We start from the raw sequence: 72,089 nt of genomic DNA on the forward strand, positions 1-72,089 counted from the left end.
TCCTCCCAGTTTGATTTGTTTCCGAAGGAAGAATTTGTAATCCTGTGGGGGTAATGATTGTTGCCTATGCTTGACCTCTTTTTTTCTCTCTCTCTCTCTTTTTTTTTTAAACTGATGATGTCCACATTCCCAAGGTTAATCTTGGGAGTTAATGTGAAATCATTGGGGTCACTAAAAATTTGGCTCCTGAGACCTAAAATTAGCTTGAGAGGGAAAAGGAAGAAATGACCTTTCATACAAAGCACGGAACTGAAACACTGAGGCACCTGGGGAGAGGTGACTGTTTCCCCGGGATCACTCTGGGGCATGTACTGAATAACTTGTGAATACCCCAACAGATTTCAAGTTATTTATTCCTGCACTTTTGTCTGAAAACAGTTTGAGGTTACTTTACAGGGCTTGAGATCCTTTCACTAAGATGTTTTTAATAGCAAAAAAGAAGGATTTAGTAAAGCTGTAAAATGAGTGATCAGTTCAACTGCTTGTGACCAATAGTATCTTCTAGATTGACGCTGGATCTTATGACCAGGGCTCTGCGATGATTCTTAAGGGAGACTTCAAATGGTCAGACTATTTTGTTTTCTTAAATAAATTCATTCAGCATCTTGGCAAATGGATTAGTTTCTTAGGGCTTTACCCTTGTTTAACGACTACACTTGAATATACAAAGAATTCAATAAATGTTCATTGAATGGAATTAAATTCGATCAGGAAATTGATTTGGTGTCTAATATTAAACGGTTGTGTTTTCATAAATTTCCTTTGATTCTAGGAGGTTTTTGAAAACCTGGGACAAATGAGTCATTGGTGGCAATCAGCTAAATAACTTGTATTAGAATTCCTGTTTGGATTTGTTTCTGGTATTTCTCTTCAAAAGGACCGTGTGTGTGTGTGTGTGTGTGTGTGTGCGCGCGCGCGCGTGTGCATGTGTGCACACACACGTGAGAGAGAGAGAGAGAGAGAGAGAGAAGAAGGAACTGAGCACCTATTTAGAACATACCAGGCTAGAAGAAAGAAAGTATGTCCTCCGAAGCCCCATACACCTGGGTCAAATCCTAGCTTCCTTAGTCACGTGATCTGAATAATGTTGTCTCTGAGTCTCAGTTTCCTTTTTTTGTACAAAGGGGTATTTATTTCACAGGGTTTTTGTGTACTTACATTGGTAAGAGAGAGGTTTGCTCCAGGCTCATTGGAGACATTGAATTACACTCATGTATAAGTCAGAAAATGGATTGTGAGGGGGTTTTGAAAATAGAGTCAAAACTTTCAAGGTCTGATAAGAATATGGATTGGGGTAAAATTGGAGAATTATGCAATTTAGAGCAATAGAATCTCCACTCAGAAAGTCATGTATCATATGTTGGTGTGGGTTTCTTATGAGAGCTGTTCTGGAATTTCAAGTTGGGGAACAATATCTCTATTTAATGAATAATAAAGCAAACTTTGTGAAGGCGTGTGTAGAATATGACTGAGTAACTTAAATGCCATTGAAAATCCCCTCTTAATATTAAGGCTAGACAGAAGAAATAATCCAAAGAGATTATATTACTGAAGAGATTATATTTAATCTAGTTGTTATATCCTGGCAGTCTATTTTAGAGAACTGTCTTGCGGGGTCCAAGTCACAGCATTAGAAAAACTGTAATTTCTTTGTGTTGAGCTGTCTGAAAAAAAAAAAGCCTTGTTTTTACTTTGCTGTAATATTTAGGAGGATTAGGTATTTTGTATCTAGTATCTAGAGGAAAGTTGAATATGTGAAATAGATGAACTTCAAAATACTTTTTCTTGTGCTGTTAAAATGTAAGTGTCAGACTTGTTTTTGGTAAAAACGGAATGATTCAAATTCATGACATTATTGTGATTTGTGTTCTGCACAGATAATGCATCTTATTTCTATTGGGTGATACAAGGCACAGTAGTGTTTCCGTCTTTAGAAGTAGCTAGTATCTCCTAGCTGGTAGATTAGTCTTGGGTGGCTGACTTAACATATCTTCAAGCCCACATCCTTTTGGGCTGTACAGATGGGGACAAGTTAGAATTAACTGGTACAACTGTGGCTTCATGTTGCCAGAAACGATCCATTGGTTCAGATAATTTTCCCGCAGAGAAATCAGGCAAGTCATTTCCTCAGTGTCTTTTGAAATGGTGCTTTATGGAGGTTTTCCTAGTTAGGCACAACCATTGGACTGCTCTTGAATAAGCAGTCTAGAAATACAAGTAGCGACTTATTAGCTTGTCAAAGAAAATTTCATTTTTAGTGGCAAAGCCTGTATTATTGAACTCCTAGACGTTCTGAGTCTTTTTAATTTTTTTTAATGCTTATTTATTTTTGAGAGAGAGAGACACAGTGTGAGTGGGTGAGGGGCAGAGAGAGAGAGGGAGAGAAAGAATCTAAAGCAGTCTCCACGCTCTGAGCTGTCAGCACAGAGCCCGACGCGGGGCTCGAACTTGGTGAACCGTGAGGTCATGACCTGAGCTGAAGTTCGACGCTTAACCAACTGAGTCACTCAGGCTCCCCGTTCTGAGTCTTTTTAATTACTAGCTGTTGGTGATCAACTTGTTTTTTAAAAAAAAATCATAATCCTCAGAAAAAATTGATAATTATTTCCCAGAAAAATACAGTTACGCAAATACTTGCAAAAACTTCCAAATAATGTTTGAGGATTTGTGGACTCATGAACCTCATTTCAGTACATGCTGGGAGACTCAGAAGGGCAGCATTTCCATTTCAAGGTGCAAAATAGTGGCAGAGAAATCAGTGTTGGTCCAAAACTTAAATTCTACCTGGTGTTTCCATTCAGTCATCGTGTGTTTATTGAGCACCTACGGTGTTCCAAGGCTTCCAACAGTGAACAAGATGGAGAGAGGCTCACAAAGCTTATTTTCAGGGGGATGTGGATCGTTCAGGTGAAACACGGTGGCCTTGACCCTCAGAATTAACTCTCACTGGTACTCGCAAATGTAAGCAGCCCCCTTTCTTCAGAAACTAGAGGTGATGTTGATTAATTGACCTGACAGTGCATGGCACATCATATTTACTTGGGAGGATTTAATAACCCTAGAGACTCCCAGAGGAAACATGAAAATTTCCACATACTATTATCCTAACGGGATCATAGTCAGAGAAAGGGGAAGCAAAGATTTAAGGTTCTCACAGGCAGAGGAAGCTGTTGGTCAGCCCTTAAACGCTGTTGGGGTTTGCACCTGAATTTACAGAAGACAGAAAAGTCAGGGCAACAGAAACCGGAAGCAGGGAAGGGAAACATTTTATGGTACGCAATGGTCTTAGGAGAACGACTAATCCATTTCTTGAAAAGTGTATTATGTATGTGGAAGTGTTGCTTTGATAAATTACAGCAGGAAAAATATTATATACTGGGGAATTTGGGGAGAGAAAATGAGAGTCTGGAATATTCTGTAGAGGTGGTTCTCAAAGTATCGTTCAGGATCAGTAAAGTTGGCATACCACCTGTGAAAGCAGAAAACTCTGGAACGGGGTGGGGGCAGCAATCTGTGTTTTCACCAGCGTTTCAAGTGATTCTGAAGCTCCAACAGCTCAAGATCCACTGCCCTACAATGACGCACAAATTACCGCTCTTTTAATCGGACTCACGTTTATCAAACACGTACACACATAAGTTGTATTGGGAGCGTTTGAAGTTTATAATGCAACGTACGGCACATTTCTTAGCGTGTTACTGCTCCTTTAAAACATTCCCACACTTAAAGAAAGTCTGGTTTTATTTCCTAAGTATCCTAAAACAAGATTTGTATCAAATTAGACCATTTTAGGGGCGCCTGGGTGGCTCAGTCGGTTGAGCATCCAACTCTTGATCTCGGCTCATTTCATGATCTTCTGGCTCGTGAGTTCGAGCTCTATTGGGCTCTGTGCTGACAGTGTGGAGCCTGATTGGGATTCTCTCTCTCTGTCTCTCTCTCAAAATAAATAAAATAAACTAAGAAAATGAGACCATTTTATGTTAAATTAGACAACATAATTGAAAAACCAAGCCTCATGGCTAACATATAGCAGATGCATTATATACGATGCTTCCATTTTGCTTTTACGTACAGGAACTTGTTTTTCTTTAATTTGTCATATAGATTATTAATTCGCTCTCTTAATTTTCAAGTTTGAGTGTGAGTAAATTACAAAAGTATTAAATATTAAAAAATTAAAATTATATTTATGGGTTATGTTGGACGTGTACCCCTTTTGGGCAGCTTATAATTGATACTGAAGTAGAATGAAATTTTTGATTTCTGTAGGGCAGAGTTGTTGGAGTTTAAGATAAATGAGAATTGGTACTTTTTTGCATTTTGTCATCGCTTCTGGCACCACCTGTGTTTCCTCGGGTCCTACAGCCGGGGTGTGCAAAGGAGTTACCTTGACAATGACATTAATGATCTACAATTCCTTCCTCATTTGCAGATAGCACACTTCAGCCCCTTCCCCAGAGGATCCCTCAGCTATTTGGGGAGTTTTCAGAGTGCATTTGGATATGCTCAGGAGCAAGGCCCTTGGGTGTCCTGAGCTCTGCTCAGAGTGTGTGGCCTGAGAGCCCTCTGATGGCCCCCTGCTACTGCCCTGATGTCCAGGGCCTCCGGGAGATGGCTGCGCTCCTGCCCAGAGCAGGCCGGTGTCTGCTGTGCCCACAAACCTCAGAACACTCTCCAGGCTGACAGTTATTGTGTTATTGCCAGAACTCACGGATGCCATATTGCATCATTAATGCAAATTCCTATCTAATTTCCCGGTTCCTTCCTCTCTTTCGGAGATGCTCACACACTAACTATGGAAAATCTCCTTCCCTGATGTCTGCTAACACGGACAAACTCAAACTTGCTGGGAAGGGGCCTGCAACGGGCCTGGCTTCAGGGACATGTGACCTATGCAGTCGCTCACTCATGGCCCCATGCTCAGAAGGGCTCTGTGTTTGCTTTTTATGCTCTGTTGTGGCCATCTCACAATTGCGATAATTTTTGAACACAGGCACTCGTATTTTAATTTTTTACCGTGTTCCTCAAACGAGGCGACAGCCTCTGGGCAGCTGCTTGCCATTCAGCAGAGACCCAGGCTTTGAACTTTTGGTGTAGGGACAGGTCACTAGACTATGCCTGCTTTTTCTGGAGTCAGTTCAGGAGGTTTACATCAACAGTATCTAAACTCTTCTTAAATATTTCTCAGTATCTGGTAATAAGATACTAACTATAAGTATGATTTCTTCCGTAGGAGTGGTAGAGTCTATAAATTTGTTGGGATCCTGTAACAGTTCACTATTATTGGCTTTTTAGATACTACATTAGTTTTGGAATTTTTTTCTTTTCTTAATTTTTTTTTTTAAACGTTTATTTATTTTTGAGACAGAGAGAGAGCATGAACGGGGGAGGGGCAGAGAGAGAGGGAGACACAGAATCGGAAGCAGGCTTCAGGCTCTGAGCTGTCAGCCCAGAGCCCGACGCAGGGCTTGAACTCACGGACCGCGAGATCGTGACCTGAGCTGAAGTCGGACACTTAACCGACTGAGCCACCCAGGCACCCCTGGAATTTTTTTTCTAAAGAACCACCGTTTTAAACAGATTTCCTCATGTAAAAGTTGGAGAAAGTTAATTTGGAACCAAATTAAATGATTCATTCATCAAACACAGACGGAGTACCCATTAAGTGTTAAGGACAAGGGCCCTAAAAGTGAAAGAATGCCTGTCCCTGTTTGCTAAGATCTCATAATGGACCACGACTGACAGATGCAGAGAACAATGATTTCTGCCTGGGGGGCCTGGAGACAAAATAGGGGAGGAGGTATCATTTAATAATATAATATTGCAGAGAGGGGCTTGGTGTCCCAGGGAAGACATTGGGAATGGACGTTAGGATTTGAATCTTTAAGGCTTGGTCACCCTTGTTTTTTGACCCCCATTTTATCACCTTCTCTGTCTTGTGCCTTTAGCCTCAGCACCCCAATCGGATGAAGGCTCCGACATTGACTCCGAACCAGATTTGCCCCTGAAGAGAAAACAACGCAGGAGCCGAACCACCTTCACAGCAGAACAGCTTGAAGAACTGGAAAGAGCTTTCGAGAGAACCCACTACCCTGACATTTATACCAGGGAGGAGCTGGCACAGAGGGCGAAGCTCACGGAGGCCCGAGTGCAGGTACTGACTCCGGACAGCCACGTCCTGATTAAATCCGGACAGGAAACAAAAAAGTGTCCTCTCATCTAAAGCAGATTTGAAACCAAGAAAATAAATATGTTAGCGGAGGCACTTCATTGTGAACTGTAGCCTTTAGTAGTATAAAGGTCCCACCTTTCTCTCTAGCGCCTTTTTAAAAACGTTTATTTATTTATTTTGAGAGAGAGAGAGAGCAGGGAAGGGGCAGAGAGAGAGGGAGAGAGAGAATCGCAAGTAGGCTCTGTGCGGTCAGCAGAGAGCCCAATGAGGGGCTTGAACTCACAAACCGTGAGACCACGACCTGAGCCAAAACCGAGAGCCAGATGCTTAACCGACCGAGCCACCCAGGCACCCCTCTCTCTGGTTAAGTTGCCTCATCTGGAAACGCTGTGTTCTTCCTGGCGACTTGACTTTCATAGTCAAAATGAGGTTGGAGACTCAGCAGTGAACTGGTCAGTCGATCTGGTCTCTAGATTGATCAATGCATCTCATATGCAGCTGATTACCTCTCCTGTTATAGACTTGTTCAGAAATAGCCTCTTCCAGGCTACAAAGCCTCGTCAGAAGAACTGTCTCATTCAACTTGGCTTTCCGTGTATCATAGTGCTAACAAAGTGAAGGAACGCTAAGAGGGATTAAGAGAAATCGCTCAAGGAGCTGCAGTCTAATATGGTTAATGAAGTCAGCACAAATAATAATAATAAAAAACCAGATATAATAAGTACCCTAAGACAGAAAGAGTGCAGTGAGAGTTAAGAAGAGGAAAGAATGAGATCTTGCTGGAGTAACAGGAGGAAAGGCTCACGAAGAAGGCCGATTTAAGATGAACTTTCGAAGCTACAGAGAAATTCACTGGTCAGGGAGGGTGGGGCGAGTACAACGTGAGTCAACCCACGAGTTACAGACCTGGTGACATTTCATTTCCATTCATGTTGAAGGCACAGTGAATTGTTCAATTTGGCTGGAGGCTAGGGAGAGGTAAGAGGGGGCAGGGAGGAATATAGTTGGACATCTAGGCTGAGGACATCCTGTGGAGGGCTTGGGTTTCAGGGGAAGGCTCTCACAGTTGATGTGATAGGCAGTGGAAGCCGTGGGCATGAAACGGGTCAGTGGCCATGGGAGTGGAAGGGAAAGGACGGTGGCCAAAGGTATCCAGAGCTGGAATGTAGGCACCCGATTGTGTAAGCAGGACGTGGATGGAAGGGTGAGTGAAGAGAAGGGCCACAGATTTGGGGAGGTGTTATGGTGCAAATGTTTTACAGCTGGAACTATTGAATCTCTCTACCTGTTACATTGGGATACAGTGTTCCTCTCCAGAAATGACCACCACTAACCACAAATTATGATAATATGTGTACATAAATACTGTATTATATAATATATGTAGTGTATGTATTCTGATATTACATATAACAGTGTTACAAATATGATATACCTCAAATCTAATTGTTTTATTATAGTTCTGTGATGACCTGATTTAAATCTGAAGTCAGATCCATTCCTATCTCTATTCTTCCAGCAAACTTTTATTGAGTGCCCACTAGATTCCAGGATTTGGTCCCTATACTCCCTGTTGGTCAAGCCCACATCCCGAGTCTGTCCTTTTTAGACAGACAGAAGACAGCTCTGAACTCGGAGTCAAAAAATAAGCATGGATTTTAAAGAAATCAAACAAAGAGAGTGACGGGAAACTAAAAGAATGTTCAGTGTTGTTGTACCTCGTTCCTGCCTTTGCCAAAAACAAGGACGGGGGACAGAATGAATCTCAAGCCCTTGCAATTTGCGCAGTGCCCTGCATTCACATCTGGCTCAGTGAATGTCAGAGGAGAATGAGAAAGGCCCATTAACTTGCAGAGGACATGGGATCAAACCAATAAAGAGTGGTTCATATTTTTCTATACAGTGACCTCCTCTCCAAAGCAGGGCCCTCATTAACCTAACAGCTGTCCTAATGTGGCTTTAACCCGGTGACTCTTTACATTCCTTATAGCTTCATTAGTTCCCTTGAGACACATCATGTCTTGCACCACAGCTATGATCTACAGCCTAACAAATTCCCTACAACACCCGGCATATGGATCTTTTACTTAACACAGCAGGAAAAAGAAGGGAGTAGTTAATCACTGATTAAAATGCCAGAACAAAATCCTTTAGTTTTTAGAAGGATCTGGGAAAGCAGTAGCAAAGTCAACTCAGTTTGAGTGATAGCCAGAAAGTGTGAGTTAGTTTAATTTGGGGCACCTGGGAAAACCAAACACCAAACGAACCCCCCCTCCCCACCTCCAAACAAGTCTACATTCTATTTTTTTCCCCTGAGTAAAATATTTCTAAAGTCTTCTGGGTACAGATGGCATTAACGTATAATAACTTAGGCGTTTGTCAGTATTTCATAAAAATTTGTTTAGACGGTAGCTATGTTGTGTTTATCACAACTGAATCTGAGTACACAATCTAAGAATTATTGTACACCAAAGACTGATTTGCCCAATTCCCCTCCTGGGTGTCATTATGCAAATAATGGGAAGCATTCGTTTTGTGGGGAAGAATGCAAATATTTATGATGTGCAAAAGTTTTGGTAAATATTCCATCTGAGAACTCCACAAAGCAGAGAAGTATCACTTTTCCCACCAGGATAATGGAAGACAGCAAAGGAAGCTGTTGGAGGAAACAGCATTTAATTAGGAGTCACAAGATGTGGGTTTTGGTCTCAGCTTGCCAAACGTGTTTTGTTGAGGAAGTCACTTGATTCTGCTGTAATCCTGCTGGCTTCAGTTTTTTGTTGTTGTCGTCGTCGTTGTTGTTGTTTTGTTTTGTTTTAAAATATGGGATAGGTTAGATCAGATGATCTCAGTTTGGGTCCACAGATGACCAGGATAATCATGGAAGAACTTCAAGAAATCTAGGGGACTTGAGATTTGTACACACAATTTTGTGCCTTTGCCTCTGTGTGTGTGTGTGTGTGTGTGTGTGTGTGTGTGTATGCATATACACAAGCATTAACCAGAGAGGGGTCCCTGACTTTGTCATATTCTCAAATGTCATCTTCCCCTCTCCCATCCCCCGATTAAAAATAACTAAGGGGCACCCGAGTGGCTCAGTTAATTGAGCATCCAACTTGATTTGGGCTCAGTTCATGATCCTGGGATCATGGGATCAAGCCCTGTGTTGGACTCCACACTGCGCATGAAGCCTGCTTTAGATTCACTCTCTTGTCTCCCTCTGCCCCTCTCCCCTGCCCTCTCTTGCTCTCTTTCTAAAATAAAATAAGTAAATAACTAAATATCTAGGATGCATGATTTCTCATCAGTAATTTGAGATTCTCAGGGAAATCCAATAGGCACTGAGTGATTGATTGATATTTTAATTTCAGTATAGTTAACACACAATGATGTATTAGTTTCAGGTGTACAATATAGTGAAATTCAACATTTTTATACGTTATTCAGTGCTCATCACAATAAGTGTCCTCATAATCCCTTTCACCTATTTCATCCATCCGCCACTCACCTCCCCTCTGGTAACCATCAGTTTGTTCTCTATAGTTAAGAGTCTGGTGTTTGGTTCATCTCTTTTTTCTTTATTTTATTTCTCAGTTTTCACATGAGTGAAATCATATGGTATTTGTCTTTCTCTGACTGATTTCACTTAGCATTATAACTTCTAGATCCATCCATGTTGTTGCAAATGGAAAGATTTCATTTGTTTTTATGGCTGAGTCCATTGTATGTATGTATGTATGTATGTATGTATATGTATATGTATATCTATCTATATATATATCACATCTTCTTTATCCATTTATCTATCAATGGACATGTAGGCTGCTTCCATAATTTGGCTATGGTAAATAATGCTGCAGTAAACATAAAGGTGAATATAGCTTTTTTTTTTATTTTCTTCTTTTTTTTTTCAATATATGAAATTTATTGTCAAATTGGTTTCCATACAACACCCAGTGCTCACCCCAAAAGGTGCCCTCCTCAATACCCATCACCCACCCTGCCCTCCCTCCCACCCCCCATCAACCCTCAGTTTGTTCTCAGTTTTTAAGAGTCTCTTATGCTTTGGCTGTCTCCCACTCTAACCTCTTTTTTTTTTTTTTTCCTTCCCCTCCCCCATGGGTTTCTGTTAAGTTTCTCAGGATCCACATAAGAGTGAAACCATATGGTATCTGTCTTTCTCTGTATGGCTCATTTCACTTAGCATCACACTCTCCAGTTCCATCCACGTTGCTACAAAAGGCCATATTTCATTCTTTCTCATTGCCACGTAGTACTCCATTGTGTATATAAACCACAATTTCTTTATCCATTCATCAGTTGATGGACATTTAGGCTCTTTCCACAATTTGGCTATTGTTGAGAGTGCTGCTATAAACACTGGGGTACAAGTGCCCCTATGCATCAGTACTCCTGTATCCCTTGGGTAAATTCCTAGCAGTATATAGCTTTTTGAATTAGTGTTTTCATATTCTTTGGGTAAATATCCAGTAGTAGATTTACTGGATCATATGATAGTTTTATTTTTAAGTTTTCACGGAATCTCCATAGTGTTTTCCACAGTGGCCGTACCAGTTTGCATTCCCACCAATGGTGCACGAGGGCTCCTTTTTCTCTACATTCTCGCCAAACACGTGTTTTCTTGTATTTTTGATCCAATGGGAATTTGAAGCCACCCAGCAAATCTGTGTCGTTCAGAAGTTACGATAGGTATGGAACATTTGGGCCTGAACTCCGTAATGATGCAAAAATATCATCACCCTGAAATTCTCAGCAGGAGTTTGCTCTTGGGGTGAATGAAGATGCATGCAGTTGAATTTGCCTTTCTGTGTGTTCACGGTCCTCTGACATTCCTCAGAGCCTGGAGCTTCTCCTTGTCAACCTTACCCATTCTTCCCCCCGCCCCCAACCTGTTCTCTGTACAGTGGTCACAGCTGGAAAGCAGCACTGGGAGAGTGGGATGTGGAAAGAGAGGGGGTGTGGAGTGAATGAGAAGGTCCAGGGATATTGCATCTTATCCTGAATTTACCTACTTGGAAAGTACTATGTTGGCATTGTCACATTACACATCGCTGAATGTTGTGTTTAATCAAGCATTTTAAATGTTGTGAATTCCCTTTCTAAGCATTAAGTATTATATCCTCTCCCCATTTTTCCAATTACATTTGAAATAACCCATCTGGAATAATGTAGGTTAGCTTGCCTTTGAGAACCACACCAAAAATCTGAACCAGTAATTTCTTGATGGGCAAAATTAGACTTACACCATGGGATAATTAGCACTAATCCATGAAACTTGGAAGCAAATTTAACCCAAGTCTCCATTCAAGCCAAACTGGCTTTCAATTATTTGAGGTGTTATTTGGGCACTTTCCTGTTTGCTCATGGGCACAAAAGGCTTTGGCTGTAGACCAGAGCTGGGAAGACAAAGCAAGGGTTTAATTCTTGGGTGTCTAAGATAGTGACGGCAATGTGATGTTTATACTTCATAGCTAACTTTTTTATTATTATTATTATTTTTTACATTTGTTTATTTTTGAGAGACAGAGAGAGACAGAGCATGAGCAGGGGAGGGGCAGAGAGAGAGGGAGACACAGAATCAGAAGCAGGCTCCAGGCTCTGAGCTGTCAGCACAGAGCCCAATATGGGGCTCGAACTCACGAACCGTGAGATCATGACCTGAGCCGAAGTCGGACGCTTAACCGACTGAGCCACCCAGGCGCCCCAATAGCTAACTTTTATTAAACACTAAATACTTCCTAGGTGTTCTTTCAAGGGCTTTAATTGTAGTGTCTTATTTAATTGTCACAACAATCTTGTGAAGTAGCTTTTTGTTTCTCCCACTTAGAAGATGAGAAAGCAGAGGCCCACAGATAGTCAACAATTTGTTCAGGGTCACAGAGGTAGCAAGGTGGGGGGCATGGGATTCAATTTTTGCCCGGTCTGCATTGAACCTGGGCGAATAAAAGGTATTATTGTATCTTTTAAAACACAAAGCTTTCTTCAACTTGTATTGTTGAAAGTCTAGACAAATTGGTTACTTATGTGACCCAAGAAGAGAAAAGTTTAAGAAAACCCTATTCTCTTTTTGTGGATCATTATCTTTTTTTCCCATAGTTATCATGATGTGATGAGGATCTTTCAATCAATTTAAATTTTGCTTCAAAAATTCATTGGATATTACAGTACCTCAGAAATGGGTCTGAGGATCATTTCCAAAGGCAGGAATACAGCTTTGTAGAGGGACCAGTAGGGAAAGATCCGGGGGCAGATGAAAACGAACCAGGTGGCAGTTCATCAGATGAATTAAAAACTTGCTTTGAGGGAGGGTTTTGATGCCCTGTGGTATTATACAGGTTAATTATCAGCATTTAGCTGTAGCTAATATCGTTATCACCCAACGTACGCCTCCTGCCCCACTTCCTTACCATGTTAGGTGTTATGTGGAAGGCCAGGTAATGTGTGGGGAGGGTGAGATTACATTGAATTATAGATCATAGACTTACATTTAACACGTAGGTAGCCAACTTTGTAAAACTTGTTCTTTCTGCCCTACTGGCTAAGAAATTGATGCAAGACCCATATTCTCCTTTGGAACATCAGAGGCCAGTTTGTTTCTGTTGCCCATGCTATTCTTTTCAGAACAAAGAGCAGTTTCTAGTAATTGTAACAACTGAGTCATAAATGCATTCCACCCGTTTCAGATGAAGTTATTCAGTGTTGTGCACTCACCCAGTTCATTTAGTAGATGAATCATTGATGTTTAGGAATTAGTGATACAATATTGAATACAATGTTAGTGATACAACATAAGACCTCTGAACGCTAAGAGAATGTCTTTCAGTCAAAGATGGGGTCATAACAGTACCCCAGGATCCCTGTGCTTGGTCAGTTTAGATATTGAAAATGAAGGTTATTTCAAGGACACTTTTTTCCTATTAAAAACAGTAGGTACGTCTTTTATGAGTTTCAAAGTAGAAAGAAGGCAAGGACTACTTTCTGATATATATATGTAATTATATAATTATATATAAAATATATTATATATAAAATTATATATATTATTAATATATATATTAATGTTTCTTTTGGCAGATACAGCTGGTTCTAGGAAATGCAGAAGGCTGGCAATGGCAAGATAATAAAAAATCTGGTTAAATGGCTAGAGACAGGAAGGACAGTCCTTAGTAATCTCTGGTTCTCTCAGGAATAGCCCTCTGGATTTATTTAGCCTAAATTTAAACATCATTTAAATTCCTTCCACTGGCAAACTCTTGAACCTCCTGTCGAAGGTTTGTTTTGGAGTAAAGATTTGCTTCCCCAAATGATTTCTCGTCATCTTTTGTTGTAGGTATAATAGATACCGCATTGTAAATACTTTAAGAACTTTTAAATACAACTCCTGGTAGGTTTACTCAGTGTGTCTTCAGTATTTGTATCATTTTGGAAAAATGAAAAGAAAACCCCCAAAAACCATACATCCCTAGTCTTTTGGATGCCTGAAGATATTTGTAGGAAGTCATGATGTTTCTTATTATTTCTTGTTTGAGCAAAGACATTTTTCATGTAAAAAAACAGTGGGTTATGGAGGAGTTAGAGTGATCTTGGATCAAAAGTAGGTTGAGATTGAAGGAGTGATCAGGCATCACCACCCACTGGATAAATCAAACTTGGTTTACTTATCTAAAGGTTACAGAAGGAAGTTGGCACAGAGAGGTCGGGAGCATGTTCTGATAACAATGGAAGTACGGACTCAGTTCTTCATAAACGATCTCAACAGAAGAAGGGAGGATAGCTAGTCCGAATGAGTGAACTTTTGAAAATTCAGCTCTCTTCCCAGCCTACAGTGCACATAGGTGTCAGAAATCACTTCACCTGGGCTGAGTGTGACTCATTAATCTGAAGGGTTTGTAATATAAAATACGACCATGGTGTGTGGTATAGTACAATACACTCAGGCTTGAATACAGCCCACATTCCTTACTCTCAGCCTCCTTCAGCCCCAAACAGCTTGTTCTAAGCACTTCTGGGAGTCATGATAACAGATGCTTAGCTTTGCGGAGAGAAAACACAGTTGATGCAAACCTGAAATTGACTGCTTGCTGTTCATGGTTCTATTATCCCAGGTGGCAATTTATTAAGTTAAGTAAAACTCTAATTCAATTATGTATCAACATGGGAAAATATTGACTTACCTTCTTTTCCTGTTGGAAACTTAAGGAGTATTAAATGCTAGTATTTTGTGGAAGTTCAAACAGCTTTCCTTACCAGTGTCTTACAACATGCCAGGAGAAGACCAGACTCCTTTCCAGCCAAATACTTGGGTGAATCACAAAAGTTTAAGCAGATACCTTGGCAAGGTATTTGTTAAACTGGGTTTTCTTGCTCCAAGATGGAGAAATTCTTCCCCCCACTCTTAAAAGTTTCCATAACTTAAAAAAAAAAAACAAAACAATTAAGTTGTCTAATTGTTAACTTTGCTCTGTAAGGAAATCAGGTCTTACCTTTTCTTGGACACTCTGGTCTCCTGTATTATCACCTCCATCAGGAGTGACCTTTTGTTAAAATCATATCCATATTCTAAAACGAATTCAAATTCCGTCTCCACTCAAAACTCTCCCTGATTCTCTGCATTTCCAAATATGGAGCTTCTGCTTCCAGGGAGCGATTATTTTGGTTTCCTTAAGGGCTCTGTGCATTCCAGAGGACAAGTCTGAAAGCTGCTGGAGTGCAGGGAATTCTGGCTTATCCTGACATTTTATTCATCCCTTTTTCCCTCTGACCCCCAAGCACAGTACTTTATCCATGTGAAGTTTTCAACGAACTTCTGATATAGGACTTAGACTATCTTTAGTTGGTAGAAATACTCTCTAATTTTTTTTTTAATTTTTTTAAGTTTATTCATTTATTTTCAGAGAGACAGAGACAGTAAGAGTGGGGGAGGGGCAGAGAGAGAGGGAGAGAGAGAGAATCCCAAGCAGGCTCCGCACTGGTAGCGCAGAGCCCGATGCGGGGCTCGAACCCATGAATCCGGGAGATCACAACCCGAGCCGAAACCAAGAGTCGGCTGCTTAACTGACTGAGCCACTCCGGTGCCCCAAAATACTCTCTAATTTTAAGGGAACGTCACATACACACTGTCTCAAATCATCCAAAGTTCCACATTTAAGGGGTGCCTGGTTGGCGCAGTTGGTTAAGCGACTTCAACTCCGGTCATGATCTCATGGTTCGTGAGTTGGAACCCTGCGTCAGGTCCGTGCTGAGAGCACAGAGCCTGCTTGGGATTTTCTCTCTCCTTCTCTCTCGGCCCCTTCCTGCCCTCAAAAATAAATAAACTTTAAAAAAAGGTTCCACTTTGAAGCTGCAGCTGTAAGAATTGAGCAAGATGATGGGTCCCATTAAAAGCCTTGTATCACAGTTGCTTAACATTTGGGTATACGGTTACATTTCTCACCCCTATGGTTGCCATTTCTCTGGCTACTTACTTTGAATTCTTTCAAGGCATTTTACTATATTATACCAAAGTTTTTCTGAGTATATGTGGTTATCATAGTGCTTGGCATAGCGTAGTATAGGTGCTTTAAGCTGTTGTTGAGAGAAATAATAAACTAATTATTTAAGGGATCTTCTTAGATAAAATGCTTTCATTTCTTGAAATACTTACCTCTTTGGCATGTATTTCCATTAAGACCAGAACAATGTGTCAGCTTTGAAAGAGATGGTAAGATGGCTTCATTTAATCAATTATCACGAGCTATGCTTATAACATAGAAACGCTAAGTCAGACTGATGAAAATATTAAATACAAAGTTAGCGTGATAGGCAAGCCCTAATTAGGATATATGTCACGTACGGGTCCGAGAGGTGCTCGTGTCCTCGCTTCGATGTGGAAAGAGATCGAGGTGGGTAGGTGTTGCTGATGGGGACAGTGGAGAGCTCCTGTGGTTCCCAGTCATGCTCGGCCATCCCTGCCCATGGTCGCCATGGGGCTTGTGGGGGCTCCGCGGGCCCATGGTCGGTCCTGGAAACCCCTCTCCCGACCCCTGACATTGAACTCTCCTTTCTCCCCTGACAATACAACACAGAAGGTAGAGGGCTCTTGCGTCTATTTGCCCCGTCCGTAAGGGGCCTTTCATCTGTTTTAGCATGAAAAATTCTTTAAGAATGTACTATTATTTCATCAGTGAAATCCTCAAATTTTAAATTAAATCCATAGGTTTGGTTTAGCAACCGCCGTGCAAGATGGAGGAAGCAAGCTGGGGCCAATCAACTGATGGCCTTCAACCATCTCATTCCGGGGGGGTTCCCTCCCACCGCCATGCCGACTCTGCCAACATATCAGCTGTCGGAGACATCTTACCAGCCCACAGCTATTCCGCAAGGTATGGAGGAAGGGGGAGTCCGGGGGTTGAAGCGTAACTCCCAAGGCTTTCTCTGCTGCTTGTTTTACACAGCCAGGGGAACCCGGGGCGATGCTGACGTTGTTGCTACTTGTAGGTTAATTGCATGGTATCAGGTGATCCTACATGTACCTGTCACATTTCAGAAACATAGTTGGCTCTATGACATTATTTGGATCTCTCTAGATGAACCGTGCTATAATGTAATACTATTTCATTATTTTAAAACAAAAACAATGAGACCAAACAAAACAGCTCTCCTAAATCAATATGGGATTAGCTTTGGCTTTATTAAAGTTTTACTTCGTTTGTACTCCAGTCTGCAGTTAACTAAAGTCCTATGATGGTTACTAACAATAGTAATCGAGCGAAGGTAAGCTTTGATAAAGTCACTGCTGGATGGCATACAGAGGTAAATGGGATAAGTGATAAATTACTTGGGATTAAGAAAGATAGCACTGCAGACGTTCCACATGAATATTTAGTTGCTTTGAAAGTACGTTTGACCGGGGGCACCTGGGTGGCTCGGTCGGTAAGCGTCTGACTCTTGATCTTGGCTCACCGTTGGTGAGTTCGAGCCCTGCGTTGGGCTCCGGGCTGGTAGCAAAGACCTTGCTTGGGATGCTCTCTCTCTCCCTCTCTCTCTGCCCCTCCCCTGCTGGTCCTCTCTTTCTCTCTCTCTCAAAAATAAATAAACATGAAAAAAAAAAAAGAAAGAATATTTGACAAGAAATGTGAGCCTTGCGATTCTGACACTGGTTAATCCTTACCCTGATTAATAACATTCGCTACCAAAATAGGCTCGTTATCATTGTTAATGTGATTTCTGCTCTCGTTTTCTGGGTGAGTATGCCAGGAAAGTATGGACGTCAGTTACGTACTTGCGCGTAAGTGCAGAGATGTGGCTGTGGCTGTTATGAGTGGCTCTATACGCATGTTGTGGAATGCAGTTTGAAATTACTGTTTGGTCTGAGCGGTAGATACCGCTGGTGGCTCGGTGATGTGACCGTCTTCTGCTGGCCTGCACCGGTGCCTCCGAGCTGACAGTCTTCTCCCTTGCAGCCGTGTCGGATCCCAGCAGCACCGTTCACAGACCTCAGCCTCTTCCTCCGAGCACAGTACACCAAAGCACTCTTCCTTCGAACCCAGACGGCAACACTGCCTACTGCCTCCCCAGCACCAGGCATGGATTTTCCAGCTATACAGACAGCTTTGTGCCTCCGTCTGGGCCCTCCAACCCCATGAACCCCGCCATTGGCAATGGCCTTTCACCTCAGGTCAGTCCCGTGTTTCCAGACAGACGATTTGCTGTATACTAGAACCGAACAGTCAATTCCCCGAGGCGGTCGTATAATGAATTGCCAAATTTAAACCATAATGTACTCTTTCTACAAGCCACATGATTTCAGTTTTCTGGTTTCCTTTCTCTCCACCCTTCCTACGGGCCCGTATCAAAAGTTGGAGCTTGGACTTAAAACCCAAGTGATTTTTAAGGTCATCGTGGATATTCTGTGTTTACACCGAGTTGTCAAGGCAGTGGTTGGCTCCACCCCTAGGTCTGAGCTTTGGGTCAGAAGCTCACACACATTTGTTGTTGTTGTTGTTGTTTTCCAAAAGGTACTTGATCAGCTGATACGGTTGTGAACAAAAGCACCCAATATGAAAACACCAAAGCTTTTATAAAGCGATCGGAGGGGAAGCAAACAAATTGCGTGGGGAGAGATCAGCTGATGACTACAGAACTCTGGGATAAATGAGTTATAAACGCACAGATTAGGAGAATTACTGCGACTTTGGGAATATATAGATATTTGAATGTTGTAATTGTTTTTCTAATTTGCATTGGACTGTGAGCCTTTCTTCAGAGATCATATTAATAAATTGCCTTGGTAATTGCATGTTGGAGGGTTGGATAAATTTCCTACATGTGGCATCTGTGTGAGGTTGACATTATTAGCAGTAGTTTAAATACAGATCGCTTGATTTTATTAGGAGAGCTCTTGGCCCAGGTGGCAAAGATAGCTGCCCACTAAATTTGGAGAAATGTCACAAAGGGGTTGCAATCTATAATTGCAATCGAGAATCTCTTCAGGGCGGAGAGTGAGAGTTTTAACAGCTTTATCTTTTCTTCACCCCCTTTTTCCTCTTGGTGGTGAGAAAAACAGAGAGAAGCTCAGAATGACAGAAATGAAAAGTGAAAAGACAATTATACTCAATTACACACTAATCACCGACTATCACCGCTGCCTAAGCACCAAGAGGGCATTCTAATAGGCAGAAAATGAGATTTTAATGGCACAAAGGGTGGCCAAAATAACGACTCATATATCTTCGCCTTCTTCGTTTTCTTCAACTTGTGGTTTGTGTGTTGGGAGTGCAGTTCCTGGGCTCTGCATGAGGGTGATAACTCTGAGCAGCTGAAAAGTTCAAAGCCGTCGGAGTTGAAAAGAATGAATAGCAAAGGCAATGAAATAAACATTTCTGCCTAAAGGCAAAAGTTCATAAATCCTTTTTTGTAACAGTCAATGTAATTAAGTTTCATAGATTCCTATAGCACATCCTGGGATAAGAAATAAGAGGTGGCTTTAAACCTCGGCTGAAAAATAACAACATGAAAACAATGAACGTGCTTCCTACAGGACTCTAATACATTGAATTTCCAAGTGCTGGCATTTGTAAATGTGCTTTTGCATGAAAATCATAGACTTCGATTAGTAGATTCCTCTTTAAAATGCCCAGATTTAGAGGGTATAAGCTTCTTCCACAGTTGAGAAGTTACATCAGAAGTAGTTATCTCTGCGGTTTTTAGCATCAGTAGTCTAGGGCCATAGCAGAGCTGTTTTGAACACGGTTTGGTTGAATGTTTTAATAAAAGTAACCCTCAATAACCCTAACTGCTTCTGTAAGGTGAGACCCAGCACTCCCTTGGCATTTCTTTCCTGTTCAGCGGCAACAGGAAGAATGACACAAATCTGTATTCTAGAAGTGAAACTCCTGACTTCATGTAAGCGTATGAGCTTGTATGTTATAATCAGTATATTATATTTTTTATATTATATAATTGGAGCTATTAGCACTTAGTCTTGAAACTGTTAATCTTTCATTGTATGATTCCAGAGTTGACAGTAGAGTGGGAATCATTCCAATATCAAGCAATGGAAAATTCCACAGGCAACTCCTCCAGTATTTCTTTTCTACGCTCTTCCGTATTCTGTTAATTTTCTCACCTATTACTTCATACATATTCAGGATAGTTTGCATTTCAACCAGACATTTCCCCCTCAAACTACCACGAGGAATCCATATTGTTTTAGTCCTTACAACATCCCCAGTGAGTTGGAAAAGGGACAAATAATACATGATGAAATTCCTCCTTATTTCTTCAGGCAGAGTTGGGGAGTAAAAGATGGTGAGTGGATCAGAATCATGCCAAACATTTAAAAAACAACAGAGTAGGAGAATTGGAAATTAGAACTTGGATTTCTATAGCTTTGGGATTCATCACTTCTCGGGATCGCCTCTATTTAAGCAAGGGGGGAGGACCAAGCCTTGGTTGTTTGGCTTTGTTAGGAATATTGTAAAGAAAACTTGAAGACGAGGTCACTTTGAACAGCCCAGTTTACCTATTAACCAAAGAAGAGAGTAAAGAAAGGGTCTTTAGGGGCACCTGGTTGGCTCGGTCAGTTAGGCATCTGACTCTTGGTTTTAGTTCAGGTCACGATCTCATGGTTCATGAATTCGAACCCTGCGTCAGGCTCTACGCCGACAGCGTGGAGCCCGCTTGGGGTTCTCTCTCTCCCCCCCCCCCACCTCTCTGCCCCTCCCCTGCTCACTCTGTCTGTCTCTCTTTCAAAAATAAATAAACTTAAACAAAGAGAAAGGGTCTTCAGCCTTCTGAGTTATTATATAGAAGTGCTTATTAACATGTTAGATCATATGATATTCAAAATGGAACTAATCCTTCCATGTCTCCTCTTCCTCTCCTACTCCTCCATTTCCCCTGCTTCTCTCTGGACCATCTGATATGCAGACAAATCAGCCGAGGCTCAGAGAGCTTGCTTGAGGCCTGCTGAAGACCACCAGATAGAGAGATTTGAGGTTGGAAGCTGGGAGGCTTGGCCCGTAGTAGGATCTCCCCCATGAGAGTACACAGTTGGGCAAAGAGGAAACAGGTTTCATGAAAAACAGCGGCGGGGCGGAGGGGGGGGGGGCTTTTGCCATATTTTAAAATCATTTAGTAGAGACAAATTTTCTAAACTTTTGGTTCAGGTTAACTGATACTCTTGCTAGTACATTTTGTACATGGTTTTTCAGCTTCACTCAGTTTGTCTACCAATCTTTTAACTTCCCCCAATAATAAAGGTACTACATGGTTATTGTAGAAAATGGAAAACATTTTTTTAAGAGTGTCTTCAGAGTGGAAAAAAAAAACTCCCCTGGGCAACACTGTTAATATTTTTGCATATTGCCTTCCAGCTTTTTTGAGTCTTACGCCTTTAAAGAAACATATAACTGGGGGCACCTGGGTGGCTCAGTCAGTTGCACATCTGACTTCGGCTCAGGGCATGATCCCGCGGTTGGGGAGTTCGAGCCCTGCGTTGGGCTCTGTGCTGTCAGCGCGGAGCGCGCTTTGGATCCTCTCTCCCCCTCGCTCTGCTCCTCCCCTGCTTACACTCTCTTGGAAATAAATAAACTTTGAAAAAAAAAAATATATATATATATATAACTGAGATACTAGTGTATATAGCTTTCTTCTTTCTACCGCTACATTTCATCAGAGGCCTTTCCCTACCTACTAACTTAAATGGAATTGGGCCTAATGGTTTTGGAGTTATTACGGTCAATTCATTGTAGATCTTTCCAGTGGAGGCTGGTTGACATGTTGAAAATAATTTGCCCATTTTATTTGACTCTTTTTCTAGTGGTGTTGGCCATTCACACTTGGAACTCACGAACTAGGATGTGTGCGAACTGTGATGGCATGGGCTTTCTAGTTTCCCGTCAAGAACTTAATAGACACCACCATAAAGAAGGGCAGGTTGTTTCTCCGTGTGTGTGTGTGTGTTTCTTTTGGAGCCTCCGACACGTCTGCTCCCTCAAGCAAAGATTCCTCTGCAGCTTGGAATCGGAGCCATTAGCCAAATGGTATTTCTTAAATGTCCTCAGTGCTTTTCTCGGGGAGGGTCTCAGCCTCATGAGGGACAGGTGTGAAGCAGCAACTCGGGAAGGTCACACTTGTCCAGCTGGCCAGATTTGAGCAGCAGTGGACTGACACGTATCTGAACAAAATATTAGAATATTGACAGAAACTTTTAGGAACTTCGGGCATAGCCTTCCTCGAGTTGCCGAAAGGGTCTGTGCAGCGCCTAATCGTTGGCAAGTTTATCTTGTTCTGAGGAAATCAGTAACTATATCTGAGGAACACGGCCATTTTTCTTATGGAAAAACTGAGGCCAGGGCAACGTGGTCATCTAAATGACAGGGTGAGTTACCGGCGGACTTAAGAGCCAAATCTCTCTCTCTTCCAATTGTTATTCTTGTATAAACACAAAGTACACACATTTCGCTTGCTGAAGAAGCGTCATAGCCTAGCAAGTTTTCCATAGGCTCTGGCACTGACGATATTTGACCCGATTTCCCTGCAGGCGTGGTCAAAAGCTTCACAAATGGAGGGTTTGCCTTCATATTCCCCTAAAGACTGAATCTGTCAGGGGGACCTGAGGCAAGAGTCTCAGTGATGGGTGACAGAGGGGATAGGCTATGGCCCGAACCTTTTCTGCTGTCTCTGAATTGCATTTTGTTTGAGCTACCTAACGCCTTTAGGAGATGGGGCTTATATCATGAATGACAAACAGCCCCGGAGAAGAAAACCGTTTGAGTCACTCTAGCGAGGGCTTTCCCCCCGCCGTGGTAGCAGCCTTCTTTCGAAAAGTTGTGTTCTCTTGGTGTGGGGACAATGCAGACAGAACGCAGGGAAATAGAGACCACGCGTTTCCCCCTGCAGACCCGGATGGCATGTTACCAGCACCTTGCTGCACATGCAGGAGAGAAAAAGGAATGTCGACTTGGAGTATGAAGTGCCGAGGAAATACTACCAGATGCTTAAGACATGAGACTAATTAACATTTGGCCCATGTTCTTCCAATTAACTTTCCTTTGCAAGAAACACTCCCCTCACTGCCCCCCCCCCCCCCCGGAACACACATAGCCAAACCCCAAAAACAAGGCCAATTAATTTCACAAACTTCTATCATTTCGTGCCCCACCCCCATCCCACGTCTACAGTCACCGCAGTTTTTGGTCACAGCTTCTAATGATTTCTTGAGTAAAATACAGTATCGGTGGGGTTACATGGTTTCTAGAAAGCTCTCTCTCTCTCTCTTTTTTTTTTTTTTTTTTTACTGTTATGTTGTATACAAAAATGGGCCAACTTGGCTGCATTTAGGGTTCATCAACCATTGCAAATGATTCTTCAAATGTTTTGGGTTTGGTAAAACCTAAAACACATTTTGCCAAGCACTTTTCCTCCTTAATTTTTCAAACTGTGTATTTTAGGGAAAATTTGATCCATATGGTTTTGATTCATTTACTCTTATATCATGGGCCTTTTTTTTTTTTTCCTATGGAGCCATTTGATATCCAAGAAGCTTTCTGAGCCTTTCCTATGTTCATTTAAAAAATTTTCCTCCTTAAAAAAGAGGAAATCCTCTTTGCAACCTCAGAGGCCATAAATTTTTAGTGCTCTCTCGATTCAGCGATACTTAAAAATACATTTGGTATAAATCTGGATTATTATGAACACATTTTATGTGTAGAGCAGATGGGCAGATTTTCGTTTCTGGTTTATGAGTGAAACCAACGACAAAATAAGAAAATAGGCTTAAATTACAAAAAAAAAAAGTTTTGTGTTAAGCAACCTATAACTGTTATTAATAAGTCCCCACGGTAAGAGCTATGCTCGGAGGCCTCATCTCAAATTTTCGTCCCGGTCTTGGATAAGATGTAATTGAGTAACCAGTACACCTGTCCTATTTCATGGATAATCTGCTGAGGAAAGAAAAAATTCTCCTGCAGACTCGTTGTGTTCAAGGCTTAAAAATGCTCGAATGTTTGCTCGCCGCTCATCACCTAAGGAACAAAGCACAGGTCTGCACGTCTCATCAAGGCTGTCGACCATTCATCTGTGAAGTCTGGTTGTATCCTCGCAGCTCGGAGGGGATGGGGCAGACCCAAGAAAGAGCCAATAGCTCCTCACAGTAATGAGATCATGGTTAACGGCAGAGGACAACCAGGATCAACTTTTGTTCTTATTCGCATTTTACAAAAGAAAACCTTTAGCTCCGCCACCCATCCAGTCGCTTTTAAAGAATAATATTAAAATTGAGATTATTAGTGTGTAATGTATGTAAATTGCATATTTGGTGGCAGCCGTGCCTGTTAGCCAGTGTCCTCATTTCATGCATATATGTATTAGACCGTCGTGGTTCCATTTCAAATTAGACTTCAATTGCTCAGCGCAGTTTCTTTTGACAAACATTTGTTAATCCCGAAACTTATTAGGGAGAAGCATTTGAGTGTTAATATGTGTACACAAAACTCAAGACTGCTTTTGATTTTGCTTGTCACTTTTTTTTTTTTTTTTTTTTTTTTGCACCACGGTGTTCGCATTATCTCAGATTCCTTAGCTGCAAGGCCAGTTGATGGTTCTTTGTCCAGCGAAGGAATAAGGGCTAGCTTACCGCGGATCAGTTTGTTACGTGGATGAGGTGTAGTCATTAAGAACGGTTGCGAGGGGTGCTTTTCTGTTTCACGCAAGGAGCAATCTTCTTCACTGTGGCGTGGTAATTCCTTGACCTTTTCTTGTACCGTTGATCCATGGAAAAGCGGTAAGATTTACCCTGGTGGCGGGGCCAGCTCCTGTTTCAGGAGAGCGATTTTTCTGGATGTTTTCGGGCGTACACGCAGAAGCCGCTTCATGCCAGGCCATTTGTTTTGGGTTGCAGGATCTGTGCCCTCCGCCCTCCTTTATCATTGCAAAGAGCCAGCCCAGCAGCCCATGTCCCAAAGAGGTGCTTCCCTCTGTTTACACTTTCCAGAAAGTCACCTGTGGAGCAAAGAGGAGTGATTTTGATTAAAGAGATTGGTGGGGTGTCAAACAAAGCTCGGACGGACGGAGAGACAGACATGCCGTGCAAAAGCAGCAGCCCTTCCGAGGCTCGAGCCTCATTGTTTCATTTCTGAAGCAGGCCGTGAGCTCAAATCCAAGGCTGCCAAGCCTCCTGTATTGAGGAAGGCTCCAGGATGTTTATGACCATAAATGAGCCCATTTCAGCCACACCAGGATCACTGTTGACCGTGTGCATGTTTCTGTTCCCCCGCCTAGGTTTTCAGATGTTCTCCGTGGTGAAAACATTGTTGCTAATCCATCTGTTGAATTCAGTGCAGGCTGTAATTGACCTGGTGCCTTTGGTTTTTCTCCGAAGGCTGTGGTTGCTACCCTTACAGAATATGAGGAAAGCCCTGGTTTGTGTCAGCTCTGGCCACAGCCTCTTGAGTTAGTTACAGATTGGGAGAATTTTGAAAGAAACAGCTACTTGGCCGAAATCTCCTTTTGAAAGAAGGGCGGGAGCAGCATCAATGACTGAATCTTACATCATCTCACTGAAATGAGCCACAAGCAAACCTTTCTCGCTGAATTAAATTTTTTGTGTGTCTGCTGAGTTGATTTAAATAGAAACTCCATCAGCTGCTTTCTCCTGTACATTGCACAAATCAAAGGCAACACGCCCATGGTTTTTTAGGCCCATTCCGATTTTTTTTAGCTGTGGGGGAGAAAAAAATTGTGTGTGGTTGCTGGGTCTATAAGGAAGCTACTAGAATAAAAAGTTTTTCTTTGTCGTTGGTAAAACACAGGAAGACCGTGCTGGATCCTAGTGTGAGGCCACTGGTCTGAATCAACCCTTTATATGTGGTTGGAATGCAATGTAAAGCTTTTAATTTATTACTGCATTTGCAAAATGGCAATATCTACAGAAATCTGAATACTTGCATATTTATTCAATTAGGGGCTGAATGTGTGCTTTGTAGTGCAGACGCAGAAGACTGGATTTAGTCATTAGTTGTGAACTATTTTTTGTTTTCTTTCTTTCTAAAGAAATCTGTTTTTGCGAAACAGTCTGGGTTTCATCAGAGGTGTGTATTTTTCAATGTACTGTATGCTATTTAAAAATTACTCTTGACATTTAGCTGGAGTTCGGTAAACCAGAGTTGCTGAGATGAGTGACAGCACTGTTCCTGCTGATTGTTCCTATGAGAACGATGGGAGATTGTGAGACAGTGCATTTTGTAGACTCACAGGGTAGTGTTTCCACCTGGAAGGGGGTATTTCCTCCTGGTGAGAGAACCTCAACCCTGAACAATGAAGGAAGCAGGCGTTCTTGAAAGAAGTATCTTTTTCTCTTACAACAAAACAAAACAAAACTGATGTCTCATTTTGGACAGTTTGCATTAAAAAAATTTAACTAAACTTCTGATTTAAGAACGCTCCGTAGTGGTGAGCCTCTATTTATGTGTGACTCCATAGGAAAATTTCTAGTTCAGTGTCAACCCGTCCATGACTCTCGCAGGCAGAATTTTTTCTTTCAGCCTCTGTGGACGTACATCGTTGTGTTTGCACCTTGTTAAAACACGTACCAGGCTGTGTTACATAACAATGCACCCATTCCCCCTTTTACTGTGAGCTTCTGGAGGAGTGGTGCTGGGTCATAATCATCTTTGAACACCCAGAAACCAAACAGTGCCTCGTAATCCAGGCTCATTCCCCATAGTGGGCTCCCTGAAACAGTGGTTTGGGGAAAAGGGATTCGGAGTCAACAATTTGATAAGTGTTATCTTTCAAAATCCCAGGGCCCATGAGACTACTAAAGGCTCTGACAAGGCTTGCAGTATGGAAGCATGTTTGTCTAGCTCAGTGTTTTCTAATTCAACTGTGGAGCCCTTTTGTTGAGTATTAAACTACCAGGTTTTGTGGAACACTTCCTAGGAAGTGCTAAATGAGAGAAAACATGGGTGGAGATCTGCTCATAGTTGTCCATTTCTAAAACGCTTCCCTTGGGTTTTTTTCGCAAGTGAATTTTCTTTCTATATAATGTCTGATGTTATCTTTCACTTGGACACATTGTCCGCCCCATCCCTACCACCCGTATAATAATAACGTAGCATGCAAAAGAGTAATTTTAAGGCAGAAGCTATTAACTGCTTAATAATGTTTAGATAAGGCAGAGAAGGGTGTAAAGAGAGGCAAGAGAATTCTAGTGACTAGATTGCAGTGTGGATGTAACTCATTGATCTCAAGAAGGAGGCCTCAAGGTCAAAAGCAACTAGATTCCAAAACTGATCAGCTGTGTGTCTTCAGGCACGTTGCTTAAACTGTCTTCACTTCTGTTCCATCTTCTTGTTAAACTGGTACAGAAGTAAGGACTCCTTTTTGGTGTCTGCTTAGAATGCAGTAATTGTCATGTGCCTGAGACAGGAGAGTCCCCAGAAATACAATGTACAACACTTAGTTTTGTTTGAGAGATTCAGATCACGGGGTGCCTGGGTGGCTCAGTCGGTTAAGCGTCTGACTCTTGATCTCAGCTCAGGTCCTGATCTTACCCTTTGTGAGTTTGAGCCCCATGTCAGAGCTGTCAGTGCAGAGCCTGCTTGGGATTCTCTCTTGCCCCCTCTCTGCTCCTTCCCTGCTTGCTCTCTCTCTCTCTCTCTCTCTCTCAAAAATAAACTTTTTTTTAAAGAGAAATTCAGATCACTAGAATGTAAGAACACTCACTCCAGCAAGAATAAGGGCCACGATCCGTCATTCCATGGGCCTTAGAGTGGGGAGGGGCAGGGTTATTCTAATGGTTCCTTTGCTCATTCTCATTTTGATTTATTGAAATACAATATTGACATGAACACGTTTTGAAAAATCTACGGTTCAGCTCCTATGGGACTGGAAAGATAAGCGAATCTGATGAACGCTATGCTTCTCTCTCATCAGTAGAAGATAAAGGTAGCTAAAGTAACAGGTACAGTGGAAGGATCTTCGAAAGTAAGGGACAATCTGAGTAGTTGAGTTACTAATTGGGGAATAGTCTTTTAGTCAGTAAATTACAAAGACTCTCTTTAGTCAAGATCGGGAGGTGCAGGTTTAGTTTCTGTAGCTCAGAGAACCATGTAAGTGGTTTCACTGTGGGCCCCATATGTTCCCAGCATCTATCAAGTTGCCTGTGCAATAGGAGACATAGCCACTGTCCAATTTATGATCAAGGACACAAGTACATTTTCAGGTAGATGAGCAACACAACATCTTTGTGTTGGCTCGGTGTCCCTGGAGTTGGGTAAGAAAGGGAATTAAGGTACATAGGATTTTAGCTTAGTGGGGTAGTAGCTTCTGGTTCTTGGAAGACTGTCTTCTCAGACGTCCCATATTGATGGCCTTGCTGCAAGTGTCCATGCATCTCGGAAATCCTGTGAAATAGGCAGGAACACATTTCTTAAAAGGTGTATTCTTTGACGTTTGCAAGGCTGCCTTCTGCTTTCCCATGGTTAATAGAAATCGCCTTCCTGAGATCTACTCATTAAATTAGTATGACTTGGTCTTTTCAGTTGGCTCTTTTCTCTACCCTGAGAACATACCTTCTTTCACTTGAAGAGAAGGGTAGGGAAGCTTCTCTTCTGTAATTTTAGGCATTTAGTAGATGGAGCCTTAGGACTCCATCTTAGGACTTGGGCAGCCATAGAAATATTTGCCTACGTCACACATGGTCTAGAAGGAAGAAGAGATTTCCTTGTTGAGATGGGCCACTGTTTTTCTCCCTTGGTAGGCTGGAATGTCTGTCCTTCATGTTGTTAGAGCACCGGGGGGAAGGGAAAATCTCGGGGGAAAGAGAATACAGTGTAGCCCAACATCCTTGGTTTCACAGGGGCAGAGTTGAAGCCCTTCTTTCTAAAAGCCAACGTGGACTTCAAGTTTATTATAAGTTTGTGTGTGTGTGTGTGTGTGTGTGTGTGTGTGAACCTTAGAGCTGGGCAGTTAAGGTGCAGCAAGATTGGCATTTATGAATGGTTATGAAGGTGAATCAGCCCTCCAGTTCCTGGAATGCAGGTTTAGTTTATGGGCAATTAGAGATGAAGTTTTAATCCCTGAAGTATTGTGGGATGCCCAAGTGTAGAGCTTTTCGCTTTCGTGATTTGGAATCCTAGATCCCAAAGGGTCAGTGAATATTTAGCAAACATGTCCTGAAGTGGTCATGAAATTAAACCCAGATATATGTTTGATTTTCTACAGTCATGTGCTCAGGCAGGTTTTTGAAGCGGTGATGGGTTTGAGTACTTACCTTGGAGAGGACTGTGGTGGTGATGGGAAGAGTTAACAGCAGGTAATGCCATTCCTTCCAGAGAGAGTTTGAGACTCTCTGTGGTAAGTGATGAATGAGGGTATCTGACCCACATCTGTTTTCCATTAGAATGGAACATTGCCCTGACATCGTTAGGAGCATTTGTCAAGATTCCCTGGACAGAGCTTCTGTAAATTACATGCTGCAAATGTGTCAGGGTCAGATAAGAGGATATCATTAACTCCCTCAAGTTTACTCAGGGCTCTGTCAGTCCCTCTTAATATGCTAACAGCCAACGATTTTCCTTGAGCCGTTTTGTTGTATTTTTCATTCATAGAAGAAAAAAAGTCTGCGCTATACTCTCCCCCCCCAATATTGCACATGTTCTTTTCCCATAAATCATATTAATTGTAGACATGGTCACAAAGCATATTAAATGCAGGCATGCGTAAATGAATTAAAACATATGAGAATTTTATTATGACCCATGGTGGGTCTAACATAGTCAAATACCAACTGTATTAACTGGCATACTTTTTCATTTAGGTGGCGTAAGCGTTCTCTTAATGGGCTTTATTTTGTTGGTACTAGATGGACGTGCTCATCATTGGCCAGAAGTAAACACTGTATACGTGCATGTGTGTATGTGTGTGTGAATGCGTGTGTACATACACGTCATTACCGCAAACCATTTCTGTGCTGAGGCTTTGCCTGGTTTTAAGTGTTAGTCGGCAGGGCCGAAAGAGTATTGCTATCAATTTAACAGCTTAGCTCTATTGAGAAATAGGTACCCTGGAGAACTGATGAAACAAAAGTTATCCTGTGATTGGCCAGAGGGCTGGAGATGAAAGGGCATCTAGAACTTAGGGTTTATCCGAGACAATACTTGCTGTGCTCTTTTCAAATAAATCTTAGAAATCCGCGCAGCGTATGAACCACACTTGTCCGGCACTCATACTTTTGAATCATGCATTAAACATAGCTCCTTGCAAAATGTAAGCTAAGGATTAAAATTAAAAATAAGGATGTGGTAGCTGTTTTATAAGCACTGGTGTTCTATCTGGTTAGGTAAAGGTCGGCCATGCCCTTCCCATAACTGTGGGTGTGGGTGAGAAGGTCACCATACTTACCTTAAAGAAACTCTGCCCTCAGGCTACTTCCCTCTTACAGCTTTTAAACCGACAGGGCCAAAAATCTAATTATTTCGATACTAATCAACTGCAGGATAATTCCTAAGGCATTTGAATCTGAAGGCAATGTTCTGGTTCTCCCTTGTCCAAATTTAGGCTTTTCAAGCCTCAAAGGTACAGTCACTGAAATATAACCATCAGATGACTCCCAGAGCAGCTGTGTTTGCAAAACACACACACACACACACACACACACACACACACACTTAAACGTTCGAGTATTTTTGTTTCATTTTGAAAATAAATTAGAGCCAAATTCAATATATATACAATCAGTATATAGAGTTTGGGAGGGGAGGGTAGAAGCTAAAAAAAAAAAAAAAACCAAACTAAAAAAACCCCTTTATATCCTACATAGCTATATTTCACGACAGTTTTCTAAAATGTAAATAAATGTGCATCATTAAATGTGAAATCACAAGAACATCTGATTAGTTCGGCACAAACAAGAAAACAAAGACACGAACCAGGATTCCCACTGAGGAAAAAAGATGCACCGAGATATACACCATAATTTGCTAAATCATTTGAGATTTTTGATGAGCTCTGAGCCCTTTCAGCTGATGGCAAAAACCGTAACCCGAGAAGACAAATATTTTCCAGACACGTTGTTTTCAATGTAAATCTTCATTTGGCCCATAGTTTTTATCTTTTATATTTCATCTTGCAATAGGAAAATTAATTCAAGAGAAAGATGTCGTGGAACAATTGTCGAGAGTTAGTTTTTCCTGAACCGTATAATCTTCCAATCAAGATATGAACACCCTGTTTGGAATTCTGAACCTGGAGAATGACTTTAAGGGGATCTTCAGAAAATGTCTCTGATCATTCGAATAACTGGAGAATCAGCATTAGCGTCGGCACATGATTCTAAGGCTTTGAATTTTTTTTTTAAAAAGCTTATCCTTAAAACAATCTAGAAACAGTGTCTGGGAAGTGTTTTTGGAGGTAACAGTTTAGAAATATACTTAATAGGCCTTTTCAGACTCCTCACCTGGGAGCTGTACTCAGACTCAAAGGAGTTGTATGTCCCAGGGGGACACGACAGCGATCTTGGTCATTGTATCTTCTGGGCTTCTGTGGCATTTAGTAAGAATGTGGTCAGTGTTCCGTAGACAGAACTGAATAGTTCCAAGTGCACTTATTTTCCTTTGAAATTGTTTGTGAAAACTGGGTAATTATTCTTCCCTTGACTCCAAATTAAAAAAAAAAAAAAAATTAGCAAAAATGCCAGTCCTGTAGTAGAAATAGCTCACTAATGGTTTATGAGGGGGGAAAATACCCCACTTTGCAACAAATGGAGATTTTATTTTAGGCTTCAAATGACAAATGGCTGTAGGAAAAACATGTATAAAAGAAATCGTGACAATATTCTTAGAAAGAAAATATGGCTAGAAGACATTCCATAGCCATACTGGGGGAGCTCTAAGAAGTTCGTTTACCAACTTCTTTGTGGAGCAAAAAAAGAAATTTCCATAGCTTCTCTTGAACCACATGAAATACAAAATAGCTTTTAAAGAAATGTACATGAAAGTGTAATGGGACCCTTCCATAGAGATTTGAGGTTTTAAATTATGTTAGGGGAAAGTAATGCATGTTGCCTTGATATATTCACTGTTTTACTTCCCGACGCAGATATCCTCTTCGGTTTTCAAATGAGAAGTTATTTGAAAAGATGTACATTTCTCAAGTTTTCTCCATGTGAAATCCTGAAATCAATCGTGTTAGTTTATAATTATCTGTTAGTGTCCATTTTGGGCCAGTGCCTCTTGCCCATCCTTAAATAATTCTGGAGAAAGAAATGATGGCAATATGTGACCATCCCAGTGGAAAGAACTGGTAGGAAAATGTGTGTCTCTTAGGCTCTGTCAGGGAAGACCAAAGTTGGGCTCTGGTCCTTTTAAGTGTTTCACATTGGCCACTACAAGTCCTGGACTGCTGAGCGAAGGGCTCTTGCTCAAGCAGAAGCTGTCACTTGCTTTCTGTGTGTGACATTGGCAATACTGATAGGAAGACCCAGTGTGGATTCCTTCCTGTTCCATTTACGCAGCAGCCATCCCTCCTGACCGGGTCGTGCTCTGCAACGTCTTAAGGACGCTGTGCCCTGGAACCTTAAGGAACTGTCTTTCCAATGGCCCTGGAAAACGGCTCTGGCAGATACGGCTGTATCTTCTCCATCCTCCTGCAGATATACTTCTAGGTCTTAGATTTAAGTCTTGTCCTAAAGTATTTCATAAATTCAGAACTGCAAAAAGTTTCTCCCTGAACAACGTAAGCTGAATTTTGCTTACAGGAAGGACTCATTTCTTCTCTTTTCGGATCTTCAAGGTTTTCTCCAATGGACAAAATTATTACCGCTTTCAAAGTTATGCAGACTAAGAAATATATGGCAGAGGATGAAAAAAAAGTTTATCACAAAAATGTACAGGATACCTCATGGGCGAGTGTGCGTGTTTTGAATAACATTTCGCTCTCACTCCTCAACCTTCATTGTATATAGAGTACTCCTTTTCTCCCTTGAAGTGACATAATATTAACTATTTATTAATATTAATATATTATAATTACATAACATATAATTATAATATACTATAATTACATAACATAATTATAATATACGAATATTATATATTTTATAATATGGTAATATATAATATATATTATATTTGTAATTATAATAATATAATATAATATTATAACATAATATTAACTACAAGTAAGTATTTTCACAAGGGGTGCTATTTTAGTTTAAAATGTATTTCCTTTTTACCCAGTGCCATTGGCCATTTTTCTTCTCTGGATTCATGTAATTACAAAACGGCTTTTTCTAAGTACTTGTTTTTACTCACACACCTTATTTGCAGTAAAGTATTTGTGCCCTGTGTCCTTACCCCCCTTTCATTGAAATAGTTACATTTTTCATATTGTTATTTTCCCCATCCAGATACCCATGATTTGAAGGGATGTGCTTGGCACTGAAAGACTTCCGTTTTAGATCCTTTTCTTCTAAGAGACACGAATGGATAATTTGGGCTGAAACAAAATACTTAATAAACTAGACTGTCAATAGCATTTTTATGAATGTTCCAAACATATACTGTAAAATCATCTACACAAACTCAAAGGCAAAAAAAAGAAAAAAAAACCCATGCAGGTGGAAGAACATTCAGGAAATAACTCAAATGCATTCTGGGTTATGTTCACAGTTTTTAGAAGGAGAAAATGAAGCAATCAACTGACCGTAAACGGCGTCGGGTAGGGCCCATGAGAACCCCATGTTCTAGAGACCTCTATCGTACTGCAGCTCTGAATCCGACTGATTCTTTATTTTGTGACTTTCGTTTTCTCCAAATGCCCAGTAAAATAAAACTATGCTCTGTCACATATGATTATTTTTTAAAATATATGTAGTTTTTAAAGCTTTTTAAAAAGCTATTCCGCCACATAACTCAAGGAAACTTAGAGCCCCTGGAACATCTTTAAAAATTTGGGTATTGCTGTGTCCCTTTCTGCACACTGGCCCCCCCTTTCTCACATGCTCACACACACAAGTCAAATGAAAGGCAGACAAGGAAACAGAGAATAGCTCTTAAGGGAAAAGGTGAGGGAAATCGGTGCCTTGTTAAAATACAGGAAGAAAGGGTAATCCATAGAAGGTTTGTAAGCAGACCCCCCCTTTTGTCTCATGGGGCTAATTGAAGATAGATCTGTTTAAAGCTGCATTTCAAGAAGATTTTGTTTGGCTATGAGGATTATGCAGACCTCTCCCAGAGGGGATTGTGGCATCCTCGGTTTTGAAATCTAATTTAGGATGCCTTTTCTGGGATGCAAGAGTAGTCCCTTGCTGGAACTCCTACATCCAGGATTTTGTGGTCTGAATTACCTCGGGGGACAGCACGAGGCCGGAGATGGGGCTTGGGGTTCATTGCTACTCTCTCCTCCTGCCCTTATTTGTACTTTTAATTTCTTCCTCAGATACAACAGGAATATTTTTTAAATAATTTTTTTAAAGCGTTTTTATTTATTTGAGAGAGAGAGAAAGAGAGAGAGAGAGAGAGAGAGAGCGCAAGCATGAGCGGGGGAGGGGCAGAGAGAGGGAGACAGAATCTGAAGCAGGATCCAGGCTCTGAGCAGAGCACAGAGCCCAATGAGGGGCTCGAACTCATGAACAGCGAGATCATGACCTGGGCCGAAGTCAGATGCTCAACTGACTGAACCACCCGGGCACCCCGATATAACAGGACTATAATGGCATTGCCTGCAGTTGTGGGCTCCTGCACTAAAATACTTGGGAAACAGGTAATATTTGGGGGGGGGGGCTCTACACACAGTACCGGATTTCTTCTGCAACTGCTTCTTGACCCCGGCTGCTAGATCAGAGCAGCGGAGAAAAATCCCTCCCTCTCTCGGGTGGCAGTTTTCCAGCTGCCAAATTAATTAGCCACTTAACTTCCATCACAAGGGGCTGTAAGGGTCAGCGAGCTTGAGTTTGCGAAACCCTTCCCCATGAGCATCTGAAAGTCATTCTGTTACCACAAGGTGGTTTTTCTTTCTTTTCTTTTTAAACTTCTCTTGCTCTCCAGGGTTATTTACAACACCTAATGGACTTTTTAGAACATGTTTGCATTGCCACCTTTTCTTTCCTTTTAACACTTCTTATATATGAAATGTTTAGAGAAGAAATGAAAAGGCAGGTAGTGGAGGCAGTTGGTTACTACTCCCTTCCTTCCTTCCATTCATCCATCCTTCCCTGCCTCCCTCCTTCCCTCAGTACCTAATATGTGACAAGTACCAAGTTAGGTTCTAGGACTATAAAGGTAAGTAGGTTATTAGCCTCAAAACTCTCATAATTCAAAGTAGGTGAGCAAAGTCATGATCGCGTAGTGGGAGGGATGAATAAAACGCTTGGGAACATCGGGGAGGGAGTAATTATTTCTGATTACTGAAAGATGGCCGCATTAGGGAGAGGAACCTTCTGGAGAGGGAACGCTATGAAAGCAGACCTAGACATCTGAAAATACACAACGAGGATTTCATTTGACTCCACTGAGCTTTTTAAAAAACATAAGCAAACGTGTGTTTAAAAATCACATGTGAAACTTCCAGATGTAATCTATGATTAGCCAGCGCTCTACATGAACAGATATAATGTCTCCCTCTGTCCTTCTGTCCCTCCTTCCTTTCCCCTTCTTTGAAATTCTAGTCCGATTTTATCATGAGAGGCATGGTGAGTCTCTCTTTCCACCTCTTTTTCTTTTCCCTCCCCGCTCCCCCCTACACCTTCCTCCCCCGCCTTCCTTTTTTCTGAAACTGCAGTCAGATGTTATCGCTGCGCACGAGGCGGTGTCCACGCCCCTTTGCCTTGCAGTCATCGTCTTCTGGAAGGCCCTGTAACAGCAGATTTCCGAAGAAATAAAAAGGGGACCTTTCCGGTGATTCTTTCAGCTCTCGGCTCTGATCTGGTCCGCCCTGCATTCTTACTTCCTCCCAATCTGCCTGTCTACTTTAGGTAATGGGACTCCTGACCAACCACGGTGGTGTGCCCCATCAGCCCCAGACCGATTATGCTCTCTCCCCTCTCACCGGGGGCCTGGAACCTACCACCACGGTGTCAGCCAGCTGCAGTCAGAGACTAGACCATATGAAGAGCTTGGACAGTCTGCCAACGTCTCAGTCCTACTGTCCACCCACCTACAGCACCACGGGCTACAGTATGGACCCTGTCACCAGCTACCAATATGGGCAGTATGGACAAAGTGAGCCTTGGTCTTTCTGGTGGGGGGAATTCCTCCTGAAAGGGCGAAAAGTCCCCACCCTTCCTTAAGAAAGAGGGGGGGGGGGCGCAGAGGCACCATTAGGCCTTACATCCCAGTATCAATGTTGCGGCAAAGCCAGCCGATTGTCCCGGCAAGGGCTCCCTTGTCTAATTATTTTCTTAACTGATGTCAACGACATCTTGCGATTATTAATTGCCGGAGATGTGAAACCTGATTGCCACTAGGTAAAACACGAGGGTTGGCCAAAATGAAATAACCCCTGGCATTAGAAACACATGTTCTTAATGAGGTCAGCTCAAGGATCACATGGGGTATAATCCCAAGGACACAGACTTGTGTCAAACTTGTCCCAGGAATAAAAATATTGGTCTCGATCCTTTGATACCGTGGTATGAAATATGACATCGTCAGCCTGTAGCTGATTTTGCCTCTTGCTGTGAATTGTCCCAACGTGACCTAAAGAGCTGTGCGTGTTTCCTTACAGGTGCCTTTCATTATCTCAAGCCTGATATCGCGTAAGTGAACTGTCCACTTGCAGCTCGAACTGGCCTTGTTTCCGGTCTCCCCAGCCTACACGTGAAGAATCTCCTCAGAAAACAAAAATCAGCTTTTTGGGGGGCGGTCTCGACAGGAGACCAAGAAGAGTGGTTTTTTCTTTTTCTCCCCCCTCCGGTAGTTGGTCTCAAATTCTTTTGAACATGTTGGACAAACGCGATGGAAGAAAGGAAGGCCGGGAACCGTAAAAAGACAAACACAACATTTGAAGGCAATGATTTAACGTGGCTACATATCAAATACCCCAACTCTTCTGTGCTGATGATCAAGGAGCTAAAACATTCCATTTGTGTGTGCGTGTGTGTGTGTATGTGTATGTGTGCGTGAGATTTATCTGGACTGGTTCAGGCAAGCAGAATGTTTCTAAAGTAAAGTCAGAAAGTACTCTAAAGTATGACATGTTTGATGTTTCAGTGCTGACACTTCTACGATCTTAAAACTGCTCACGTAACGAAGCAGGAACGGAGGAATCCTTGACCTTTACACACTGGAAATCGATGTAAAAATAAGTGACACCATTTTTAGGAAGCTAGACTAGATGTAAAGGACCTCCCAAATAAATTATTTGTGATCTCACCCTCCTTTGTAACCCAGTTGTCAATAAATAATGTCCCGGGCGGGCAGCCTTGCTAACAGGATATGGGATAACAGGAAGAAAAGCTTGTTTTTTTTCTCGGTGTGGGGAGAGGTATGTGACATTTTCCCAGTTCATTTTCATTTGGAAGCCGACCTGGCCAACCTGGGGGGAGGGCGCGGTGGAGAAGAAGTGACGTGCGTTCCCACAGCTGCTTATCGGTGTGCAATACTGTGTACCTCACGGATGCTCTGGCAGTGGCCAGGGCCGTAGAAACAGAATCAGAACTCTATTTTTGCAGGTGCTTTATTTTCGCAGCCCATGATTCATGGCGGTAGAATGCATGATGTTCGCCATTTAATGGACAACCAACACCCGGCTTGCTCCTTTTGACTAGAGACCGTGTTCGAGAATAATGCTTTTAACATGACGACATTTACATTCTTCTCTTTTCTATGAAAGGCAGGGCAAGAACAGAAATGTCCACGTGGCTCTCATGTACTTTTAAATTATACAAGGGTATCCAACATTAAAAGACCAGAGGAACTGAGGTTTACATACGTTTGTGTGGTGACATTTTAGAATGTCAATAAATTTGTTTTTCGAGATGTTACGAGGAACGAGAAGGTGGAAGGCAGTGTTATTTATTTCTTTCTATTCTTGGAACCATGAGCGAGGTAGGCACAGATACATTCCCTTTAGAGTTAAGGATGATGACGTAGTCGGTTAGTGAGATTAGGCGTAGTTCCAGAGTAGTTCATACGTTGGTCCTAGAAGGCGATGGGCTTTGTGTCACAGCCTCAACCAACAACGATGTGTTGTAAAAATGTCTTTCGTGTAAAAAGTGCAGTAAATATTTACTATTTATAATGAATAAACAGTTATGAAAACTTGCCCAATACTGCTTTTTTGGGGAATTGGTGACTATAGGGTTAATAAAAATGCGGGTGTGGGAAGTCCACAGAACACACACTTCACTGACAACGGTGACTTTTGGATTAGACTATACCATGGACAGATAGGGTCACATACCTGACGATTGTATTGCCTTGAACAAGCTTGGTTGAGCACACTTTTTAAATGACAGAAGGTTTCTTTTTTTTTTTTTTTTAATGTTTATTTATTTATTTTGAGAGAGAGGGAGAGGGAGAATCCCAAGCAGGCTTCTTGCTGTCAGTGCAGAGCCCAATATGGGGCTCGAGCTCATGATGCATGAGATCGTGATCCGAGTGGAGATCAAGAGTCGGATGCATAACCTCCTGAGCCCCCCAGGCGCCCCTGAAGGTTTTATTTTTGTATATGTGGTGTTTAAGTAGACCCCTTTGCCCTCTTTTCTCTCTCTGTGGTTCTCCAAGCGATCGAATTCCTCAACTACCACTTGGGAGCACGTCTTCCTCCAGAAGTACATTCTCTGTCTTCATCTTCAGTGGTCACCCTGCTGAAATTTTTATTGAGAGCTTTCATATTGTGTCATTTATTTTATTTTAGAAGTTGTCTTCACTCTTCATGAAAAACCTTACTGCCTACTTCATTCACTCTTCTGTCCTCCTTCATCCCCCCCCACCCCCCGCCTTTCGAGAGAGAGAGAGACAGAGAGAGACAGAGAGAGAGAGAAAGAGATTCCTAAGCAGGTTCCATGCTGTCAGTACAGAGCCTGACGTGGGGCTCGATCTCACAAACTGTGAGATTATGACCTGAGCCCAAATCAGGAGTTGGGCGCTCAACCACCTGAGCCACCCAGGTGCCCCATGAGCACTGTTACTATCGAGTAAATGGGTCATAATACCCTTGGAGACTCTTACTGACATTAATCTATTTATTCCTCCCAATACCTTATATGAGGCAGGCATCATTAGCATTGCTCTTTCACAGTTGCGGAAACTGAGGCATAAGGCACTTTTGTGAGATTCCCCCAGTGGCAGAGCTGGGATTTGATTCCAGGCACGCTGCTTCCAGAGCCTGTGAGCTTAAAGTCACTCTTCTGGCTCCTCAGGTCCAGTGTGAGAGAAAGTTCTAGAAGAATCTAAAGGAGCGCTAATTCCATAAGCAGCTAGCCACGTGTGACTGTCATTTGTAATAGAAGTAAATAAAACTAAAAAGTCCCTCAGTTGCACTAGCTACGTCCCAGGTGTACAATAGCCACATGTGGGCAGAAGCCACTATATCAGGCAGTGTAGACATGGAACATTTCCATCACTGCAGAAGGTTCTGTTGGTCAGCTCTGCTCTAAGGCATGTCTTTTTAAAACCCCCAGGACTTGAAGTGCAGGAGGTAAAACTTCCAAATTCTTTAAATGTGTCAGGCGTTCTTAGCTCACTTGTTTCCAGTCAAGTATGTTGCTCTTTTTTTTTTGACAGTTATCTTTTCCAGGGGCACCTGGGTGGCTCAGTCAGCTGAGCATCTGACCCTTGATTTTGGCTCAGGTCATGATCTCAGGGTTTGTGAGAGCTGCGCTGATGGTGTGGAGCCTGCTTAGGATTCTCTCTCTCTCTCTCTCTCTCTCTCTCTCTCTGCCCCTCCCCCACTTGCCTACACATTCTCTCCCTCTCGCTCTCTCAAAAAAATAAACCTTAGAAAAAAAGAGACAATGATCTATTGCAAAATTATTTTTCAATGTTTATTTATTAAAAAAATTTTTTTAATGTTTATTTATTTTTGAGACAGAGAAAGACAGAGCATGAACGAGGGAGGGTCAGAGAAAGGGAGACACAGAATCCGAAGCAGGCTCCAGGCTCCGAGCCGTCAGCACGGAGCCCGACGCGGGGCTCGAACTCATGGACCGTGAGATCACGGCCTGAGCCGAAGTCGGATGCTTAACCGACTGAGCCACCCAGGCGCCCCTATTTATTTTTGGGAGAGAAAGAGAGCAGGGGAGGGGCAGAGAGAGGGGGAGACAGAGAATCCCAAGCAGGCTCCTCACCGTCAGCGCAGAGCCCCATGGGGAGCTCGAACTCACGAATCGTGAGACCATGACCTGAGCCGGCACCAAGAGTCAGACGCTTAACCAGTTGAGCCACCCAGCGTCCCCCTCCCCGGCCCCCAAATGTTTCAAGAACAGGGTAGGAAGGTCATCTTTACCACTTTTTTTATCCTGTTTAATCTTCATGCAATCCCGTGAGGTGGGCATCATTAGCCCCAAATTATAAATAAAACTGAGGCCCAGAGCTGTTTATTAGGTGGGCCAAGGTCATACACAGTCAGAAGTAGAAGCAGGCTTTGACTTCTGCTCAGCCTGGTGGCAGAACCCGTCTTCATTTTACCTTCCCAAATCCTGCTCGCAGTCCTCACTTCCTTACGTCAACCTACCCTCGGGCCAAACTCAAGCTGAAAGCAGGTATTAAAAAAAATAATAATAATTCACTCCCAGGACATGAGAGCGGAAGTTCCAGGAGGTGGGATTGCACGACAGAACCTGATCGTCCACATCACTTTCCCTTCCCTCCCAATCTCAGAACTTGGCGTGTGTGGCTCACGTCTCTTGCTGATACGCTTCTTGACGCCCTTATTTCTGCGTGTCTCTGAGATCTCTTGCTCGGCTCATGTTCCTCATGTTGAAAGTCTCTGTGAAGTCATTTTTTCCCCTGACGTATTTATGTATTTTTGTTTGTACCCAATCAGTCTCCAGAGGAGCAAGGACTTGACTCCCCTCGGTCCTGACCACTCGTTGGAGTCCCTGCTCCTGTAGTTCGTATAGTTATACAGTTTAGCTTGAAAACTCACAAGGAAAAACTGAACATTAGAACCTCAAATTATTAAATAATGGGTGTAGTAATGTCAGTTGCTGAGTCATTCCTTCCTTGGCAGCAATTTTCCGAGGAATAGCTATCATATTTCACATCTGCGATGGGAACGAACTTAATTGTTTTAGTCCCGTTTGGAAAGGGGTTTTCACACGCACTGGGTATTTGGGGGAACATCCTATGTTCGGAGGGATCTTCTCAGTCCTGGCAATAGAGCCAGTGGAAGGGACAAGGTCACTAGCTCGTGGGTGTGAGTTTAGAAAGAGTCTGAAATGGGGGGAGGGGATAGATTTATTGATGCCCTTTGTGCAGACATACGATGGACGACTCAATCCTCAAAATACAGAATTACTCTATGGAGCTAGAACCAAGATGTCTACGGAAAGGAAATCTACTTGGGGATGCAGGCTTGGGCCTCATTCTGAGTAAATGATTTTTGGTGTTTAATTATTTATGGATAAGGAGAGCTGGTGTCGAACACCGAGGAGCAGAACAAGTGACAAGGAGCAGGGTTTAGGCAAAGAGATCCACAAGGCCGACCTCAGCCCCAGGCAAGCACTCATGGGTCTGGAATCAGTGTTGGATAATATGTGAGAGAGAAGAAAGAAACAGAACTAGGCTCAGGCTTCTTGTCAATGCTGGTGATACAAACTAGTCTCTTTCTCATAGATCCACTCTTTGGTATCACCGGCCGTTGAATCCCAAGAGCCTAGCACCATGTCTGGCTCATAATGAGTACTCAGTACCTGCCAGTTGAGTAAATGAATAAATGAATGAATGAAGAGCGACTCTCTTGTACTGTACTCCTGACATGATCTGAAGAAGAAGCTCAATCTTGAGGGTGTGTGAAGCGGGGTGAACAAGTCTGATGTTGCAACAATCCTTGGGGCGGGACCAGCTAGGCGGCTAATGTAAGACCAAAAAGGCACACAGATTATCTTGGATTGGATTAGTAGAAAAGCTTAGGGAAGGAGCGGGAGTCAGGGGTCTAACAAGTCACTCGAGAGTCATCTTTCTGGTGTTTCTGACCGAGGCAGATGGCACAAGGCAGTGAAAGAGCCAGTTGGTTGATCGCTGATGGCACTGGTTCTCACACCTACCTGTACCATAACCTAATTATTAAAAAGTAGTGCTGGGTCTACCCAGCCTTGTGACTCAGAATCCATGGAGATGGGCAGAGAGAGGGTCGACGAAGCAAGAGCTCAGAGAGAAGCCTTTGGCTGGATTGAAGTCTTGGCCACACTTGACCAGGGAACTGGCTGATGGGCTTTCTGGGGCTCAGAGCTACGGTCAGGGTCATTCTTCACAGCGCAGCCGAGGGAGGTCACTTTGGCATATGAGGTCACCTTAGCCTTATATTCCCCCCTGTTCTTGAACCGGAGGGAAAAATGTAGAGAGGCGGCAGTCGGGTGACATAAATGAGGGTGAAACGTGTGGAATCACTGTTTGATTGGCATTGTGTTATGACCCCATCACCTCTCCAGCTGGACATCACCACACAACAATCGGTAGTGGTGGGGCTTTTCCCCAAGTGGTGCATTGACATCTTGTGCCCCAGGCTCTTGTGATCCTGTGGCATTCGGGAGAGTTTGAATCATGGGACCGAAAACATGACTGTCGTTTGGTCCCGCTCATCTGGGTCCACCCACTCAATGACGCTGAGCTCCTGAGCATTGAGCAGAAACCCACAAATGCCGGTTCTTTTCAGTACTTGTAGAGTGACGGAGGGAGGTAGTGTTTTTTATTTCCTAATTAAATGATTTGTTGGATACTTACCGAGCTCCTCCTGTATGCTGGGCAGTGGGGTTTGAATGGAAAGTAAGACAGTCCCTGCTTCCAGAGGACCCCAGCTCCGAATTAGCTGGCTCAGTAAATAACGTGTTGGGACACAAAGCGATACGTAAGGGAAAGTGAGTGTGGGAACACCAGGAGACAGGGCATCGCTCCGCCTGGCATTGTATACTTTTCAGAGGAAGGGACCCTGGGGCAGAATATCTAAGGAGAAATAGGAAGTTACTGGGCAGATGCAGTGCCAAAGGGCATGTCAGTTCCATTTATTTTTATTTTTTTAATGTTTATTTTTGAGAGAGAGAAAGAGAGAGAGAGAGAGAGAGAATGAGTGGGGGGGAGAGGCAGAGAGGGAGGGAGACACAGAACCTGAAACAGGCTCCAGGGTCTGAGCTGTTAGCACAGAACCCGACATGGGGCTCAAACTCACGAACTGTGAGAACATGACCTGAGCCAAAGTCAGATACCTAACTGACTGAGCCACCCAGGCACCCCTAGTTTCATTTTTATATGATGTTAGCTGTGGGGGCTCCAGACAAAAGAAACCAGAGCCTTCTGGGAGTCCCTAGTTTATAGAGTTCAAAGGATAGGAGATTAGGTTAAATGAGCAATTACTTTTTTCCTTAATAATGGATTGAGAGACTTTCTACCTAGGGGGCCTGATAAGAAACCTGGGGGAGAAGGAACACATATATGATCATTGCCTTTTTTTTTTTTTTTTTTTTAAAGTAGGCTTCACGTCCAACACGCAATCCAACACAGGGCTTGACCTCACAACCCTGAGATCAAGACCTGAGCTGAGATCAAGAGTTAGATGCTTAACCGACTGAGCCACCCAGGCACCCCCTGATTATTGCCTTTCTAAACAGATCCTCGAAAGCTTGGGAGGGGTGTAATGCTAACTCTTGTGGTCCGGCTGCATTTTCATCAGTGGAAAGTTCTTTGTTTCAGGTCTGGAACCTGCAGTACCTTTCATTACAGGCTGACTGGGACGATCCACTGTGACTAATTATCCAAATGTGTGTAATGGGGTGCTCCGCTGAGTTTCGGCCCCAAGATCTCTTTGCTCAACCTTGATGGGCAAAGACGGGAAGCAATACTTTTCTTCGTTTTTAAGCTCCACGTTTAAATTCTCTTTTTGGACAAATTGTACCCATTCCCCCTTCCCAAATGCACCCTATTGGGTTTCTTGGTCACATAGAAGGGAGCAAATATCCTCTCTGGGATGGGGAATAAAGAACATATAGGTGGAGGTGCAGATGACGGGAAACTAGGCAGCTTTGCGTATTATATTTACTTGTAGGGGACCAGTTATTTCTTTCTGGGCTTACAGCAGCAGAGGCCTGCTTGAGAGAAGTCAACTGTTCCCAAAAGCACAGTGGCACGCTGAGAGTCCTTCTGGAAACGTTTGGGTCTTGGGTGCTGGGGAGGGGGCTGTGCTCTCAGGCAACCATGGTTTTGTCTCAGTCAACAGAAACAGATGCCACATTTGAATTTGGAAATTTAGAGAAGGATTTCTAATAAGGAGATTATCTATAAAGTTGGAGGGTGTAGGGCAATCACAAGGGATTATGTGGAAACCTGGGGAGAGGAGGAGAGCTGCTTTGGGACGGAAAGGGAGAACTTACTGGAACCTGGAAAGAGAGCGTCACATAGAACAGTTGGCTCTGAGAGCGATGGCTCTTGAAAGGACACAGACATCCAGAGGCAACTGCGAGGGAGAGGGAGCCAAGGGAAAAATATCCTGGCTTCATTTTCCTCCTCTCTCCCAACTCCTCCTGGGGGTCCCATTGGCCGAACCCAGTTAGAAGCCAGAGGGTGCAGGAGCCACGCATGTGGGCCCGGATAGCAGCCTGCTACGTGGAGAGCAGGGTGGGAAGGACGGAGAGGGATCTGGGAGGGTCCACAAATTGCACCTAGGTTTGAGTGCTCTGTTTTGCCGTCTTTTCCCGTTGTTCCCAGCTCTCCACAGAAGTCAGGCCTTAGCTGTCATCCTAAGGAATTAAGGGAAGGGTCCATGCCCAAGTTGGGGCTAAGGGTACACACAAGCAAATACTGTTTGCTGATATGGGGAGGGTAAGGGGCGTCATGCACAGCACCTTCCCAAAGTCAGAGGGTTGACTGAGGTGGCAGGTCAGATTTACAGGAGAGGTAGTCATCTGCCAAGAATTCCCGGGGACACTCGGGTGAGAGGAATCTAGTCACAGGATCGACTTCTTGGGGTTAAGCAGGATGGTCGTGTTCACTCTAAAAAGCTGGACATAAAAAAGAAAGGGACCGTGTTCCTTTACAGTTATCATAGCAAGAAACCTGGAATATAAGCCTTGCCCATATAATTTTATAACTGCTTTAAACTTGTCTATCTCCTCCACAATTTAAGTTTCTGGAAGACAAGGCCAGCGGCTCGGTTATTTTTGCGTTTCCAGCTTTATTTTGTTCGCTGTCAACTTGCTTGACACGTTTATTGAACGGAACCAAATCGTCACTTACTATTTATGCTTGGTTGTTATGAAGCATTCGGACAGTTTTTACACCTTGAATACAAGAGATTCACTTGTTTTCAGCTGTAATTGAGTTCAGCACTAAATTCTACAGCATTTTATAGAATTTTATGTAGTATTTTAGTGTTTATAGTTTGCTGATAATATAACACGGACGGGGTCTTACACGTGGAAAAATAGTGAGAGTGTGTAGGGCTTCAGGGAATTCACCGAATCTACTCTAGTTCCCAGGACTGGGGAGCTTGAAAAGACAAAACAAACCATGATTCCTGCTTAAAGAAGCTCATAAATACATCTATGGATGAATTTATGATGTAGTTTGTAAGACTATTTGATGAAAGCTAAGTTTTAGTATACCTTTGTGTTAAAACTGAAGAAAGCATTTGCCAAAAAAAAAAAAATTATGGTGTAAATATGATTATACCGATGTAATCAGCCTCCTTAAAAAGCTCAGGTCTTGGAGATCATAACAGGAATCATTAAAGAACAAAGTTAAGGGCGTCTGAGTGGCTCAGTCGGTTAAGCGTCCGACTTCGGCTCAGGTCATGATCTCGAGGTTTGTGAGCTCGAGCCCCGCATCGGGCTCTGTGCTGACAGCTCAGAGCCTGGAACCTGCTTCAGATTCTGTGTCTCCCTGTCTCTCTGCCCCTCCCCTGCTCACGCCCTGTCTCTCAATAATAAATAAACATTAAAAAAAAAAGAATGAACAAAGTTATATGGTAGTTATTATTCAGAGGAGCGTGTCTTTTGTTTTGAAAAGACTGATAGAAATTTATACCTGGCAACATTTTATTTGTTGGTAATTGAAGTTACTATACATATTTGACAGTAATAAAACTGTTCTATAATAAAACAAGTTCTATCAGTTCAATTTGGTTCCAATTCTGAAACAATAAAGACCATAGTCCAACTCTGGAGAACGTTTGACAAATACGTTGTTCCACCAACATAAGAGACATTTTCAGCTTTGCGTATACTTTTCAGTCTTTTTTTTTTTTTTTTAATGTTCTCTTTTCGAGAGAAGGAGCACGAGCAGGGGAGAGGCGGAGAGAGAGAGGGAGAGAGGATCCCAAGCAGGGAAGCAGGCTCTGCGCTGAGCAGCAGCAAACCCGATTCAGGGCTCAAACTCACAAACTGTGAGATCATGACCTGAGCCGAAGTCGGATGCTCAACCGACTGAGCCACCCAGGTGCCCCTGTCTTCAGTCTTTAACTAAGTGTACCAATATATTTTCATGATCGTTCAATTACACTGAGAGTGAGTTTGAGCCGCTACAACAGAACAGCAAAGACTGGGCATCTTATAAACAACAACCATGTACTTCTCACAGGTCTGGAGTCTGGAAAGTTCAAGATCAAGGCACTGGCAGGTTCCGTGTCTGGTGATGCCTCGCTTCCTGGTTCGTAGGTGGCTGTCTTCTGGCTGTGTCCTGACCTGGCAGAAGAGGGAAGGGATCCTCTGGTGCCTTTTTCACAAGATCACTAATCCCATTTATGAGGGCTTCACCCTCATGACCCAATCACCTCCAAAAGGCCCCAAGGCCCCACCTTCTAATACCATCACATTGGGGGATTAGATGTCATCATCTAAGTGTTGAGAGGACACATTCAGTCTATGGCAACATTTAAAACTATTGTTTCAATTTTTTTTTTAATGTTTATTTATTTTCGAAGGAGAGAGAGAGAGAGCATGAGCAGGGGAGGGGCGGAGAGAGAGGGAGACGCAGAATCCGAAGCGGGCTCCAGGCTCCGAGCCGTGGCTCGAACTCACAAGCTGCGAGATCATGACCTAAGCTGAAGTCAGACGCCCAACCGAGTGACCCAGCCAGGGGCCCCAAAAACTGTTCTTTAAAAAACAGTAAAATGGAATCATAGAAAGAAAAATAAATCATTTATATCAATCTCTACATCATAGTTCTCTCTCCATGTATGCATTGTAATTTTCAAGAAATGTAGTTACCCTCATGATTTAGTCTGATACAGGGCTTTTTATGAGCTGTTTCTTTTTTGTGTTCAGACTTCTGCTCTACCTACAGGGTACAATAAAGAAAATATAAATAAAAAAATAAATTCCTTAAATCTGTTTTTTTCCCCCCCAAAATCCAAAAACTTTGGGTTCTGCTTGTTTGGGCTTCTTACCTGACTTCAGTTCTTTTCCTTTCTCCTTTGTCTTTACTTTCAAATTTAACACTGGCAAAAGACATCACCTTGAGAACTGATTGTAAGAAAACGTCTCCATATGTACTTGCAGACTTTCTCTTTCATTATAAATATCAAAGAGTTTGAGGAGTAGTATTTATGTACCCTCAATGGTCTGGATGACACTTGAGAAATTCAAGGAAGGTTCACACACATCATATTGATCTTCCCAGTATCTTCATGAAGAAGGCAGGTCAGGAATATAATCCTCAGTCTCTGGCAAGAATGTTAAGCAACAGGATGGTGAAATGATCATCCACAGTTTCACACTCAGCCATTAATGGTAGAGTTAGGAATACAATTCGGATGTTCTGATTCTCAGCTTGTGATTCTCTACAAGACCATGCATCCAGCAGAGCATGTCCTCAGTGGGTTCTCAAACACACGCTCAACATTGTTGTCTGTCTCTGCTTACATGATTTAAACTTATAAGAGAAAGTAGCTTTCTGAGTTTTCTGAGGCAGTAGGAATCATTGCTTGTTCCTATACTATAATACAGAGCCAGATATTGCCAGCTGGCTGATACAAAGAGGAATGAATGTAGTCACTCAACTTTACAATATTGATGGCTCCAGAATTGCTGTGTAAAAGCAGGTTGAGTTTCTCAAGATTCCGTATGAGTGAAAACATAGGATATGTCTTTCTAAGACCATGGGGGAAGGGAAAGGGGAAAAAAAATAGTTACAAACAGAGGGGGAGGGAGGCAAATCATAAGAGACTCTTAAATACAGAGAACAAACTGAGGGTTAATGGGGGGGGGAGAGGGGAAAATGGGTGATGGGCATTGAGGAGGGCACTTGTTGGGATGAGCACTGGGTGTTGTATGGAGGTGATGAGCCATGGGAATCTACCCTAGGACCAAGAGCACACTTTATACACTGTATATTAGCCAATTTGACAATAAATTATATTCAAAAAATAATAAATGCAGGTTGAGGGGGAGTGGGAGAGAAGAGCAAGGAGAATGGGGCAAAGAGATCTAAGCTGCCTTTGAGACTTAATGATAAATATAACATCCGTTGTCCATATGACAGAATGATGAGCTTGGAGAGGTGGTCTGGGTCCAGTCCAGAATGCCTTATAGCATACCATGTTCATGGATTTGTATTTTATTTTATTTCCTGTGATGACTTTTTTTAAATATTTATTTTTGACAGACAGGGGAGACAGAGCATGAGCAGGAGAGGGGCAGAGAGAGAGAGAGATGGAGACACAGAATCCGAAGCAGGCTCCAGGCTCCGAGCTGTCAGCACAGAGCCCCATGTGGAGCTCGAACTTACTGACCGTGAGATCATGACCTGAGCCGAAGTCAGACGCCCAACCAACTGAGCCACCCAGGTGCCCTAAGGATTTGTATTTGATTTTAAAAGTGAAGGAGAGGGGGCACTTGGGCGGCTCAGTCAGTTGAGCATCTGACTCTTTGATTTCGGCTCAGGTCATGATCCCAGGGTCGCGGGATTGAGCTCCGTGTCAGGCTCTGCACTGAGTGTGAAGCCTGTTTAGGATTCTCGCTCTCTCTGTCTCTCTCTCTCTCAGCCCCTCCCCCACTCACTCTCTCTCAAAATAAATAAACTTTAAAAAATGCAAAAAAAAAAAAAAAAGTGAAGGGATGCCATTGAAGAACTCTTAACTGGAAGACTGACAACATAGATTCGTGACTTAGGAAATTACTCTCTAATTACAATAGTTGTATTTTATTGAGCTTTTGCAGAAATGTATTGTCTAAAAACCTTCACAGCAACCCAACAATGTGGTAACATTATCTGATACTCAGAAAGCGGAAGCACCTTTTTTAAAGCCACATGGTAAGCTTTGTTGCCCAGTGAGAGACTGGAGGTGTAAAAAAAGGAGGTGAGTGACAGTCAATGAGGGAAGCAAGTAGGCCCGGCAAAGTAGGAAGGGATTGAGCGAGATGCAGTGCAGTTTTAGACAGACTGGCTTTATCCCGGATAGAGAGCATCATTTTAAACCTTTCCTGCTTAAGTAAGGGCAGTAGGGAAGGACACAGACGTGTGTGCCGGCCGAGAGGGAGGCCGTGGAATTGCGGGAGTTCACTTGTGCTGCCTGTTGTCTCCGAGGCTAAGGGCGGCGGGGAGGGCACAAGCATCTCCAGTGGCCTCAGTGGAGCGGTGCGGGCTCTGTCTTGGGACACGGAGGTCGTGGAACAGCCCTGAGGCCCCGGGTGAGGGTGGAGTGCTTTTCTTTAGCTGTGCTTTGTGGCTCAGATATAAGGGACTGAGTGGCCTGGAGACAAGATTGGCTCTTTGAGGGGGATTTGCAGGATAGTGAGCAAGGTGTGAGTGGCAGAAATGTCATCGGAGGAGGTGGCAGGGGCCTGGGTCTTGCTGGGCCTTTGAGGGCCATTGAGGCCATTGGAAGGTTTGCTCCTTAGTACATGTGAGGCTGCTATGCTATGGTTTGAAAGCAGAGAGAAACCACCTGCAATACATTGTTGGAAAGATCACTAAGAGAGCTGCTTTTGGGGACAATATAACCAAGATGGGCTCCATGCCATGCCAGAGAAGAGATGAACTCATGTCTCGCTATGGATCCCCCAGATACCTCAAGAGGCTGGACTTGATAAGGTTCCAGAGCATCCGAGACAACCCTACCTCTTTAAATCTTCTAAGTCCTTAAAAATGGCGCGCCATCGTAAAGATAGTAGAGGACTGTGTAGCCTAATGCTTACAGACCTCTGGGGACTCAAAACCTTGGTTTGAAATTCTGGATTGGCAACTCAAACATTTGTACTAGCTGTGTGATTTTGGATACGTTATCTGATTTCTTTTAAACTAATTTCAAATTCTGTAAGGGGTGCCTGGGTGGCTCAGTCAGTTGAGCATCCAACTTTCGCTCAGGCCGTGATCTCACGGTTCATGAGTCCAATCCCAGCACCAGGCTTCCTGCTGTCAACGCAGAGGCCGCTCTGGGTCTCCTGTCCCCTTATCTCTCTGCCTCTCTCCCTCTCTCTCTCAAAAAAGAATAAAACATAAACAAATATTCTCTAAGAAAAGAAAAATGATGGTTTCTTTAATGGGTTCTGTTGAGGGTCAAATGTTACCTTGCATATGCCTGACTGATGGTGAGCTACTGGTGAGTGTTAGCAATGAATAGTGTTACTTTTTTTTTTTTTTAACGTTTATTTATTTTTGAGACAGAGAGACAGCATGAACAGGGGAGGGTCAGAGAAAGAGGGAGACACAGAATCTGAAACAGGCTCCAGGCTCTGAGCTGTCAGCACAGAGCCCGACGCGGGGCTTGAACTCACGGACCGGGAGATCATGACCTGAGCCGAAGTCGGACGCTTAACCGACTGAGCCACCCGGGTGCCCCAGTAGTGTTACTTAATCACATTAATTATGATATGCAGATTGTACATGTTCCTGGGCTCTTAAACTTACTCATTCGCTTATCTAAGTTACTAAAATAACGGAGAGATTATTTTTAATGACCGTGAATGGAAAAGTCACAAAAAAATGGCTTTTATGTGAATATAATTTATTGAGAAGATGTATTCATAGTTTCTTCTTCTTTTTTTTTTTTCCATGTGTGGTCATAATTTTTAAATGACTCTCTCTAACCACTGAGAGTTCCCAAAGTAATGGGACTGAAGATACAAAGAAGAAAATAATGAGCTGACCTCTGCTCCAAAGAATCTTTGCCAATGGTGGCTTATTTACCATTGCAACTTTAGTCATGAAAACAGGTATGTGTCTAAGACCCAGTGAAAGAACAGCAAGGATCAGTCTGAAGCTATAGTCTTCAGGGTTTCTCACCCCCTGGGCTTATACACTGGGGACTGTCCCACTGCAAGACCGATTTCTAACAGTGAGGGTGGCACTGGGGCAACAGTTCTGGGGGGACGTCAGGAATCTCTTGGAGGGATGGCTCTTTCTGGTTTTGGATTTTACAGAATTCTGTCTTTGGCAGTGGGTGGGGGGCAGGGGGAAAGGTGAGTAGATTTTACAGGCACAAGTCTGTGGGCAGGAGGTGGTCATTCCATCTGTCGTCTTCTTTGCTGAAAGAGCCCCAACTTTGTCCAGTTGCCTGGCAGGTGGATGCTCAGGTCAGATGGACCTACTGGAATCCAGGGCAAGGGTTGGCGGTAAGGAAGGATTGTGTTCCGATAATTCCACTGACACACACTTGTAGACGAGAGGAAGGCAAATGTGACTGATGACACAGTGGGACCCAGGCAGGCCAAATGACCTGGAAGTGAAGTAGAATGTGAACTGGGAGTCACCGGGACTTAAGCCTTTTATGCGTTTATTTGGCAAATACTTTGTGAGAATCTGCTGTCAGCCGGGAATCACTCAATGGCTCTGATGTTTTGGTCAATATGGTTCCTGGCAGATTCTGAACGTCACATAGGGAAGACAGACAAAAACGAGTAAAGAAGCGAACCTATAATTAGGCATCGTGCTGAGTGTGGGGAAGGAAAAGAGGATCGAAAGGGTGAAACATGGGGCCTTCTTACACCGAATCGTCAGGGAGGGCCTGGCAGGTATGAGGAGCCTGGGGAAGTGAGCAGAGAGGTTTTCTAAACAGAGGGAGCAGCATGTGAGGTGGTCTGGATCTGAGAAAGAGCTTTGCCTGTTTGAGGTACTGAAATTAGGTCCTTATGTCTGGTATGCAGAGGGGGAGTGCGGCATGGGATGAGGCCAGCTTGGGCTGGGCCAGGGCAGCCACAATAAGGAGCTTGGATTTAATTCCATTTGCAATGGGAAGTGACTGGCGGCCTCCAAGCAGAGGAGGAACATTAGCTAATGCCCCTCCTCCATGGAGGATGTATTGGAAGGAGGCAGGATGGAAATACTGTACTGGTAGCATGATGGACGAGGATGGCCTGCGTGTGTCGTACCGGAGAGGGTATTGGCTGCGAAATCGGTCACGCGGGGGCTTGAATCCTGATTTGTTCTCCTGTTGCCCGTTTACTAATGTCCTTAAGGTAGTAGTTTCTCTGAGCTGCCACTTTCCAGATCACGTGAGTAGATACTTACAGCTCCCAAGATAGCGAGATTAACTGGGTGAATTTTATGCGTCTTATTTCAGTTCCCGTGCGCACGGGCAACTACTAAGAAATGCTAATTTTCTTTTCCTCCCTACCGGGTGTAGATAAAGAACGTTATCTACTTTTTGTTTTGTTTGTTTGTTTTAAGTTTATTTATTTATTTTGAGAGACAGAGAGAGAAAGGGAGAGAGAGCGCGCGCATGAGCAAAGGAGGAGTAGAGAAAAAGGGAGAGAGAGAATCCCAAGCTGACAGCAGGGAGCCTTACATGGGGATCAATCTCAGGAACCCATGAGACCGTGACCTGAACTGAAATCAAGAGTCGGACGCTCAATCGACTGAGCCACCCAGGTGCCCCAAGAATGTTATGTACTTAATGAAGAAGAGGGTGCAGCCTAGAGGGCCCTGGGCTGGTGATAGTAACACAGAGAAAAGACTTGAATCCTTGCCTTACAGGGTCTATTGCAGGGATGGCAGGGTTTGTTTGCATTTGCCTCACAACATTAAAAATTTGTTGTCAAGGAGCACCTGGGTGGCTCAGTCGGTTAAGCATCTCACTCAGCTCAGGTCACGATCTCACCTCTGGTGGGTTCGAGCCCCGCGTCGGGCCCTGTGCTGACAGCTCAGAGCCTGGAGCCTGCTTCCGATTCTGTGTCCCCTCCTCTCTCTCTTCCCCTCCTCCACTCGTGCTCTGTCTCTGTCTCTCTCTCGAAAAGTAAATAAATATTGAAAACAACTAAAAAATGTGTTGTAAAATGATAAAGGCCCATTAAAGAACAATAGAAAACGCAGCCAAGCAGAGGGATGAAAACAACCCTCATCTGAGGAGCCACAACTCAAACAGAAGCACTGATAACATTTAGTGTGGTTTCCTTTGCCTCTCCGCTTCGGGGGTAACAACCCCAGATAGGTGCCTACTTGGTAGGGGTGCCGAAAGCAAAATGACATAATATTTGTGAGAAGTTTTGAAAGTTCTGGACAGAAGATAACAACGATGGAACACCAATATAGCACACTGCAGTCTTGCTGTCACTTTCAAAATGGTCATAACGGTGAAGCAATGACAAATGTGAGTCCCGGGGCCCTCTCGGATGGGTCAGGCTTTCAGAGCCTCGAGCCTTGCCCCATCCTTTGGGAAGAGAAGGCATCTTCACTAAGAGAACTTTGTATCTCATGGATTATTCTGCGAGCCGCGAAACGGATTTTCAATCTTTTGAATGCTTTATTTGATTTAAGAAAAAGTGTTGACGTTGGCCCCCTGGGAGGTCACACCTTGTCGCTGTAGGTGTGAACGGGGAACTAGTCGCTTTTCCTAAAGATAAGCAGGTAAACTGTGTTTCTGACAGCTGTTGAGCGTAAGATTCTCAGGCACCAGAAAAGGAATTGGCTGAGTTGGGTACATATGCTGCGTCGTATAAAACCCCATTGTCTAAATGACTAATATCACGTGACAGGAAGTCAGCGCTCAGGCGTAAATGTCTTCCAGTCTTCGGAAATACAGTGTATATTATCCAGTTACTCAGTCTGTGTCATGAAATATGAAAATAGTCTAGGAAAGACACATCCCACTTGACCTTTGCAGAATGATTTAATAAAGTTCGCTTGATACAAACATATGAAAGAGTAATTGCTGATAAAAGGAATTGTGGCTTCCTTCTCTCACTTCCTCCTTTCTTTGGAAACACTTCACAGGCTTTATTAACTCTTTAATGTTTTTGTAATTGGTGGCGTTTGTCCCTGAGGCCATGTTCCCAGCCCTGGTTGGGTTCCATTAAGGCAGAGATTGCACATCTTCGAGGTTCTCAGCCCCTTTCAACACTCATCCTGATATCTTTGTCTGTATAATTAGGCAAGTATGTTTCCAATTGTTTTTATGTGTGTACACATTTCACCCCTTTTACTGCTATCTTGATGGATGTTTTATGGGATACATTTTCAATTCGTGGCCTCCTCCGCTGAGAGAGGCGCCAACGTTTGCTTCTGTATCCACTTACGACTATCGCTTCCATCTGTAGGTGTAACTGAATATGTTCTTCACTTTCCGGGGTTTTCTAAGTAAAGACTCCCTTACTCCCTCATTTTATCCACTGTTATCTGTTTATTTTATGGTGTTATTCTGGTTTAAAATGAAATATAGACCTACTCGAGAAACTTTGGAGACTACAGAGAGATTGAAAGAAACTTCTTTGTGGTTTTAGAACTCTCATCATAATTGCAACCATCAGCTGAAGAGATCGCTTCCCAGCGGTCTCTCTGACCTCCCGAGCCAGTCACCGGGTCCCTCCCCAAAGCTTCAGGCGGCTTTATTTTCATTGGAGCACACCTGATGTGTGATGGGTATCACGTGACCCGATAGCTTCTTGGTCATTTATTTGTTTGTGTTAATTGTGGACGTGAGGATCCTGTCGGTCTTATTTGATGGCGCATCCCTGTGCCTCGGACATATTTGGTCCTCGATAAATATTTACTTAACTAATGAACGACCCAACTTATTATTTTAACACAAATCTTTCCCCTTACCATTTAAAAACATGAAAATGTTCCGGGACGCCTGGGTGGCTCAGTCGGTTAAGCGTCCAACTCTTGATTTCGGCTCAGCTCACGATCTCATGTTTCTCCAGACGGAGCCCCGAGTTGGGCTCTGCACTGACAGTATGGAGCCTGCTTGGGATTCTCTCTCTCCCTCTCTCTCTGCCCCCCCCCCCCCAATAAAGAAATAAACTTAAAAAAAATACGGAGAAGTTCTAATGTAATTGCCAGGGTTATGCTTTTCTATACACGAGCCTTTCTTTTCTATGTCGTATCATCCAGGAGAGGCTGGAGGAGTGCTCCCCTCATCCCAGGCACTCAGGGACCCTGGCTCATGAAGGGTTTGTTTCTGCTTTCTCCTTTCAGTGTGGCTAGGATGACCGAAGGGGACGGATGCATTGGGCGCTGGCTCTTAGGACTTCTGTCTAGATGACCGAAGGGGACGGATGCATTGGGCGCTGGCTCTTAGGACTTCTGTCTAGATGTGACACCCTTTATAGTTGCCCACATTTTATTGGCCAAAGCATGACACACGGCCTAGTCTCAAAAAGGGTGGGGGAAATGCCTTCCCACTGTGTGCCTGGAAACAGATTTGGAATTATTTTAACTCTAGTGCTCATGATGACCATGTAGGTTAATAACGCACTTGGTTACCAATACAAAGTAATTTAATTTCTTACTCTGGACCCCCCTGTTCTTCTCTCCAGTAGTAGCCCCTATTAACAGGCTCTGATATATCTTATATCTTATATATATATATATTAACAGGCTCTGATATATCTTGCTTCAAATAGTCTCTTCATATGCAAGCGTATGTGGTGTGTATTTGCATATATGTATATATCCCCTTTTTGGTACTCAAATAAGAATATATTTAATAAATACTATTTAATTTTAATTTTATTTATTAGATTTTTTTAAAATATTTATTTTTGAGAGAGAGAGAGAGAGAGAGAGCATGAGCAGGGAGGGGCAGAGAGAGAGGGAGACACAGAACCTGAAGCAGGCTCCAGGCTCTGAGCTGTCAGCACAGAGCCCGGTGTGGGGCTCGAACTCATGAACTGTGAGATCATGACCTGAGCCGAAGTCGGACGCCCAACCGACTGAGCCACCCAGGCGCCCCTGTTTAATTTTAATTTTAATAAACGCTATTCTGTCTTTTTCTTCCACCTTGGTTGTCACATGGTTTTTTTCCTACATAATTTATGTTGAAAACCTTTCTCCATATAGTTTTTCCTCCATTACGTTCATCGTCAAATATACCATAATTCACCACTCCCTTTTTGGTGGACAAGTAGGGTGTTTCTAACCTCTTCTTTCAACAACAGTGCTAACAGCACACCTAGATAAAGCTGCTGTGGTGTCGCGTGACAAGAACCAACTTGGCTTGGCTTCAGAAAGACCTGGTTTGTAATCCCAAATCCCACTTACTCGCTGAACAGGCAACTCCTTAAACCTCAGGAGTCCTGGTTTTCTCGGTGATCGAATAGAGATATTAGCTCATCTCTCACAGGGTTGTCATAAGAAATACACAAGATAGTTTCCCCGCAACCTAATGGCTGTTCCATAAATCTCTGCGAGCAACTGTGTGCACACCATCAAGATTCTCCCATCCTTTTCTCTATTCTTAAGTAGAAACCCTGAATTAAAAAAATTTTTTTAATGTTTATTTATTTTTGAGAGGAGGAAGACAGACAGAGAACGAGCAGGGAAGGGACAGAGAGAGAGAGAGAGAGACACAGACTCTGAAGCAGGCTCCGGGCTCTAGGCACAGAGCCTGATGCTGGGCTCGAACTCACAAACTGCGAGCTCATGACCTGAGCCGAAGTCGGAGGCTTAACCCTGCCGCCACCCAGGCGCCCCGGGAATTTATTAATTTTATGATCTTTCACTTCCAAGGTACACACATTTGAGTAGAGGCTTGGACGTGGATGGGTAAAATGACACCATCATCAAGATCCTTGCGTACACGCAGAAATAACCGTGGGAGGGGTGGTCATGACTGGGCCCTTCAGTCCTTTTAATATTATGTATCCCATATGAGTTATAAATGGCTGTAAAGAAAAAGAACAAGGCAACAAAGGGTCAGTGGGAGAAGAGTTGGCATTAGGTTGTGGCCCGGGGGTTTTCTCCACCGACTTACTTTCACGTCCTGTGTCCTAACTAAAAATGAGTACGACGTTAACTATCCTGTTGTGGTAAACCATCACCTACTGGAAATTAAATGAGATGCATTTGGGCCAAATCTATAGTAGTGTTTGTCAATCCACGGATTTGTGACATCACCCTCACTAACTGCCTTTCACACAGCTCCCCAGAGTGGCCGCGGTGTTTGTCAAGGACACATGCGGTACTTTTCACGTTTTCTATTTTACTCTATTCAATACGGTCAGATTCTTTTCTTTCCTTTTTATTTTATTTTTTTTTAATTTTTTTTAACGTGTATTTATTTTTAAGACAGAGAGAGACAGAGCATGAACAGGGGAGGGGCAGAGAGAGAGGGAGACACAGAATCTGAAACGGGCTCCAGGCTCTGAGCTGTCAGCACAGAGCCCGACGTGGGGCTCGAACTCACAGACCGTGAGATCATGACCTGAGCCGAAGTCGGACGCTTAACCAACTGAGCCACCCAGGCACCCCTTTTTCTTTCCTTTTTTTTTAAAAAAATTTTTTTGTGCTTATTTATTTTTGAAAGAGAGAGAGAGACAGAGCATCAGTGGGGGAGGAGCAGAGAGAGAGAGAGGGAGACAGAATCTGAAGCAGGCTCCAGGCTCTGAGCCGTCAACACTGAGCCTGACGCGGGGCTCGAACCCACAAACCATGAGATCATGATCTGAGCCCAAGTCGGACACTCAACTGACTGAGCCACCCAGGCGCCCCAGTCAGATTCCTTTCTACTCAGTTTTATCTAATCCAATATCATTAATTTCATTTTGGTAAAAGACTCCTGGTCACAGCCCCTATATTCATTTCATGACTCTTCATTTCATGGCCAAGCTGCACAGTTTGAAAACTCCCGCCCTCAAAGATTTCCTTTTGTTCTGTGGCTTTGCTAGCCGGCCATCTAGTGAGGTCACCCAGATTTATGTCTTCGCCAGGCTGGCGCACTTCACTACTGCCCATGTGCCATCAGCCAAAGCAGGCACGTGGTCATGTTGACTTCGAATTTATGTATCCGGAGCAGATTTCAGTACTCCCCCTCCGTCACCATCTCATTCTGTCCCGTTGCTCTTTATTTAAGTCAACGACGTCACCATTCACCCAGTCGGTCATGCCTGGAAATGGGGTGTCGTTCTGAGCCTTCTTTTTCTTTCCTGCTGCACATCCAAATGGTCACGCCTTCTGGAGTAGCTTTGCATTAGAAATATATCCTAAATTCAAAACCTCTTATGACTTCTGCTGCTAACGGTCTAGTGTCCTCGTCATCCTTTCTAACCTAGACCACTACCGCAACACCCCCCAAATGGAATCTTTGCTCCCACTCTTGCCGCGTGGCCCCCAAGTCTGTTTTCCACACAGCAGCTGCAGTGATTCTTTTCGATGTAGCTCACATCTTCTAGTGACTTTTTCTCACCCTTAGAATACAATCTGATTGGTGGTTTCAAACTGTTGTTTGTGATCCCTATGTCTAGTCGTGCCTGCATGCGTGCACGCACACACACACACACACACGTTTTATAATCTGTCCCCTGGATCTCTTTAAAAGCTCTTTTGTTCCAATCTTGTTTATTTAGGCCTAACCACACTGGCCCTGCTATTTCTTAATGCTCCAAACATCAGCTACCTCAGGGCCTTTGCACTTGATGTTTATTCTTCCTGAAAGCTTCATTCTCCAGGTATTTGCAACTTCTGTTTCTTTTACCTGCTTAGAAATCCTCCCCTCATTCTTCTTTGCCATCTTCAGAGGCCTAAAGGTTGGTTCAAACAATTAGATTCTATAACAAAGATTCCTGCCCCCAGGAAAGATTCCTATCCCCCAGATAGCGGACAAAACTTATGTATTTTAAAATGATTCTTTATTTGAATACGTATGTAAAATTGAAATCACACTTTATGTAACCATACCAGAGAGAGGCACATAAATAAAAAGCTGAAAGTGTGACTTATCTTTCTCTAGTCTCCCCAAATTAATAGTATTCTTTCACTAATTCTTTATGCTCATATAAACAAATACAACCTTCATTTGCACACGCGGAGTTGTTTTTTTGTTTCGTTTTGTCTTTAGTACCCTCTGCTTTATTTTTTAACCTCACAGATGCTATCACGGACATCTGCTACGTAATACTGCGGGGGGGGGGGGAGGGATCAGTCATAATTCATGACACCATTTCCTGATGGATAGATGGATGGACATTCAGATTTTTTTCTGCCAGTAAATATACTGTGGTAAACTTTCTCTCCTTCTCTCTCTCTCTCTCTCTCTCTCATGTAGATAGATGGATAGATAGATAGATAGATAGAAAGAATGGAGATATCAATATAGATATAGATACAGATGATATAGATATCTAATTCCATGTTGGCACTTTTGTTTCTATAAGATGGATTCCAGAAGCAGGCTTGCTGTGGTAAGGGCTCTATCTTCAATTTCCCACCCCTTCAGTGACCTGTCATCCTTCTGGCTCGAGCTGGGGTCACAGTTCCCACCCCCAACTCTCTCACCAAAGTGCGCACAAGATGGCGACAGCGGGAGGTAAAGTAACTTCTGTGGCTCCTGACCTAAGTTGTTTGTTTATAGTGACACGCCTCAGAAGCGACAGCCTGTTCCTTTTGACCACTGACAAAGGGAGCAATTAATATAAAGTTCATTCACTTTTCTGTATTGTTGTCTGTGTGATTTACCCTTAAGGGTATTTGAAGAAAACTAAAAGCACGGGGACTTAGGTAAAATTTACATAGTTTACCTGTGAGAGAGACTATATTAAATATACCATTAGAATATCTGAATGCCAAAAACATTTTTTATACAGTTCCACTACATAATTTAGAATTTAAATCTGTATTTTTATTAGAATTCGTTTGATATTAGCGTCACATAACTACGTTTTGATTTCTCCCCTTTCATTTGTGCTTCTCTTTCATGATTTACTGTTTGTCTGCTGTATCTTTTGGAGCACGGAAGTTATTTGAGTTTCTTATTTTTGAAGCAATTAATATTTGGCAATTAAACAGTTCTGTGGTTAAAAAAAAAAACCACCACAACAAAACTGAACATCTTAAAAGCCAAACCCAAAAGGAAGTATGTGGACCAGAAAAAGTGTAATGAGAAAACTGCTATGAATTCACCAGGAATAAAATAAATTAAATGGTCTCTCTCACACACACACACACACACACACACATCCAACGATGAAGTGTATACTCTAAGATGTACAAGATCAATTTCACCAAATTAATATAAACAACCCAAACACTTTCTGTATTTTAAGGCAAACTTAAATGATTAATTCTTGATATCAAAAGGACAGGAAAGAGAAGCCGAAGAGGACCAGTATGCAAAAAGCATTGTTAAGTGACGGCGACACAGCAATGTTGGCTGCCTCATTTTACTCTACCCGAGATCTAAACTCAGAGCTAGGGCACTGATCAAATAAAAATCAAGAAATGAAAGGGAATTTCGTGACCTCATTATTGTTGACTACGTTGTCTTAGCCTGAGGTTTTTTTTTTTTTTTTTTTTTTCCAGGAGAGAAGTTTGATTCTAGAAAGTGGTGGGGGTGTTGCACAAAACATGTAACTACAGTCCTATCGCTTCTATTCTGATCTTGCTCAAGTTCATCAGAGAAAATTAACTTTGGCAGCTTATTCAGTGACTAAATCTTGATATTTTTCTGGCTTAATTCATAACATAACTGTAAGCTATTGCTCTGTGTTTATAGTTCCCATCCATTTCTCACATTTCCAAAGCATGCTGATATGTGATCCAGGCAGTTTAGCTACCATAATTGGCATTTTTCTTGGGCCAAAAGGAAACAAATTCCTTATCCTCCATACTTTTTTAATTTCTGAAAAACAACAAGTAACATGGTTAATCCTCTTTTTGATCTTTTTTCCTTTTGAATTTTCCTTATATTCTTTCCCTCTTTTAATCTTTTACTTTCTTTTTAATCTTCTCATTTTGCCCCACCCCTTTTATGTGACTTCTCGTTATGTATTTCTTTAAAAGAGTTGGTCCAGTCTATGGAAATGGGTCTTCAGAGTCTGTTCAAAGAGCCATTATCCACATTTTGAGGCCCCACTATTTCTTTCAAGAATCTTGTGGCAGCATTTGCCAAGATGTCCCAACAGACTATCTTTCACGGTATTAATAGCACACAAATCTTGTAGACAAAAATGACGCTTCATGCAATTGTCTCTTGTGATGAAAAAGTTCCAAAAAAGTTAGATTGTTCATCTTCGGCACGTATGCGTAAGACAAAACGTTGTCACTCAGCAAGATCAGTCGTTGACCTGACCAGCCACTTTTTCAATCAGAAACGTCCATGGACACTCTTTTCTTTAATTTCTGTTAGACTACTTTGGTGACATTAATGGTGGCAAAACAGGTCCGTTTCAGAAACAGGGGCGATTGAAGAGCTCATCTTTACTTTCTTCTGCAGTTTGAAACTCACACAGCGGTGAGTTTGTTCCTGCATAAGGTTGGCTTTTACCAGCAGCCCATAGTTTGGACAGAAAGGAATAAAAGTAACGTCAAAAATAAAAACATATAGGCCTTCCGTATAACTTGAAAGACTTACTTAAGACGAGTTGCCTATTTCTCTTAAACTCACATTTTCAAAACACACTCATAAGATGTTTGGCTGCTGGTCTAATATTACACCTTTCTTTTTCATCTCCTTTTTTACTGCAAACCCTTAATGACAAACGCAGGCAGGCCAGTGATACTGATATACCGCAGCTTAGCATGTGAATTAGTCATCAGACAATCAGTTCAGGGGTCAGGCTTAGAGAAACAGTGCAAAGTTTGCGAAATGCAGGTCGACAGAGGTGCTCTACACTTCAAAGGGGGCGTGCTTGGCCTCGAGAATCCGGATCCCAGGCAGAAAGCAGCTGGGATTGTCGTTTGTCCCGAGGTGGAAGGTTTGTGTGTGTTTGAGCATGTTTGTAGCTGAGGTAGGGTTACACTACTTTGTAGGACAACAGTTTACTTTAGAGGCCTGTGCTGGTAAAACACCATAGGAAGTTAGAGCACCCAGCAGCCCAGGTCATTGATACCAAGCGAGGAGACCTGATCCGGGACCAACTCCCCCAAAAAGGACATCTGAAATTTCCCCATGCCGTTGCCTTGCGCAGGACGTTAAGGATTTCATTTTCTGAGAAATTTGTGAAAGCATTTTCTATTCTTGGGAGTGAAGTGAGAACATGGTTTTGTTTGGGACCTGAAATGAAAACCTACGTTTTGAGTCTGTTTTGGGGGGTGTCAGGGTACGCCTTTTCTAGCTCTTATTTTTTCAAGGACAAATACATGAAGTGAAAGGTAGGATTCTGATGTGTGTTTGAAAATAATACATACGAAACCAATGTATCCTTTTCCCCTTTCGTTTATTTTTCCTGGGGAGGCGGGGGGGAAGAAGTCAAGCCTGCAGGTTACTCTAAGATTAAAACTTGTTTGGGTTAAAGTTGGAATGAATTTATATTTGTATTCACGGTGTAAGTGCATTTCAGTTTGTTTTAAAAATGAGTTTACTTTTCAGGGTACATAGGGTTTGGGGACGAATCGTCCGTGATCAAGTTGCCAGAATTGAGCAAGTGGGGAAGTCAACCGCTTAGCAAGGAGGAAATGAACAGGACACTGGTCTCAGGCTGAAGCTACCCGTTTGTGTTCTCGAGAAAGGCTACGGCATGAATCAGGAGAACGGGAGTGTCGCATCTCTCAGGGTTTTTCAACTAGTGGAAAGAAAACTGGAAAGCGAAGTAAAAAATGTTACAGAGGAGAAAAAAATCCAAAATCCAAACCATATGACAATGCCTATTTCTTCTTTCCTGTGTCCTGTTGTTTTACTCTTTCCTGGCATTAACTGTCTTTTTGGGTTATAGTTCTTCCAAGAAAGCCATTTCAAAGAAAGATCTTTACCGGGGAGTTCAATGAGAGTAAGCATTGGAACAAGGATGTGACCCGTCCATGGCAGAAAAGTCTTACTTTGAAGATGAAATCATCCTTTGAACACTAAAACAAGGGTACAGTGCTAAATGCTTATAGAAGGCTCCTATCTCGGGGAGGGGGGAACAAGACACCTTATTCAGCCAAGTCCAGCTCGATAAGCCAAAATGGTTGTCTAAAGGCAGATGACGTCTGAAGCAGAAGAAAAAAGACCAACTTTCTGAAAACGTGATTTATTTGCAAAAGAACTTTCACACAACAGCATAACTTACAACGATTTTTTTCTTCCTTTATAAGTTGGTACTAAACACACCACTGATTTATCGTGGCACATCAGAAATGGAATTTTTTGGATTGTGTTCTTTTAAATCATGGGCAGAGGAAGAAGAAAACCGTTAAAATCGGGAATGGTGAATCGTTTGAAGGAATTTGTCACTTACGATATTATCTGGCCCTAAGGACCACGGGTTTTCCTTTCATGGCGAAATTAACTCTGGGAGTAAATGCAGTATAGCAGGACATGTTTTATCCTTCCTTATGAACTAATACCACTGAATATGGAAATATATCAATTCCCTCCTCACACCCCCTCCACTGGATTGAGTTCATATGCAATGGGAAAATTATTAGCACAACATCTGCAGAACATAATTACGGTGCTGTTTTATATCCTTTTACTGGAAAGCTAGGAGTTGAAAGCTGACATTTTCCTTTCCATGACTTGAAAACATTCATAAATCTCATAACGCGAGTGTTTGTCTGATTTTCATTGGTGGCCGTTAATGGTCATTTATGTCCACAAATGATTGCTATGAATGTAGTAAAAAAGTGTATTTTTAATACTGCTGAAGTCAACCCAAAGGCGCAGTATATTTAATGTGTATTTATTTACAATGTATCAGATTGTCTATCTCTTTTTGTCAACCGTTTCTTTGACATTATAGACTAGTTTAGAGACCGTCTGTGTTTGTTTTGAATATGAGAATTTTCTCTCTTTTTTAAAAATAGTTTATTTATTTGGGGGTGGGGAGAGCACGAGTGGGGATGGTCAGAGAGAGAGAGAGGGAGAGAGAGAGAATCCCAAGCAAGGTCCGCACTGTCATTGCAAAGCCTGATACAGGGCTCGAACCCATGAACCGTGAGGTCATGACCTGAGCTGAAATCAAGAGTCCGATGCTTACCAGACTGAGCCACCCAGGTGTCCCTTGAATATCAGAATTTTCAGTGGCACTCTCAAAGTGGCTTTAAGAACAATAACACCATCTACATTAGCAAACTTCACTCTGCAAAACTGAGTAGTAAATAAGAATGGTTCCCACTGTCTATGAAAGCATCACAATTATTGTGCTGTGGCCAACTTTCATCGCTATGCTACATATTCATTAACGGGATGTCTAGTTTATGACAGACACACCTCTAAAATGTATAGATCTGTGCGGTGCCTGGGTGGCTCAGTTGGTTGAACGTCCAACCTTGGCTCAGGTCATGATCTCAGGGTTCGTGAGTTCGAGCCCCACACGGGGCTCGCTGCTGTCAGCCTGTCAGTGCAGAGCATACTTCGGATCCTCTGTGCCCCTCCCTCTCTGCACTCTCTCTTTTAAAAAATTAAAACATTAAAAAAAATAAAAAATAAAATGTACGGATGTGCAAAACAAAGAGCTTACCTTCAGGGACCTTAAATCCAGATGGAGGAAACAGACCATAAATAAATGCCAGGCCAACTTGTAATGGCAAGGAGAAAACCAAAGCAGGGTAAAAGGTTTGATTTGGGGGTGCTGTTTTAGGGCGGGGCTTAAACCCAGTATGTCCAGGCAGGTGATATTTGAGGAGACTTGAATGATAGGAGTTAGTTACATGATGATCTGGGGGAAGAAGATGCTGGGCAGAGAGATCAGAAAGCGTGTAGGCAGTGTGGAAGGAAGAGTCTGGCATATTGGAGGAATAATTCCGCTGTGGTAGGGGGGTGGTGGAGGGGAGGGAGTGGTGAGCACAAGTCCGGGAGAGTGGGAAAGGTCCAGATCGCACAAGGCCTCACTGGTCACATTAAGCATGTTGGATTTTATTTTAAGCATGAAGGGAAGGCACTGGAGGGTTTTGGCTTTTGTTTTTAAAAGATCGCTCCGGCTGCTGTCTGAAAAATAGACTCTGGGGAAGCAAGAGTGGAGTCAGGGAGATCAGCCAGAAAGCTACTGAAATGGTCCAGGTGAGAAATGACGTGTCTGGGACCCATGGCTGCTCATACAGCTGTGCAAGTTGTGCACAAGGTAGAATTCTCCAATGCAGCTCTGCTCGGTCCTTCCTCTGTGGACCGGTTCTATTCACGCTCCACGGCGCGGTTTTGTTTAATCTTAGTGCAGACTTGAGCCGTATGTGATCAAGACGTTGCAATCATCCACATCGGTAAGAGGTGTTATTTTAGATCATGAAATTGTCATTCATTCTTTTAGTGCAATAGCAGTAAATGGGTTGGATCTCTGGTATGTTGTAATTTAAATATTCAGCTTTCAGGGGCGCTTGGGTGACTCAGTCGGTTAAGCGTCCGACTTTGGCTCAGGTTGTGATCTCGCGGTTCCTGAGTTCTAGCCCTGCGTCGGGCTCTGTGCTGATGGCTCAGAGCCTGGAGCCTGCTTCTGATTCTGTGTCTCCCCCCTCTCTCTCTGCCCTCCCTCACTCGTGCTCTGTCTCTCTCTCTCAAAAATAAATGAAAACATTAAAAAAATATTCAGCTTTAAGATGTGCTGAACTCATTTAGGGGAGGGAGAAATAAAATAGAAGGATAAAACTAGGATAGGTAGTGATAGCAAAAATAGCCAAGTGCTAATTTAGGAGAAAAGTCCCCAATAAATTCCTTAAATCATTGCTATTGCAGAAAGAGAAAAAAAAAAAATCCCCAGAACATCAGACAGCAGTGTGTAGATGGGTGCTTCCACTTTGAAATTACAGCATAATGATTTTGTTAGCACAAATCAAATTCCCAGAGCAAAGTGACAATGAAAGCTAACTTTTATCAAATGTTTCCTTTGTGCTGGGCATTAAGTTAGCAGTGTACTGGCATTATTTTATTTAACCAGCACCAGGATTTAGGAGGGAGATATTACCCTACCCAACTTTACTGAGTCAAAGAGAGATTAAGAAATTTGTCAACTGTCACACTGATGGTAAGTCAAGGTGAACTTGAGTTTGAATCCATATTTGTTTGAATCACAAGCTCTTTTTTTTTTTTTTTTTTTCTTACTGTTAGTTACAGGGCCTTAGGCCTAGCTCATTAGGACTTTCTGGAGACAGGAAGCTTAGCATGGGTCCAGAGAAGGGCTGATGAATGACCAGGATAACTAAACTCCACCTTTGGCATTGTGGTCCCTACATTTGCTCCTGCTACTGGGGACATGTTCCAGAGGCTGTGGCAATGATACGGCGGTGACCCACAAGTGGGTGTAGGAAAACTGTATGGACAGGGACCTTATAGGGAGTTGGTAAAACACGTAATTAATTTTTTTTTTACGTGTGTTTTAAGCTTGACATTGTACCACTTGTTTAGCCTATTGAGAGTGAACAAACAAGAAAAGGGGAATGCTCGCGTATTTACGGCACAATCTTCTTTTTTTTTAAATTTTTTTAAATTTTTAAATTTTTTAATTTTTTTCAATATATGAAATTTATTGTCAAATTGGTTTCCATACAACACCCAGTGCTCATCCCAAAATGTACAGCACGATCTTCTAAATCTTTTTCTTTTTAGACTTCAAGTTTCTGTATGTAAGGAAACCACAAGGTTCTGTGGTCAATAATTGCATCTTTTAAGAAGCCAGGCTCACAGGTGGATGAATTATCTGTGTGGTGCACTTGCTGGTTGCATTGTTAGTTACCTTGTTAATGGACCCCACAGCACCATTTCCTCCTTCTTCCTTCCTGGCAGAAAACTTTGATATTACTCAGGTATTCGGTCGACCCCGTGCTGTGTATCTGGGGGGAGGCTGCCCCAGCCCAGGGTGGGTGTGACTCGTCTAAGGGGAAATCACATTCCTCTCGATCAGGATTTGTTTAAAATTGGGCACGTGACTTAATGCGGGGACGTCTACAAGCTGGTTTCCGGGAAAAGTTTGCCTCCAAAAAAAGTCAAAAGAAAAGACAGACGCTGTCTTTTTCTCCTGATGCTGTTTCATCATGTGATGTTTGGTTTTCACGTGCCCATTTGGAGCCAACCCGGGGAGCGTCTGATGTGAGCAGAAGGCGGCAGAGAACCTGGGTGCCTCTTGACATGGTTGGTCTACGGAATAACCAACGCTGAAGTTTATTCAGCTCAGACTTGCTGTGATGTGAGACATTACAGATCCTTTTCGCTTAAGCCACTTTGAGTTTGGTTCTGTTGCTTTGAACCAAATAACATTCCCAATGATATAACCTGCTCTTAGTACCGCTGAACCAAAGAAGTTTTGATACAGCTTTATTTCATCACCCATATGGCTGCTTGGGTAATATTAGAAAGTACCCACGTTTTTTTTTTTTTTTTTTTTTTTTTTTTTTTTTTTTTTTTTTTTTTTCCTCAATTACTCCAAATGAAAAAGGGTTTCTTAGCTGGAAATGCTATCACTGGAGATTACTTTTTTCAACTTGCCTCTGATGGGAATATACTGTTTGGAATTGGAAGAAGCCTGTTCATTCTTTCTCGTCCACATATCCTTTATTGAAATTGCCCACTTGATAGGGCCCTACTAAAAGGGGTGGACTTGCCTGGCCATGTTTTTATAGATGACCTTGTTGTACTTTCTAGCTGCAACTTAATTGAAGAGACTGGACAATTGCCTCAGTGGGACTAATCATATTTCTATCCTGGGATTTTTAAGCTTTAAACTTCAAGATAAAATACAGATATAAAAGAAATACAAAACAAATGCATAGCTTAGTGAATAATAATAATAAGGGAAACCCCTTCCCCCCACCAGATCAAGTAACAGAACTTTGTCGGCCAACTGGGAAGCCCCATTTACTCAGCCCCAACAGAGGTCATGACATTTATAATTATCACTTAATTGAGCCTCTTTCTTATATTGTCACTAAACCGTCCAGTTTTAATATTTAGTTTTTTTAAGTTTGTTTGAGAAACAGAGAGAGAGCACATGAGCAGGGAGGGGCAGGGAGAGAGGGAGAGAGAGAATCGGAAGCAGGCTCCTAGCTGTCAGCATGGAGCCTAATGTGGGGCTTGAAGTCCCATAACTGTGAGATCATGACCTGAGCCGAAACCTGTCCCTAAACTGTCTAGTTTTAGACAATATGGTTTAGTCTTGCCCATTTTTAATAAGCTGTAGAGGTCTCGCGGATCTGTAAGTGCCTTCTATCATACAGGGTGCTATTTAGAGTGGAGACTGTGGGGTCCCCCCAGTTGCCCCTCAGGACTGAGGCTCTCATACATCCATCCGCCAGGGGGACCGTGGAGGACACTCATAGGCTGGCCCTTTCTCTTTGTGTCCATACCTTTGTATAATCCTCTTCCACTGAATGCAGATAGGACTTATGACTTGCTTCTAACCAGTAAAATATGGTGACAGTGATGGAATGTCTCTTCTGGGATTGCTACATTATGTAAGGCTGTGTATCGTCAGCAGCCCACTCACGGCATAGCATCTTACTGCTGGTTTCATGAAGTCAGGGACCATTCCGGGGAAGCCCACATGGCAAGGAACTGTGGGTGGCTGCTCGGTCATTTACTCCTTTCCTGGGGACAGTCTGCTTCCGATAACTGGTTGAGCAGAGCCTGATTCAGCCTTCCTCTGTCAGTTTGAATACGTGGGAGAGGGCACCCAGTTCCCTTACTTTCCTGTGTGATCAGCTAACCAAGTGGTAGCTCAGTCGCCCCTCTGCCCAGTCCTGCTTCTCTCTCTTTCTCACAGATGTTGTTCCTCAGTTCACTCCCCAAGAAACCTTCTGCATGCAAATCTGTCCCAGAGTCTGTTTCCAGGGAATCTCTTAAACCCTGTCTTTTCCTTGCAGTTTGTCTTTTGTACACTCCAGGCTGTGTGACCTGTAAAGTCTCTCTCCGTGTGGATTTTGCCGATTGAAACTCCTGGTACAGTTCAGTGTGTTCCTCTGTCCTTTGTTTTTCCTGTGAATTACTAGCTGGAGGCAGGGGATGGATCAGACTCGGAGGATGGGATCATCGGTTCAGTAATGGAAGTGGGCCTGGAGGGGGCATCAACCATGCCTGCTATAATCCCTACCTGGCTTCACATGCGTCTATATGTATACAGACACATGTATTATGTGTTTGTGCATATATATATATATATGTATATATTTGTATGTATGTGTGCATGTATGTATATATATGTATATATGTGTATATATATGTGTATATACACATGTGTGTATATAGTGTATGTATATATTATATATATGTGTATATATGTGTGTATACACGTGTATATATATGTATGCATATATGTGTGCACATATATGTGTGCACATATGTGTGTATGTATATATGTGTGTATATATGTATGTGTATACATGTGTGTATATGTGTGTGTAGATATACATGTGTGTATATGTGTGTGTATATATCTGTGTGTGTATATGTGTATGTGTGTGTATATATATAATATGTGTATGTATATATGTGTGTATATGTGTGTGTACATATACATGTGTATATATGTGTGTGTGTACATATACGTGTGTGTATATGTGTGTGTATATATGTGTGCACATATTGGTGTGTATATATGTGTGTGTATGTGTATGTATATATATGTGTATGTGTGGGTATATATATGTGTATATGTGTGTATAGATGTATGTGTGTGTATATATATGTATGTGTGTATATATATGTGTGTATATATGTGTATGTGTATATATATGTATGTGTATATATATGCATGTGTATATATGCATGTATATATATGTGTGTATGTGTATGTGTGTATATATACATATATTTATCTCTACCTTCTATGTACATGGAACACACATACAGGTTTGCAGGTATTTCTATGCATCCATGTACATATATATATTTACAATGCATGTACATTATGCATTAGTATATTTTATGTTTATAAATATATGCCTTTTAATTTTGGTGCTTTCCCATCCCACTTTTGGTCTATTTAGACAAAGCTGGGCAATAGGTGGGCGTCAGGTACAGACTTGAAGAAGGAAGAAGGCCGAGGTTTGACTGCAGGGAGCAGGGTCTGGAGACTCCAGTGACTTCTCCTAGGAAGATGCTCCTGTAAGAACTGGTACTTTTCTGGCTGGGAGTGGATTGTGGGTGGGGGTTTTCCCAAGAGAGATGAGGGGACAGAGTGGTTCCTTAGGAAGGTATAGCCCCTCTACCAGTGATTCTGGAACCAAGTGGGCATGAAGTGGTCATTTATACTCATAGGTCACTTGTAAGTCAAGTTTTCTTTAAAAGGCAATTGCTTGTTTTGGAAATCTGTGGCATCTCATATTTTGAGGCTTAAAATGAAAGATATTCTTTGGGTTGTGGTGTGGGGTAAATGTGAGGGCAGCAGGAGCAGCTGAGTGATGGAGTAATTAATGTCTCAAGGTCAATTTCATCTTTAAGATTTGTGGTTCTGTGGTTTTCTCTTTGATTTTTTTCTTTCTGTAGTAAAACTTGTTAAAGAAGTGATGGAGATATATGGACCCTTTTATGAGGACTTCAAGTCAATGAAAAGCACCATTGAGTCTTTTGATGGTTTACATTATTCAGTTCAAATGTGTATTTTAAGTTTTTGTGGTGAGAAATTATACTTATTTGCCTTTTTAAAGAGATGTTTATGGATGCTTGTGACATCTTAAGCCCCCTACAGCTGTTTTACTATTTGGGTATATTAATAAATTATCTATAACTTACTGTATATGGAATTTGATGTTCCCTATTCGAATGGGTGAAAAGAAAAAAAAAACAGGCAAAGGCATTGCTTTTTTCATTTTCTACTTTTAAGAATTGTCAAAACCTCTTTGTTTCCTTTCCCTGAGTGGACCCTGCAGGCAGGCAGTGTAGGGTAATTTTAGAACTGGGTGATACATAGGAGGCCCAAACTGGGGAGGTCATGACCTATGGCTTCTATAAGTAAAGAGTTTCTATTTTGGGAGAGCACTGTTTGTGATGTTCCCTGATTATCTGCAGATCTGACAGCGCTGGGTGTTGCAATTGGCCTCCAGCCTCATTTTCCTACTGGGTTCCTCGAGATAAAAGACCCAAGCACGGTGCATCTGACACTGCTTTTCTCTTTTTGTACTTGTGCATTCTTGTTTCTCCCATATTCTGACATGTCTTAGGATATTTTGTTGATATGCATATGTATATTCCCTTTTCACTCCAGAAAATTTTTCTTTTCTTCTTTCTTTCTTTCTTTCTTTCTTTCTTTCTTTCTTTCTTCCTTCCTTTCTTTTCTTTCTTTCCTTTCTTCCTTCCTTCCTTTTCTTCTTTCTTTCTTCCTTCCTTCATCTTTCTTTCTTTCTTCCTTCCTTCCTTCCTTCCTTCTTTTCTTCTTTCTTTCTCTCCTTCTTTCCTCTTTCCCTTCCTTCCTCCCTCCCTTCCTTCCTCCTTCCTCCCTCCCTCCCTTCCTCCCTCCCTCCCTTCCTTTTCTTTCTTTCTTTCTTTCTTTCTTTCTTTCTTTCTTCTTCTTTTGCCATTTGACGCAGACCTGACTTTTGCATTTCCGGAGAGAACGTTGTTCGAATCACAAGAATCTGAATAAAGGACATGGTCTCTGTAATTTCTTTTCCTGTACAGGTTCCTTAGCTCTGGAGTTTTAACGTTTGAAGCTGCTGGGCAAGAGCAGAAGTCAGTAGACCTTTAATGTTTGAAACTAGTTGAAATTATTAACTTCCGTCATTTAAGAAACGTTAACAGCCAGAATGCTTTAATCCAGCATGAAATAAGTAGAGTGTGCACTTTTAAGGGCTCTTGGAAAGAGGTGACATTTTAAACAAGTGAACTAGCTTAGAAGATGGTAGCTTCCAGAATCTCAGGAGAGGTTCCAAGAAGTTAACTTTTAATCATGTGATATGAAATAACTTCTTCCCAAAGAATGGGTCCATTTAGGCAACAGGATGGCCCTCTTTCCCACGACCAGAAAACACTACACAATGTTTCTGATCACATGGCTTTATAAATACATTTCACAGTTAAGTGTGTGGGACTGGGATTGGGTGAGTAACATTTTCTTGTT

The 72,089-nt window shown here is 42.6% G+C and overlaps 1 protein-coding gene across 1 annotated transcript; it reads left to right on the plus strand.

Annotated features, from left to right (window-relative positions):
- The first annotated feature begins 5,924 nt into the window (after nt 1-5,924).
- LOC125911746 (paired box protein Pax-3) lies at nt 5,925-37,047 on the plus strand. The gene is made up of 5 exons (XM_049615856.1): nt 5,925-6,154; nt 16,389-16,554; nt 17,635-17,849; nt 35,649-35,895; nt 36,401-37,047. Exons 2-5 carry the CDS (start codon nt 16,446-16,448, stop codon nt 36,433-36,435), a joined length of 606 nt encoding a protein of 201 aa, XP_049471813.1. The 5' UTR covers nt 5,925-6,154; nt 16,389-16,445; the 3' UTR covers nt 36,436-37,047.
- The last annotated feature ends 35,042 nt before the right edge of the window (nt 37,048-72,089 follow it).

Source organism: Panthera uncia (genome assembly GCF_023721935.1).
Source record: "Panthera uncia isolate 11264 chromosome C1 unlocalized genomic scaffold, Puncia_PCG_1.0 HiC_scaffold_3, whole genome shotgun sequence".
Lineage (NCBI taxonomy): Eukaryota > Metazoa > Chordata > Mammalia > Carnivora > Felidae > Panthera > Panthera uncia.

Excerpts from the sequence above, each read along its gene's own strand:
- LOC125911746 (XM_049615856.1), top strand. The coding sequence starts at position 16,446 with ATGGCCTTCAACCATCTCATTCCGGGGGGGTTCCCTCCCACCGCCATG. Across the intron at positions 16,555-17,634 it reads GCCCACAGCTATTCCGCAAG|CCGTGTCGGATCCCAGCAGC; the intron begins GTATGGAGGAAG and ends TCTCCCTTGCAG. Across the intron at positions 17,850-35,648 it reads GCAATGGCCTTTCACCTCAG|GTAATGGGACTCCTGACCAA; the intron begins GTCAGTCCCGTG and ends TGTCTACTTTAG.